The 71,366-nt window shown below is 41.8% G+C and overlaps 4 protein-coding genes across 5 annotated transcripts in view; all 4 read right to left on the bottom strand.

Annotated features, from left to right (window-relative positions):
- The window catches only part of rnf213b (ring finger protein 213b), a 59,237-nt gene extending 36,271 nt beyond the window's left edge, over positions 1-22,966 (bottom strand). The window contains exons 1-26 of the mRNA XM_066662679.1: positions 22,853-22,966; positions 20,792-21,721; positions 18,925-19,080; positions 18,087-18,256; positions 17,732-17,922; positions 17,405-17,646; positions 15,522-15,728; positions 15,018-15,231; positions 14,870-14,925; positions 14,536-14,701; positions 14,316-14,459; positions 14,121-14,219; positions 12,445-12,573; positions 12,110-12,275; positions 11,614-11,781; positions 11,235-11,384; positions 9,796-10,418; positions 9,552-9,711; positions 8,949-9,154; positions 8,252-8,395; positions 7,962-8,114; positions 5,633-7,247; positions 4,732-4,916; positions 4,495-4,650; positions 367-4,272; positions 96-232 (exon numbers count right to left, since the gene is read on the bottom strand). Coding sequence (XP_066518776.1) covers positions 96-232; positions 367-4,272; positions 4,495-4,650; positions 4,732-4,916; positions 5,633-7,247; positions 7,962-8,114; positions 8,252-8,395; positions 8,949-9,154; positions 9,552-9,711; positions 9,796-10,418; positions 11,235-11,384; positions 11,614-11,781; positions 12,110-12,275; positions 12,445-12,573; positions 14,121-14,219; positions 14,316-14,459; positions 14,536-14,701; positions 14,870-14,925; positions 15,018-15,231; positions 15,522-15,728; positions 17,405-17,646; positions 17,732-17,922; positions 18,087-18,256; positions 18,925-19,080; positions 20,792-21,558 — 10,310 coding nt within the window. The 5' untranslated portion in view covers positions 21,559-21,721; positions 22,853-22,966. The remainder of the gene's footprint in view (positions 1-95; positions 233-366; positions 4,273-4,494; positions 4,651-4,731; positions 4,917-5,632; positions 7,248-7,961; positions 8,115-8,251; positions 8,396-8,948; positions 9,155-9,551; positions 9,712-9,795; positions 10,419-11,234; positions 11,385-11,613; positions 11,782-12,109; positions 12,276-12,444; positions 12,574-14,120; positions 14,220-14,315; positions 14,460-14,535; positions 14,702-14,869; positions 14,926-15,017; positions 15,232-15,521; positions 15,729-17,404; positions 17,647-17,731; positions 17,923-18,086; positions 18,257-18,924; positions 19,081-20,791; positions 21,722-22,852) is intronic.
- A 7,867-nt stretch (positions 22,967-30,833) lies between these two features.
- nploc4 (NPL4 homolog, ubiquitin recognition factor) lies at positions 30,834-47,479 on the bottom strand. Its single transcript, XM_066666492.1, has 17 exons — positions 47,292-47,479; positions 43,995-44,075; positions 40,592-40,701; positions 40,296-40,499; positions 40,156-40,204; positions 39,903-39,997; positions 39,675-39,798; positions 36,823-37,002; positions 36,200-36,286; positions 35,946-36,017; positions 35,742-35,868; positions 35,491-35,651; positions 34,412-34,483; positions 33,485-33,577; positions 33,179-33,295; positions 32,970-33,072; positions 30,834-32,739 (listed from the first exon to the last, which is right to left on the bottom strand). Exons 1-17 carry the CDS (start codon positions 47,304-47,306, stop codon positions 32,582-32,584), a joined length of 1,848 nt encoding a protein of 615 aa, XP_066522589.1. The 5' UTR covers positions 47,307-47,479; the 3' UTR covers positions 30,834-32,581.
- Positions 47,480-51,417: 3,938 nt separating this feature from the next.
- On the bottom strand, positions 51,418-63,038 carry pde6gb (phosphodiesterase 6G, cGMP-specific, rod, gamma, paralog b). Of its 2 annotated transcripts, none has more exons than XM_066666173.1 (4): positions 62,815-63,038; positions 52,352-52,594; positions 52,093-52,133; positions 51,418-51,721 (listed from the first exon to the last, which is right to left on the bottom strand). In XM_066666173.1, exons 2-4 carry the CDS (start codon positions 52,495-52,497, stop codon positions 51,645-51,647), a joined length of 264 nt encoding a protein of 87 aa, XP_066522270.1. In that variant the 5' UTR covers positions 52,498-52,594; positions 62,815-63,038; the 3' UTR covers positions 51,418-51,644. The 2 variants fall into 2 exon arrangements, with proteins under 2 accessions (XP_066522270.1, XP_066522271.1); XM_066666174.1 differs by lacking the exon at positions 62,815-63,038 and adding an exon at positions 62,533-62,558.
- A 1,160-nt stretch (positions 63,039-64,198) lies between these two features.
- Positions 64,199-66,409, bottom strand: oxld1 (oxidoreductase-like domain containing 1). Its single transcript, XM_066666279.1, has 2 exons — positions 66,185-66,409; positions 64,199-65,241 (listed from the first exon to the last, which is right to left on the bottom strand). Exons 1-2 carry the CDS (start codon positions 66,218-66,220, stop codon positions 64,840-64,842), a joined length of 438 nt encoding a protein of 145 aa, XP_066522376.1. The 5' UTR covers positions 66,221-66,409; the 3' UTR covers positions 64,199-64,839.
- Between the last annotated feature and the right edge of the window lie 4,957 nt (positions 66,410-71,366).

Genomic DNA, 71,366 nt, shown 5'->3' with positions numbered 1-71,366 from the left:
TCACAACCATACCATAACAAGAACATGTACATTTCTAATGTTGAAAGAATAGCAGTTGTGAATATTCAAATTTGTCACTTTAATGTGTTCTGTACCGGACATTTCTGCAGAAAGAAGCTTCTGTGTCAAACTGGTGCAGAGACAGCAAAAGGATCTGTTCCATTTTCATGTCCAAAGCCTGGGCCAGACTACGAACATCTGCTTTAGTGAGCAAACTGGAGAAGGTAGTCACCTGCATGACCGGACAGAGAACATTTAAATACATCTAATAACATGACATCAAATTCCCAAATGGGAAATCAATATCAAAATCAAAAATCAAAGTACTGTAGAATTTGTACCAGTTCTTTGTGAAATATTCCTCACCTCAATTAATCTGCTCTTTTCATTCTCTTCCTTCCTCAGATGACTGCCCATAAAGTCTCTGAGAGAGTGGTGGTCTTGCTGGTGGAAATACAGCCTCTGAAGTTTGTCTGCTTCCTGATTTCCCAGCTTTGAGTACTTTAGCCTCAGCACAGAGTCTGGAGTGGCGCATTTCAACAAGAAGTACTTGGCATATTCATAGACGTCTTCCTCTTCATCCTTGCTTTCATTTGCCTCATTGTACTTTACTGTATCTGCATCAATTGGTTCTATGTCCATGTCCTCAGACTTGTTATTAGCTCCAATAACAGCTGCTTCTTTTTCATCTTCAATTGCCTCATCTGCTTGCATCATGGTAAGTCCCTCTTCATTCTTATCCTGTAGCATCACATTATCTAAATCAGACTGAACATCTATCATAGCGTTTTCCTCATCATTGTCAAGTGTAATCAGATTGGACGCAATTCCTTCTCCTTGTTCCTGATTGTCTTCCATGTCAATCTCTTTGGTCGATGTCATACTGCCTTCCTCTATGGTCATTGTGATAACCTGAGCCTTTTTCATTCTGGGAATAACATGGGCATCTCCCTCTCTCAACTGGTGATGTTTTTCGGTTCTTTCCAAGGCTTGCAGGAGGGCACTGGCACAAGCATCTTCATGAAAACCAACAAAAGCATCTGTCGGGGTGAAATCTGACTCTGAAGATGTTCCAGAATGTGAAAACTCATTCACCCAGTTTCTTAGTTTTGCCAGAACTCTGTGCTGCCATGGAGTCAAATCGGTACTCCTGTCCACTCTGTGCTTCTCCAGTCTGTTTTTCAGTGGAACCGGAAACTTGTCATAAACTTTTTCTTGGTCCTCAATTACAACCAGTCTGAAGTCTTTGTGCACTCGACACTTCACTCTGTGAGACCCCAGTCCAAGGTCAACATACCGTTGCCCACTAAAGTAAACATAGTACTGGTTCAAGGCATCATACAGACTCTCGTACAGATTGAGAAGGTTCAGAAGAATGACCGTCCGACCAGTCTCCATACATGTCTTTACTCGACTCACATTACGACAGATTTGAGCATACTCCTGGTCCTTGGGGAATCCTGAACCAAACACAATCTCAGGGCATGTGTATTTACCCTTTGAAAAAATATACCGCTGAACTATGTACAGGGCAGAATTGTTTGTAGTGAGCAGGAGAAGGTAGCGGCTCTCATTGTCTTTGTCATGGTCAAGGCTTTGTTCAATCATTTTCAAGGTGCTTATCCTGGGAATTTCATGTGGATTTAGAAAGAGGTCTTGGAAGTGTTTGAGTGGATCAAAGCTGTTTTTCTGCCCACTGAAATTCCGCAGTACAGCCTCTGCCAGGTCACTGTCATTAGGATCTTGATCTGTATTTTTCACTGTGGCAAAAATCATTTTTACCAAGCTGTAATAATCTCTGAGTCCAAAGAACTGATCACTGTCGTTTTTACAGATGCTTAAAAAGCCCTTTGCCAGCTTAGGCAGAAGATGCTTGATTTTGAGGAGAACAGGCTTTGAGGATGAACAGATGCCATTGGCTGTTTCCACTAACTCATTCTCACTCGGATCCCAACGAGATACAAAAATCCCTCTGTTCATCTTTGCTGGATCAAGAGCCCAATTTGAGATTCCAACAAAGCCTACCTTCATGTGTGGGTCTGGCTGTTCATTGTCAATGCACCCATCCTCTAAAAGTGGGTGCAAAGTTTTCAGAGGCATCTTCGGAGAATCCTCTGCTAGTCCTATCTCATCCAGAACCACTACTGATACATACTCCTCCAAGTTTTTGTCCTTTTGAAAACGAGCACAGTTTCTGAAAGTTGCGATGATCCCTTCAGGACTTGAGTGAGGACTACACTGGAAAGACACCATGTGTATCTCTTTTAGCTTCTTGAACAAGTCACAGTGAGAAGCCTGCCTTTGCATGGCATCAGCCACAACAGTCTTGGCAAGAGATTTGGAGCTTCCTGGTTTGCCTACCAGAAAGAGAGGGATCCTCAACTCAGTACAGACCACCATGAGAAAGACATTTTCTTTCAAAGCTAAGTTCTTTGCAATGGTCTCCCTCATTCGAATGTTCTCTAGGAAAAAGTCTTGGCATGAGGAAATCTCATGCTCCAGGCTGCTTCTGGAGTTCAGTGGTTCTGGAAATTGCTTGCAAATGGCAGACAGATATGCCTCTCTGCACTCAAGTGATGGATAATAGCAAACACCTAGAGCAAGTGTCAAGCATTTTAAAGTCATAAGCCCTACGTCCGTGCCCTGGCATTTTGGAAAAAGGTAGTCTCTGTGTCGGTAGAACCACACAAGCACCATCATTGACCTCTCTACATCTCTAAGACTTACAAAACTGCACTCATCTTTTCGTTGGCGCATATACATTTGAGAAACTGCCAAAATGTTTGTGATGACATTCTTGCATTCAAGGGGCAGGTGGTATTTTTCCAGTTGTTTCTGTACAATCTGTCGAATGTAGGAGAGCTCTGTCAAATTGCTCAACTGCCCAAAGTCCCATACAAGGGGTATCATGCTTGGGGGCAATGGATGAACACGGTACACAAGCTGGCGCATGGGAACTTTACCAAGTCTATCCTCTGTTTCACTAGCCTTTACTCTGTAACCCAAGCCAGCTTGCTCCAGGCGTTTGATCATTTCAGGAGTGTGTTTCCTGTAGGGATTGCAGGCTGCAATTATTTTCAGTCCAGAATTTTTCTTCAAGGGAAATCCTTGCACAGACTTATCACATAGCACCTCCTTGATGGAAAAGATGGCTTCTGTAGTGTTTGCCTCATCAAAAAACAAAATTGTGTCTAGATTGTAATACTGACGGTTCTTCTCAGCAAGCCTTTCTGCCTCTCTGACCTTCTTGTATATAGTGTCAGCAGTAGTACCTCCATGGACCTTGACCAGTTTCATGTTTTCAACATTTCTGCCTTCTCTCTGCAGGTCACAGAGGAACTTCACTAATCTGGTCTTGCCACAGCCAGTCTCTCCCATTATGATGACAGGTATCTCACACCTGAATCTCATGTGAATGGCCAGCATTTTCATGACATTGTCTGCTGTGAGCTCATATGTGGGATCTGGGTCGAATGTTTGATTTGCACCAACTACTAACGAAATCTTTTTAATTTTGAGTTTTCTGGGAAGCTCATCAAAGTCTTCAGAGAAAGAAATTCTTTGCTGCTGGAGTATATCAAACAGCTCAGCTGACATTACATTTTCCATCAAAACTGTGCCATTTTGTGGATCGATGGCATTAAGATAAGATCCCATTTGCTTTACATGAAAACCAAGGAAAGTCATGGTCAAGCGATCTGCATTAAAGAAGATATATGGATGAGACTGATTCTCCCATCGTTTCCGAATGGTTAAACTTGCTAGAAGATCAACCACAGGCTCACATTCTTGGAGAAGGGATGGGCTCTGGTCAGAAATGTCCAGGGAAGGAGATGCAAAGTCCCTTGCCATGTGTACCATGAACTTAACTATGAAAGTCTTGAAGCCAGGAAAGAAGTCAGCATCGCAAAACCCAGAATTCTCACAGTCTTTCAGCTGCAGGTTGAGAAACCAAGTAAAGTGTTTCAGTTCAGCCCATGATGGATTTTTAAGTCCACAGTTTGACAAAAGATGATGAAGACAATCAACTGGATTTCCTTCCACAGATCTAGCTTGGTATGCAAAGCGGTCCAGGTTCATGTTTCTGTTGAATCTTATTAAATACTGGTAAGGTCTCTGAATACCCTCACTCTTAAATTCCTGGATATCCATTAAGGGGTCTAAGGATGTATGCTTCTGATGGCAGCTTCTGTTTCCAAGCTCCAGCTCTTGGACTTCTTTTGGTGGTCTACAGAGAATTGTCGGCAGTAGGTGCAGGAGTCCATGATTTGACTTAAATGAGAACCAAATATTTTACTCAATATGTGAAGGTTTTTTGTAAAATTTTCATAATTAGCCACAACAAGTGTCACAATCATTTAATATTTGCTAAACCAATATCAATGACCAGATTTGACAAAACATGTTAATGCTGAGTTGAACAAACAAACTCAAAAACAAAAAGGTAAACTAAATTAATAAAAAAAAAAAATTACCACTAAAACAAAATCATACCTCTTTAAGAGTCTTACTACGATGAACAGGATCTGGAAGGAGTGTCTCAACCGCTATCAGGTGAGCTGGGTTTCTCCTCCAAAGCCTTCCTTTACTATCACTCACACATCCCAGAACCAGTAATTTAAAGAGCAACTCCTCTAAGCCACATCGAACCTGTTAAACCAACCCAAAACATATTAGCATCAAACATAAACTATAAAGAATATTAAGATTATTAGGAGAAAAAATACTTACAGCTGCAGCATCAATGTGTAAAAGAACAGCATCCTGTTCTCTCAGGTCTCTCAACTTCTCAGAAAGAGTCTGGACAACGCAATCAGTGTCAACACAAGGTTCAATCAGTCTAACTGGCAGATAACTGGCTGCTGGAAACTTAGCACTGAAGTCCTGGAACATGCGGGTGATAAAAAGTGACTTCCCTGCAAAGAGACAAGATTGATGATGCGAAAACAATCAGTAGAGCTTTCTAAAGCAGAGCTAAAGACAGTGGCCTGGAAAGTCATCTGAACATTTTAACCATTAGTAAATTTTAATTAAGTTGTTTACATAACTTCACAAAATGTTCAAGAAAAGAGTCTGAGAAAATAAACATAAAAAATGCTTCTAAAAAGTTAGCCTCCAAAAATTACACAGAGTGGTTTCTGCAGTGCTGTGCCTGGAGAAGCAATGGCAGAGGCTCCATTCTTGCTATTACAGCTTCCAAACTTGGAAAGTAATTCTTACCCTACGTTTCATAACTAATTTGGATAAAGTTGAGAAAATGTCAACTTGATTGGTTGCTTCTTACTCTGTCACTTTTTTTGCTTGCTGCTTGTTGCTGAATAGTGGCTACAAATCATGTTCTTCCACTGGAAATGACTGGACGCTTGTCACTTTGTTGCCTGCTAGTGTGAGCGTAGGATTACAATCGTGTCAGGAGGCTTGTTTTCACTGATAAAATCATGAACTCAAAGGTGTATGGATGCAAACCTACAGACGTCTCCAAATAACTGATAGTAAAACTGTTTTTGGAATGTCCTGGAATGCCTTTTGGTTTCACATTTCCAAACACAAAGATCCTGACACCTAGTAAGCATGACACAAATGTCCAAATACTTTTTAGGCCCACTGTGTATAAGAAAAATGAAATACACACCCACAGCTGGACGTTTAGAAGTGATCATCCAAGCTGACAGACCACCGGGATAGACCCGAGAGTGACTTCCCTGATAAATAGGAACAGTTAAGTGACATCGGAGGTAGTCTTTAGCTCTCTCAGCAGAAAAAAACAACCCTCCTTGCACTTTGTAGTTGCTAAAATATGATGGAATGTATCGGTCTTGGTTTACCGGACAGACCAATACAAAGCGATAATGAGATCGAGCATTCTTCTCCATCACCTCAAAATGTCCTGCTAGAGCCACACTCACATCATAGCTCAGCAAACCTGGGTTGACTAGTGTGTAGATCTTTTGATGGCCACTGGGAGCCCCTCTGCACAGGCAGCGGCGGAGGAAGATCTCTACTTCTTCTTCAGTCGTGTCTTCTATGCACATTAACACTTCATCGACTGAGGGGAATGTCTGTTCTGGGCTCTCCATATAAAAAGAAAGTGTGGTGCTTATTAGTTCTGAAGCAGGACAATAGACGAGATTAGGCTGTTCCTCTTGAAGAACAGATGGTAACTTGCGTTTGATTTGCAACTGGTTAATGTCAGAGAGATTGGAAAGGAAGTGAGCAAGAGTCTCAATGTCCGCATATTGCGTAAGGTATCTAGACATGTCCTTTCTGAAGTGGCACCACAAAGTGTCGAAATTTTCCATAGCAGTATTTTCCATTGTGCAGCTGGGGGTCTCAGAGTGAGGCTCAAGCTCAGTCAAGTCATCTTCCGATTCAGGTTCGTTACTGAAGCTTTCCAAATCTTCCTCATCAATTTTGATCAGGGTAATTTCTTCTTCTTCTTCTTCCTCATGTTCTTCTTCTTCTTCATCGTCTTCTTCCTCTTCCTGTTCTCCTTCTTCATTTTCTTCATCTTCTTCTTCTTCCTCCTGTTCTCCTTCTTCTTCATCATCTTTGTCTTCTTCTTCTTCAAAGTCAGGCTGAATCTTACTTCTTCCATAAAATTGCTGAGAAAATGACGACTCTTCACATCCACTTGGCAATTCTACTAGCAAATCCTCAATGTTAACTCTTTCTTTTTTATTATCAGTGTGAAACTGGATTAACTCATCAAAATGTCTGGTACCTCCAATATCCATAGTATGTACTAACTCAGAACTGTCGTCTGAGCCCAGTTTCACTGAAGGAGGATTGTACTGACAGTGAAGGCTAAGGTGAATGTTCTCAGTTGCCTTTGTAAAAGCATCTCTAATGTCCCTTAGGGTGCAGGAAACTTTGAGGGGGTTGAGCAGGTGCCATACTTGTTGCGGCACTTGCTTTCCTTTCACACAGATGTTGTGGATACAGTTGCAAAGGTAAACTACTTGCTCTGAGGTAAAGTGATTTAGTGCATAGAATCTAGAACGCATCTCAGTCATAAAGCTATGCCAATCTTCATGGCAGGCTTCCAAGGAGCGGCAGACCTTTTGAAGCTGCTCTGCAACATGTCCATGATACCCAACATGCTTCCCAAGCAATGGGCAATGGACATTAATGCATGGCTCTTTCTCAGGGTTGCAGTTTACAACTGCCTCAAAATCATAGAAGAATACGTTGCCAGAAGAACATGTCTGCAAGAGTATGTGTCCCATTCTTTGTACTCCCGCTAAAATCTAGAAACAAAAATCAAAATATTTCACATTAGTGCTAAAATGTCTGACATTTCCATCATGATGTGCATTCCTACCCTTATTCCATGACCAATTCTACAACCAATTCTATTTAATTTCACAGCTTTTCCAAAACAATCCTTTTAAAAGGTGACATTTTTTTTATTTTTAAATCAGTTGTTCAGTGTTTATGCACATTAAGGTGTGTCAGTGGTGCCTAGTCAGAGTTTTCTGATCTGCCTAGGTCAGAAACCATGACTTTGCTTGGCTTCTTACATGAAGGGCAAAGGACTTAGAATTGCCCCACCCCCTTGTCTGAGTCTCTCCAATCACAGCACAGTCCCAGCATTTAGGGGTGAGCACAAAGACGAGATTAAATGGAGCAAAAAAGACACAAGAAGTGCTGAGAAATATGAGCGCTAAAAACTGTAAACTAGAACAGAAAAGAAAGAGAACTGAGTGAAAACAGCAAAAAATCTGAGCTTCTGCTCCTTGCTTCTTATTGCTTTGCACTTGGGTCAGGGTGAACAGTGTCACATCATTATTTGAAGGAACAATCTCTGAAATCTGCAATTCTGAACAGGGCTTGATTTGGTGTTTGTTCCTTGTAATATTTTGAGCAAAGCAGACCACACATGTTCAGAACTGTGTTCACTCATGAAAAAGGGGTAGAATATGCACCCTTTCAGATTACATATATATATATTTTAAACTGACCTCAGTGAACTTGTTGACTTGATTCTTTCCACTGTCTGCCTTGGATGACATCAACATCAGTTTGTTTTGTAACTCCAGTAACTCGTCTAGGCCGTATGTCTTGTCCTTTTCATTGTTGGGCACTTTGACATACAAGACACTAGCCAGACATTTCTGCACATTGGAAACAAAAGAATATTCCCTCAAATATTTTCATCACACTTCACAAAGTAATAAATGAAAAAACAGCATTTCTACTGCAGCAACTCATTTTTTGAGATCCATGTCAGAGAGAGCTTTTATCCACTTACCTTTCCTGAAGAGTCTGCTGGCCATTGTACATGGTACACTCCGTGTGTATTGATAGCTGAGGCCAAAGAAAGAGAGGACTGCTCAACCGCACCATGAGTGTCCCTCACATTTTTCAGCCAGTCCAGCCAGCGAGAAGAATCTTTCTATAGACAAGAAAATAACATAATGTTGGTAGATATACCCTGCGAACTCACGTGATTTCCATGTAAGACAAACTCACTCCCAGCTCCACTCTTTTTCTTGTATTCATCTATACAGTGAGGTGGGGGTTTGGATTCATACGCATCCCAAAGCCACCTGAACTCCTCAGCTAAAACATCTGAGTTCACCTCCCCACTTCAGCCTTTACGGGCATGGCACATACTATTAAATCTAGCCTTAATATTGTGTTGAAACTTCTTCATAGCTGGACATACAGAAATGGTCCACTATTACCTGTCACCATGATTATCTAGTTATACTTTTTTGTTTGTTAATCACTAGAGAATTCACCATTTTGGAGATGAAAAAAGCTTGTTTTTATGCTTATAATATGGGGAACAAAGGGCACATGTGAGTTCTAACAATGCCCCAGTTTCTCAACATGAGTCAGTATGCTTCCCATCTAATAACACTCTCAATTAAATGTGTAGCAAAGTGTGAAATGTATCTAGATCAAGTCTAAATATTAAAATAAATAATAATTTTGATGCTTACCAATTTTTCTGTAAGTTTCTCATCTTTTTGGAGATTGTCCCAGACTTGTTGAGAACAGGCAATGAACTCTTCAAAGCCTGCCCCTTCAGGAAGGGAGTACAACAAAGGGCTGTAACCTGTGACAGAGTCACGGAAACTGGCCAGTCTGTCAATGTCAGCATCACTTTCACCAGCCAAGTTCATGAAGAACTTCAGTTCACTTAAATCTGTTAAAAATGTAAAGATTAGTTACATTAATTAATTAAAAGAGCCATCAGTCATTTTTTCCCGAGCGACTCTTCTTCATGAACCTACCATTATTCTGACAACGAGTAGCCTGGATGTACTAGATATTCTGTTTTAAATGATTGTAAATAGGGCTGTCTCCTTGAAGGGACCCAGTCTATGGAGAATAAACTCGTTCAATCAGTGCCTAAAAGGCAATTTGATTCCTGATCTCATGTGAGTTACAATTTATAGGAAAAATGCTCATTAGTTTTGGATGTAAAATTGTTACTTTAATTTAGCAAAGTCAATCTAAGTAAGATCCTGCTTCTTTATGTGGAACCAGAGATAAAATATGAGTCACTTCATTAGTGAACTAAGCTGAGCATCACAACTCACTTTCAATATAGGCCTTAACCCAGCTGACTAGTTTGTCACTGTCCAAAAACGCCTCCAGACAGGCGGTGTGCTGATGCGTGACATTCAACAGTCTTTTCTTGGCATTGATGAGGTCCGTACTCAGTGTTCCCAGAGTCCTCTGTTTGAATGAGTCTTTTCTCTGCAACATACAACAACGTTCTGGTTTAACACAGACACGTGATTACCCAAAGAGCTCAGAATCACAATTTGATACTTCTTTTACCAGCTCAGTGAGACTGTATATCTGGCTGAAGTCTCCTCGTAGGCCGAGTCGATCTCTTATCCTCAGTATTGCACTGGTGGCCTCCGCAGCTTGGTGAAGTTGTCTATATTCCTGAATCTGACCCAGTCTAAGGTCTGGCCAGTTTTTATCCAGGTCTTGATAACCCTTCAGCTTATTGGCCATAAGCTGCAACTCCTTCTTGATCTTGGTGCCATCCCCCTCATCCCCGCACCAATCCACAACCTTGTCAACTTCTTCAAAAGTAGCTAAGCCTTTTGCAATCTTAACACCTGTAAAGGAAAAGTCACTAACAGATGGTTGCCAGATTTCAGCGATGACCTCCGTCAGATTCAGTGACAGAGGGTCAGAACCAGTGTTCATGCAGGCGTATGCAGTTGCTCCATCCATCCATGAACTGAGAATAAAGTTACTCTCTTGAAATTCGTGCATTTCCCTTGCTGTGTCCAGCACTAGCTGGTCAGCGCTATAATACAGCACCTTCCCTGTGGAGACGTCTCTCAGAGCGTCCTCAGAGAAGCATGGCTGCACCGCTAGCAGCTCATTCAAGCTCAGTGGCTGAAGATCGGTCTTATGTTCTTCCTCAAGCAGTGTGATTTCAGGTACTGTGGGAACATGATTTGAACATGGGGTTTAGAGATACATCTTTGAAATAAAATGTGTAAAGGTTTTGCATGCAGGGTCTTGCTCTGAGACTTGTTTCCACTGCATGGCCCATACTCTACTCAACTCTACCGTGCTTTCTTGCTGTTCCTTTAGGCAAATTTGGTCCCTGATACCTTTTATAGTGGTTTCAAGAAATTCTAGTAGGGGGATAAAATGTCCGTGTTTAAACCTTGCAGAGTGCTTACTGGCCAAAGAGAATCATCATTCTATGCTACAAAATGCAGACATCCAGCACAAACTTGCCATCTGTAGTATCTCCAGCTACAGTAGAAATCACATTTACTTTTATCTGACTCAAAACAGCAGCTTTTAAATTTATGCTGTGGTATTTTAAAAAGGTCCAAACACTCCTTGGTTGACGAAAGAATCCAGCGAGATTTGGGTGGTGCAACAATGAACAGAACAAATCTACTGATCTTTCTGATGAAGGAACTGTGTTCAGTCCCAAATAACAACACAAAAATACATGATGAATTAACAATGCTTAACATTATTGCTGCTGTTGTCGTGGTTTCCAAAGTCCTCTGTTTGCATTTGAGACAGAGTTTTGTGATGGGGGGGGGGGCTGTGGAAGTGGAAAACGAACCAGGGACCACAGTGAAGTAGATTCAGGCAGTGTAGGTGCAGTGGAAAAGCAACATTATTTATATTGTGTGTTGTGGTTGCCCAAGCAGGGAATCAAAACCCTAATTTGACTTGTGGATGGCAGGGGTGTTACCCACTCAGCTAACCAAAACTTGCAGAGCCAGACTCACCATGGATAATCTCTGAGATTTTTCCAATCATCTTAATGAGGACATCTATATGTGTCCTTTGTTCCCTCAAGGATTGGACGTCTTTCTGTCTTCGTGCAAGAAGCCTCTCTGCATCAATGGAAATGTCATCAAGTTTGCCATGCTTTTTAACTAAAGAAGAAGGTATAAAGATGGCACATTTAGTTGTTGATTATAACAAGTGTAATGAAGTTCCAGCATTAACGTTCATCCAATTACTAGATTCAAATAAGTACAATTAGGTAATAACTATTTATTTCTATTAAAGATGCAACTGCATGTATAAACAAATGTCTAGAGATGGGTCTGTTCTCATGATACTGTTGTTATAGGAGAGACAAAAGGAGGTAGGTGCACCTACAATTGTTGAAAACCTTTTGAAAGTGGTCCCGATATTTCAGGATGGTCTGCAGGTGGCCAAGAGGAATGCTACCCTCACAAAGAAACTTGACCAGGGAACCAAAAGTACACTGACACTTCTCCATGATTTTATAGGCCTCCTCATTCAGGTTCCCCTGATTCCAGTCTCCTAAACAAGAAAAATCCACAGTGTTGTGGTTATTTAAGTTACAATTTATTATTTTTAGGACAACAGTAAATACTGATGTAACTTAGACAAAGGAATGCAAGTTCATTCCAACCACACTGTACTGAATATAGAGCAATGGTGTGGGATGGGATCATGGAAGTAAACAAATACATTTTGTGTGAAAACCGGCACAGGTATTTTTTTATTTTGTTTGTAGTTGTTTCCAAACACAGTCAATGTAAACATTTTGTACGGCACAAATATCCTAAATACATTTGAAGCAACGATTTCCATTAAGTTTAAGCTGAACTAATGAGAAGCATGGTACCCTGAGACAGGAGGATGTGGACAGCAGATTGAGAGTCCAGTAGCTGCGTCACTGCGTCTTTTTCAAATCGAGCGGCTGATTCCACTACGATGGAAGACAAAATGGATGAGGGAGGAGACTTTGGGAAGGACGGAAGTGTCTGCAGGAGGTCTCCTTCTTTCCCTGCCTAAATGTGATATATACAGTAAAGTTATTTATACAGAATGTTATAAACGATAGAAAGAATAAGGAAATGTATTTTCTCAGCAAAGACAGAAAGGGAATATCGAAAGAAAAGACACTTTTCTTGTTTGTCTATGGTACAAAAAAACACATTTAAGAAAACTGACACTGACCTGGCATATGTTTTTAACTGCAGACAGACATGCGGTTTGAAAACAAGCCTGAACTGCCCCATGGCTTTGTGCTATGGCCTTTGCTGACTTTTCTACACAGCAGATTTGTACCTTTTGCACGTTGCTCATCTTTGGAATAAAAGAGAAGAGAAAATGTCAAAATTAATTTATTATCCAGTCGTTGAGAAAGGCAAGTCAGATCTTGATGTAAAATGGTGCTTTACACATAATCCTAGTCTCATCCACAGACGCGTCTGATACTTTCAATGCACAAACCTGGCCTCACTGTCACAATGCCAGTTGCATTCTGACTGGCTTCATCCACGTATATGCACTTCCGTGTATCATTTTGTACTGGCTCTGGTATTGGTCCAACGTGAATCACCTCCTTCTACACGTCATGCCAAAATAACAGACTTGTGATTGGTCATTTTGTGTGTCAGTCAAATTACTTTTCCTACAGTAGTAGGTGTTTTTTGGCCTCATTAAGTGGTGAAAAGCACCAGACTCTCCCTAGAGACTGCACATAATCTGTTTTTTTCACACGGGTGCTGATATGAAGCAGAGGTTATATCTACAACACAAATATAGCACATTTTTTCACTAGCCACAACCACCAGTGAACAGGCTTATGTTTTCTAAGTTATTTATAATGAAGAACAGTAATGAACCTGGCAAATTTGTTCAATTAAATGTTAGGTTGTTAATCTGTGTTACGCTTTTTGCCCTGTCAAGTGTGTTCCTGTTCTGTCTGTGGCTGCCTTGTTTACTGTCATGCTTTGTTTCTCTTTCCTTTGATTTCTATTCTTGTTTTGTGCTTTGTCTTGCTCCACCCATGTGCTGTTTGTTTATGTCAACCATGTGCTTGTGACTTCTCATGTGATCTCCTGCCACACCGCCTTCTGTGTCACGTGACTCTTGTTTTCAGGTGTATCTCATTTCCGTCGAGTTCATAATCCCTGTCCTGAGTCTCGGTGTTAGTCCACCATTTACTTTCCTGTCTCTTGGTTAAGGTCTTTGTTCTGTTTTGTTTTGTTTTGTTTAGTTTAGATTTCTAGGTCTCTCTGTTTATGTTTTGTCTTTATTCTGAGTATTTGTTTATGGTCTCCTTAGTGTCTAGGTCTGTAGGCCTCTGTCTTGGTCTTCAGATTATCTTGTTTAGTCTAGGTCTTGGTCTCGTTTTTTATTCAGTTATGTGAGTTTCTTTTCTTGTCAGTCTTAGTCTTCAGGTCTGTGTCTAGTGTTTTGTTATTAATTTTCATATTCTTTTGATTTGTTTTTGTGTTTTTAGTTTATCCTTGTTTGTTCTATTGTGTTCTTTGCCATTTTAATAAAGCTTCCCTGCATTTACCTCTGTCTCCCCAGGTACTTACAGTGACAATCTGTAACAATCTCATATCTTTCTCCGAAAGACCATTTTAGGGACAACTCTTCAGCTCTCTGGTTCCTATCTCCACCACTGTGAAGGATTTTGACTCTCTAATCGTCTTTTGAAGCACGCACTTCACATCAAAACACTCTGACTGTCTTTATTTACATCTTTACAATATAGTTATGCAGACATCTTTTACAATCCTTTTACACCCAGCACAAACCAAATAACAACAGCATTGTACATGCAGAGAGGACACGAGGGTCCATATCTACCTCATATATGAATTGTTTTGTGCTGTTACCTCAGAGATCCTTTTTGCTAAGTCTGTCTCCAATCTGCTGATCCACTGGTCTGTGACGCACTGTATCGAACACCTCAGTCTGAAGAAAGCATCCCAAAGCTACACAATGAAACGGAAGGCATTGTTTGTTCATACATGGGTTCAGCTTTAAGACAACACAGTAGCAGTCATTTATAGGTCTCTTTACGGTTGTACCTCTATTTCTGTGGGGTAAGAGAACGTGGACTGGTGGACAAGAGGCCGGCTAAGCTCTCCATCCCTCCACTGACTTAGCTCTTTCTGTGAGCTCTCAAGCTGGGACAAAAGTTTCTTTTTCTCCTTACAGTTCTCCTCTTCGTTCTGAAAATGAAGAGAGATTGTAAAAACACTGTATGCCAAGGTAAATAATCAGAAATATAGCTACAAGATGTGGTACCTTTGTTAGTACTTCATACTGAATTTCAGCCAAATTCAGCATCAACTGGAAAGATTCCACCACTGCTTGGAACGTGAGGTTATTCTGATGAGCTATCCTGCAAATGCTGCGGTGGATACTTGTACAAAACTGATATAGAGTGTCCAACATCTCAGAGGCCATGATTCTGAAAATAATAGCAATACAACAATTGGCAGCTGAGCTGTTAAACTGATCTCAGCACGGACATATGGTATCTCTTAACTCCTATTATTCATTGCTCAACATTGCTCACTAGCAGCTCACTGGGAAACTAGTCCCTAAGGGGAGGGCAGAAAAGGCCATGACACTGTACCTTTCTATGTGCTGCCCAATCTGATTCAGTGCATATCTCAGGATCTCTTCAGTGATCTGTAAAATAAACAAAACATATTTGTTTGAAATAGCTTGTCTCTGGGCAAAATCCATAACTCGCATTATGAAATATGTCTTGCATCACGCACCCCAAGGATTGCCTTTGAACCATCGGTGTTTTGAAGGCATATACAGTCTTTCAACCTGTAGTTCAGACTCTGGATCACACATTCAGGCCCAATGTCTGTCAACCTGGCAAACTCAGTCATGTCCTCAAAGGCCATGATGGACAGCCAGCTGATCAAAATCAGAGGCCTCTCTTTGGCCAGTGATTTGTGGTCTTGAACCATTTGAAGCATCATCCTGGAAAGATCACAGAGTGTAACAGCTGAGTTTCATTTCAGTGAAAGCCTCAGGTAAGGTGTTTGATGTGTAGTTGAGCTTCAGGTAAAATACATTTGGTGCATTTGGAGGAAAAAATACTATGTTTGATTTGAATCAGTTATAATTAATTTATCTTTTAATAAATCCTAAAAACTGAGTTTTCTTTTCTACCAAATATCTGATGTATGGCTATTGACCAAGTAAAATGTGTTCACTTGTGGAAAAACATTTAGAATATGTCCCCTTTTAAGTATTTAATCATGACAAACCTCCTTTTATCAGGGAATCTTCTAATCTTCTCTCTGTACGGCCGATATTCCACAAAATGCAGCCCAGACCATCCCGTCTCATCCACAAACAAACCAATTCTTCCTGAGTCTGCCCCAGGTTTCCTCAGAGCGTGGAAGACAGGGACCAGCAGCACCAGTTCAGAGACCAGTTTCCGAGCACAGCAGTTCATCAGACCTAAAACAGTGCTGCAGCAAATATCAAATCAAATGATAACGATAAAATATCTATATAGTTTGACAGCACAGTGGATAACACTATGACTATACACATGGCAGATCAAAGGTTCCTACATGTACACTATGATAATGGGAGGTAGTTGGAAGAGACTATTGATGTTTCACTAGCGTAGTGTATTCCAACAAAGCCCAACATTATAAGTAAATGTAACTCTGGTATGTACCTGGTTTTATGTGAAAATGTCTATATTAATAAACGCCCAGCTCTGTAGTAAAAGAACTGAATTTAATTGATATTTAAATTAAAATATTTTATTACAGTGTAGTAGCTTACTTCAAAACCAAATTTAGATGTATTTCTAAACCACACTTCCTCAAATTGTGGGGCTCCTACCCCTGGTGCAAGCCCAGCTCCAATTTCCATACAGGAGCACTTTGTAGTTCTAAAAATTGTACACTATAGTACTTCTGCATACTTTGTTATCCCCTTTCAATTTTGCTTTTTTTAATAGTTAAGACCCATAAAGGACCACCACAGACCAGTATTATTCACAGCAGGAATACCGTGTGTAGTAACTGTACAACTAAAACGTGCTCCTATGTTATAAATGGAGTTGATTAACTGGACAATGAATGTAGATTCAAGTTAGGGGTGCTTAATAAAGTGGCAAGTGATTGCATTTAAACAACTCACAAAATTGCTTTTATATTCGTACACTGAGATTTTCTTATTTTGTAAATTTGGTTTAATTTATTAGTGTCAGGTCAGAAATGTAGTATCAGTTTAGGCTGCTGATTGGCCCCTGGATGAGGAGAGAAAGCCCCTTTGAGCAGCAGAATGTGTCCTGTTCATTTGAGCTGTAAAGAAGACAAACGCTTACTGTCATCTGCTGCTATTTATTTGATTTTGTAGCCAGTTAATACACAATAAAAGTCCTATAAAAGAACTATATATATATATATATATATATATATCTGCTGGCTCTGGGGATCAAACCAGCGACCTTCCGGTTACAAGCCCAGTTCCCTAACCACCAGGACATGGCTGCCCCAAGACGAGAATGTCCCCTTAGTCGGATTTGAACCAGTTCTCTCAATTTTTTTGAATTAACATATGCTGAGGTAGTTTGCATATTGACATATTTTCGAGAAGGGTGGGGCAAGATTAAATAAATAACTAAATAAAAATGAGCTGTGTGGGATTTGGAGGAGAAAGCTAGCAGACGTCTGCTCCAGATTCTCTGCTGTATGTTCACGTGTCCAATGACAAGTTCCCAAAAGATTTACTTCTTCATAAACACTCTATCTAACACTACTGCTGCCATCATTCAAGCGAAAGGCACAATGGTAATATACACGCTGGTGAGCCATCTGTAATGCATGGAGTTACATGGAGATTAAAATCTGTTGCTCTTGAGAGTGGCCCACTCCCAGCCTACTGTGTCACTGCTGTGCTGAGAGTAGTCCATCACTAAACAATATCTGGACAACAGTGCTCCTGTGGTCAGAAACTGAGCCCCTATAAATGGAGAGTGTCTGAACTGCTTTAACTGGACCTATGTGTAGTAACCTGTAAAGAATGTGGAGGTCATGAATGTGAATCTATCCAACCTTTGTATGAGAAGAGCACAAATGTTATCACCGTTTATCTACGGCTTTTTACGCCTGTTTGTTTTCATACTTACTTCTGTAGAGCTGGAAAAACATTCTGTTTTTCCCCTAGGTCACTGAGAGCAGGACCAGACGACACCACCTGGCAGATCTTTCCCCAGTCTTTAATCCCAAGCTCAATGCCACAAGCACAGCACACCTGGAACACCGAGAGTCCAAGAGCCGGAGAACTGACATCAACTGAGCTCCCTGAGAGACTTCCTCCTCCTTCTCCATTCAGCACCTTCACCAGTTTACTCGCTATCAGCTCCGTCACCTAAAACACAGTGCCAGGATTTCAGGTTACATCACCGTTCCTCAGTCTCTAACACAGCTGCCTCCAATAAAACCTTCTCACTGACCTTAACAACAGGAGTGTGCACATCTTTAAAGTAGGACACCCGTTCTTCAGCCGACAAAAAACTCCTCTTATAGCTGTTTAAGAGTTGTGTGAAAGTCTTAACGCTCTCCTGGTTTGATGGGTTCCACTTTTCAAACAATCTGTCTAGCAGGGAACGTGCAGAATGTGTCCAAGCCTCAGAAATGACTTTATCTGCAGACGTAATCCAGTTCAAAAACCAGTCTTTATATGATCCTGGACAACTCATGTGGGCCTCAAAAAGGTGCATTTCTAGACGTGAAATATATAAAGTGAGTAAATAATCCAGAACAATTCATAGATTACAACTTTCTGATACAAGACCCATATTTTCATACCTTTCACAGAGCGATCAAAGGGGATGCGAAGTACTCTTTCGGCAATTTCGTTTATTACGTTATTTTTCTGTTGCACTGCATACTGATAGAAAACGTCGCTGCCTCTCTGCAGATTGCATTCATCAACAGTGAGCTTTGCCTCAATCAAATAGCCCTTCTCACGCAAGCTCCTAGCATTTAAGAGAAGAAAAAAAATTAAGTCCTTAAACATCAGAGTGTGTAAACTACTAGGTGAGAATTACAGAGAAGCAGTTGTTGGCCATCTTTCACAAATCAGGCAGAAAACATATTAAAAACAACCCAATGTTAATGCTGTTTTCTGTTAGTGTCTCTGGGATTCCAGTTGTATCTTAGTTTTAAACTGGAAATGCACAACAGAAAGTTGTAAAATATATTCTATGTTTTATTTAAAGCTATTTAAAGCAGTTTTAAAGTGTCTCTTTGAGGACATACAGTTAGTACACATTTCCATTTCTAATAACTGTAACTAAAATAGATGTTACTTCCGTGTTGTGTATAAGACACGCACAAGGCCTAGAGTGACATTTGTTTATTTACAAATTCATCCTACTTTGTATAAATCAATATGTTTGGCCTGATTCCATTTTGAATGATGCTGGTGGTTATTATTATGCAGTTGTAAAGTTTACTTTGATGTGTACACCTAAAAACCAGGAGGGAAAATTATTAAAACATACATTCCTACCACTTTGTGTAAATCAATAATTAAAAGATTACAACAGCAGGTCTTTTTCCCTCTGAGACCAGACCTTACTGTTTATTTACTGAACAAATTAAATACTTTGCACAACCATTCGCTCTGAAAATATAAACTCACCTGAAATAGGTCATTTCCAGTTCAAAAGATCCTCCTTGATGACAGAGCAGAAGCTTGTCTTTATCTCTGTTAAACCTGAAACGTTTGTTCACTACTATGTAAACATGAAACGTGAAAACTGGCTGTGGAGCTGGTCCTCTCACTGGGGATGTTTTTCTGTAAAGAGTCATAAAAGTAATTATTAGGCAGACAGAAAATTAATTCCTTCATTGTCTGTAACTCTTATCCAGTCCAGGGTCGTGGTGAGTCCGGAGCCTACCCGGAATCACTGGTCTCAAGACAGGAACACACCTTGTAGGGGGAGCCAGTCCTTCACAGGGCAACACACATTCACTCACACACTCACACCTAAGGACACTTTTGAGTCGCCAATCTGCCTACCAACGTGTGTTTATGGACTGTGGGAGGAAACCGGAGCACCCAGAGGAAACCCACGCAGACACAGGGAGAACACACCACACCCCTCACAGACAGTCACCCAGAGGAAACCCACGCAGACACAGGGAGAACACACCACACTCCTCACAGACAGTCACCCGGAGGAAACCCACGCAGACACAGGGAGAACACACCACACTCCTCACAGACAGTCACCCGGAGGAAACCCACGCAGACACAGGGAGAACACACCACACTCCTCACAGACAGTCACCCGGAGGATACCCACGCAGACACAGGGAGAACACACCACACTCCTCACAGACAGTCACCCGGAGGAAACCCACGCAGACACAGAGAGAACACACCACACTCCTCACAGACAGTCACCCGGAGGAAACCCACGCAGACACAGGGAGAACACACCACACTCCTCACAGACAGTCACCCGGAGGAAACCCACACAGACACAGGGAGAACACACCACACTCCTCACAGACAGTCACCCGGAGGATACCCACGCAGACACAGGGAGAACACACCACACTCCTCACAGACAGTCACCCGGAGGAAACCCACGCAGACACAGAGAGAACACACCACACTCCTCACAGACAGTCACCCGGAGGAAACCCACGCAGACACAGGGAGAACACACCACACTCCTCACAGTCACCCGGAACAGGACTTGAACCCAGAACCTCCAGGTCCCTGGAGCTGTGTGACAGTGACAACTACCTGCTGCACCACCGTGCCACACATCAGAACCCTGTTTGCTCTGCAGAATTGTAGGGCATTTGTGATGTGCTAAGCTGTAGATGTTCTTTTGTTCATGTCATATCCTTTACCGAGTGACTGACTAATGAACTTTGTTGAAACATCCATGCCCAAGACTGGTTCTTGCCACAAAATTTCAGAGACGAGAGGTAATCTAATGGTAAGCAGATGAGGATTTATTTTAATGAACATTCACATACTCTCTTGAAAAGGACACACTGAGTCTCTAATAAACAAGTTACTTGACTGCTAATGGTGCCCCCTTCTGGTGAATCTTCAGTCTGTTAAATGTTGGTGGTGAGTGAATGGTGCCAGTTTCTTTGAGCAATGACATAAAGGAGCTTTCATTGGTTCCCCAAGAAACACTGGGTTAAACTGTTACTGTAGGATCTTATAAAGGTTTAAATATCAGTTGAAAGGGTCTTCTCAAGATCTCCAAATTCTGAGGTTCTTTTAAAAGTTTAACCCTTTCATGCATGACTTTTACTGCGCAAGATATTTCTGCATTGTGCCTGTTGTTTAGGAATACAGTTTTCTAAAGAGCCATACACTGAATAGACCTTCTGTAGTATGTTTAAAGAAATCGTGTATAATGATCATAAACAACTTAATGTTTCACCCAAAAGACAAATATCCAACACAAAAACATCTGAGGAACCTTTATTTTTTAAAAGTATACATAGCAGATAGAGGACATTTAAATGTGACCAACCTCTGATCTCCTCTGTCCTGGGGTTTGGCCTCATGTCTCACTGCTGTCTGATTGCTTTGTTCCTTCGAGTCTTTGTTGTGGTCAGTGGTGGACGCTGCTGCTGCTGCAGCATATGACTGTGGTCCTGCACCTGCTGATTTGGGATCAGAGGAATTCTGTGGTCCTTCCCCTGATTGTGCGTTCTTCTCGTTTTTATCTCTCCTGTCTTTCTCTTCCTTTTCGGAATTGCGCTGTGGTGGGTTTGTCCCTGAGACTGCACTCTCTCCTGTCTTCTCATCAGGAGATCCCAACTCTGTCAAGGAACCTTCAGTACCTTTTTCTTCATTCTTCTCCTTTTCTGCATTCCTTCTGTCTGCCGTTTGCTCCCATTCCATAGCGTCCCCTACTGGCAGCACTGGCTGCTGTGTTGATTCTGTTTGTGTTTCACGACTAATTGTCTGGACAACCGCAGTTTGGGTCCATATGCTCTTGACCTTCTGTCTGTCTGTTTGTGTTTGGGCCTCCGCCTTCCCCGTCCCCGTCCCGTCTGCTGGTGTGTTGGAGCCCTGGGTCGACTCCTGGTGTTCGGTCTGGTCCTTTGTTCCGTTGGACGTTTCTCCATGCTCTTGTGTCTGGGTTTGGTTTGGGTTTGAGGTTGAGGGCCTGACACCAGTCTCTGGTGTTTTCTTTTTCCTCTTCTTCCACCCACTTTCCTTGGGGTTGTTATTGTTCCCTGATATTTTGTCACCTCCTCTCTTTCTCTCCTTGTTTTGCTTTTTCCTCGTCATTTTCTCTGCATCAAGTTCTTTCAAAGTTTCGTGGTGAGAACACAGTGAAACTTAACGTTATTGATGATAGAAAGGGATTCAATGGAAATGTAAACTGAAAAAAAAAGTTTCAGTGCAGCGGCATCATGTGAAGAATCCAGGTTTGTTCAGAGGAACTTCATGGCTGTGAAGATAAAGCAAACATAAGAAAAAGTCAAAAGTCAGCAACAACAACAACGACAACGACAATAGCATTTTTCTATGTTCAGTATCAGTCATACAAAAAAATACTCTACAGATAAAATGTCACAAAATTCAGTAAATAAAAATGAATGTAAACGGAAACAAATGTTGAGCTTCCACATTTCTGGAAAAGAAAGATAATAAAATGTATATAAATGTTAAACAGACAATTATTGTAGATATAATTATTTTTATTTTATTTATTAATATTAATTTTTAATCACACACACACTTATCTCCACAGATTCACAGACGTCGTGATTGCTCCCGAGAGATAAATTTCAGGTTTCGTTTTCTCATGAAGTTGTGACGACAGTGCTGCACGTCTCCAAGGTTTAACTGAGTCGATTCTTTGAATTCATGAGCTCTAGTTCATTATATCCAAAGACTGTGTGAAAGAATATTCCTTAATTTGACCAGATACAGAGAAACATGGAGAGAGTCATGATTTAACAGTGTGTATAGAAAACAGGGATTATGATAATGATAATGCGCTGGCACACCGGGACTGAGTCGACTCCAAGCGTTTCGACTCTCAGATTCAATTGCCAAGAATCTACTCCGATTCCCATGCGCTTTGGCATCGAAGAGTCGGCTCCTATTCGAAGTGTCGATTCCTCTTCACTAGGTTAGTGTATTTATCCACATCGTGAAATTCAAAGCACAGACTTGAAGAGTATTTAAAAAATAATCAAGGCTTAAAAGCTTCGTATTCTGATTCCACATTAAATATTTGCAGCACTTACCTACACTGAGTGTGAACGAGGATGTGTAAATATCTTGTATATTTTGTGCCATAGTTTTTTTTTTTTTATTCTCAAAACAAAATGCAATAACGTTTCTGAAATAACACAATTACACAATGGAGCCCGAGTGTCTAAGTCACGGTGTGTTGAGGTGTTTGTGAATAATGGGCTTTAGCGTCCTGTTCTAATTCTGCATTCCACCTTAAACGCACAGTTTAAATGAACTACTTAAGGTGGAACGGAAAATTCGAACCTGAATCTGGTGAAACAAGCCAAATCCATCTTAATACAGTAAGTAATCAAATATATATAAGCGCGTAGCCTACCTTTTACGTGGAACCTGGCCGTCGTTAAAGCTGCTAAGGACCAGAGAGAGCGAGAGAGAGATGTGCACTGATCTGCTCTAAACTTTCACTCCTCGCTTTCAGTTTCGTTTCAGCAGCTGATACTGAGAGAGTTTGGAAACTCAGCGTTCAGTGAGATCTGTCTAAAGCTGGGCTCTTTCCTGGACATGGACTAAGGCTAGTCTTGGACCTAAGTGCTTGTAAACCCTGCACTAATAAACCTCTCTCAGTTGAGGTGAACAGGCATCTGTGTTGAAGGTGATTTTGGAAGCAGGAACATGGGTGAGGATTAGGGTCTGAGCGTCTTTATCACCCTCCTAACTCAGCTATTGCTAAGGTTTTGCTCAGAGAATCTCCTGTGGGGTGTTCCCTGCATGCAGTGATTAGTACCTACCAAACAGGAATCTCTCTCAGCTCATTGGACAGGCTTGGTTTTGGATTTTTCTGGATAAACTTCCATAGTTCCCATTGTAGCACACATTCCTGAAAAAAAGTTACTTCTGGCTCTGACAGACAGGTGTCTGAGTGCGCAGTACATCACACTATGCAGTGTAGCTGCAGACTGGTCTGAATGCCCATGCTAACCCCTGTTCCATGGCACAAATGCCCATCAACAACACTGAGCCTCAGAACTGACCCATGGAGCTATAGGAGAAAGTGAAATAGCAGGCGGAGGCAGTGTTCTGTTTATAAACCTTAGGTCTTTTCATTCATGTGATTGTTACTTTGACACATACCAAAGCCCTTTTCCAAATAAACAATACAGAATACCTACTAAGGGCGGCACGGTGGAGCAGCAGGTAGTTGTCGCAGTCACACAGCTCCAGGGACCTGGAGGTTGTGGGCTCGAGTCCCGCTCCGGGTGACTGTCTGTGAGGAGTGTGGCGTGTTCTCTCTGTGTCTGCGTGGGTTTCCTCCGGGTGACTGTCTGTGAGGAGTGTGGCGTGTTCTCTCTGTGTCTGCGTGGGTTTCCTCCGGGTGACTGTCTGTGAGGAGTGTGGCGTGTTCTCTCTGTGTCTGCGTGGGTTTCCTCCGGGTAACTGTCTGTGAGGAGTGTGGTTTGTTCTCCCTGTGTCTGCGTGGGTTTCCTCCGGGTGACTGTCTGTGAGGAGAGTGGTGTGTTCTCTCTGTGTCTGCGTGGGTTTCCTCCGGGTGACTGTCTGTGAGGAGTGTGGCGTGTTCTCTCTGTGTCTGCGTGGGTTTCCTCCGGGTGACTGTCTGTGAGGAGTGTGGTTTGTTCTCCCTGTGTCTGCGTGGGTTTCCTCCGGGTGACTGTCTGTGAGGAGTGTGGCGTGTTCTCTCTGTGTCTGCGTGGGTTTCCTCCGGGTGACTGTCTGTGAGGAGTGTGGCGTGTTCTCTCTGTGTCTGCGTGGGTTTCCTCCGGGTGACTGTCTGTGAGGAGTGTGGTGTGTTCTCCCTGTGTCTGCGTTGGTTTCCTTCGTGTGCTCCGGTTTCCTCCCACGCTCAAAAAGCCGTATCATTACGACCACCACTTTGTTTCTACACTCACCATCCATTCTCTCAGCTCCGCTGACCACACAGGAGCACTTTGTATTTCATGTTTTTCAAACCCACAACCCAAATAATACCATCTAGCAAATCAAACAGTCAGCAGACGTTTCTATAACTCACCTTCAAAATGTAGCAGACACATTTATTAAAGCATCCCTTGTAAATATGGAAAAACAAAGCTATGTACAGTATAAATACAAATAAACTAATAAAAAATGAATGATGATTTCATGTGTGTGAATGTGTTAACAATGTCTAACACTCCCCTGTACACTCTCAGAAAAAAAGGCACTGTAGAGATACATTATTGGTCCCTAAAGGTACCACAGTGTTTAAATGTCCAGCTGTGTTCCCTGAAGGTACATTATATTCTCTTCTCTAGAAGGAGAGGGGAATATTTGTAAGTATTCATTATAGAGATGTGTTAAATAATAATAATAAAAAAACATAATAAAAGTCCTGGAGATGAAATGGAGCGTTTGAAATCAGTCAACACAGTTTTAAAATCTACAGTTATAATAGAATAAGGTACAATAATGTTCCCTAATTAAAAGTACAAGAGACAGCAAAAGGTGCCACCACAGTGACAAATGTTCTGTGTCTCTGTATATGTTTCAGAATATATATATAGTGGACACAGGCATTCACTGCTCATACTCCATTTGTATGATCTATGATCTCCACAGAAAAGTATATAAGGAAAAGGCATGCAGCAGCAACAGGGGGCAGTGTAGCAGTGGAACAGCGTTCTATGGGATGATGATGGAGCAATAGTTTTGGGGGTGGGTGGGAGTGGTGTTAGAGATCCAGAACTAATCATCCACCATCAGATTTGGATCAGAATACCACTGGATTTTCTGAGAAATGTCTCAGGGTCCAGCCTGACGCTTCCTGAGAAGAAGCTGTTACTGCAGCACAGGGAGGACCAGGATTACCTTACAGTATTCACTGACAATGACACACACACACACACACACACACACACACACACACACACACACACACACACACACACACACACACACACACACACACACACACACACACACACACACACACACACACACACACACACACACACGAAACTAATCCCCAGTTCTCCTACAGAATCATCCTCTACACAGGTGTCTTCTCTGGTTTCTTGACTTTTCTCAGCACCACTCTGTTTCTGCGTCTTGGTGTAGTCTCAGGACCTCTCTCCTCTGGAGCAGGGCGAGAGTCTCTGTGGGTCGAGGGGCTTCTTCCTGCTTGAATATCATCCACAAATGACTCCACCGAGCCAAACTTAGAGCTGAGGTCAACCAGACGTGCCTTCAGAGAATTAAATTCCTTATACAGATCACTGAGGGCTTCAGACAGGGGCTCAATCCTAAAGGAATACAGCAAGCAGAACTGATAAGTTAAACTTCAGATGAATAAAACTGACTTTAATAACGTCCATATAAATACAGTGCTCTGGAGCAGCTGCACGAGACTTAGATCACCATGCCCCACGACAAGGAACGTCTACTTGGGTTTAAAGACCTCTGATGTTCTTGTGAATGAATGCAATCAACTTCTCACAGCTATGTCCTAACATCTAGTGTCAACCCTTTACACAACATTTTACTATAAGTTACTGCATGATTTACGTCCCCATTAATAAGACTTTGTAATTTGGAGAATTCGGTCCCCACAAAGTGATAAATGACTATGTATCTGTACCACAAACACAGAGAGAGAGAGAGAGAGAGAGAGAGAGAGAGAGAGAAAGAGAGAGAGAGAAAGAGAGAGCGAGGGAGAGAAAGAAGAGAGAGAGAGAAAAAGAGAGCAAGAGAGCGAGAGAGCGAGAGAGAAAGAGAGAAAGAGGACTGACCTCCCGTACTCCGGCAGCACAGAGCTGTGGTCATTGAGGAGCAGGTCTTTCACCTGAGTGATGATGGCATATTTCCAGTTGTCCAGCACTAAGGTGAGGTTAGCACACCCTCTGCTGTTCACTTTCTCAGCTGCAACACGCAAAACAATTTGATTTTCCTTTAAAGGAGCAATCAGTCACTTAATTACCAAAATGTAGCAAATTATTTTAATTCAAGTGATATATATATATATATATATTTTTTTTGTACCATACTATGAAACTGACAGGAGATGCAGAGTCATATCACTAAAGTTTCTAAATAAACATTCAACAGACTGGGTCCCACACAAGGTTGCAGGCATGTTTAGTTTTAGTTTTCACATACAATCTCTAATCCATCTAAACTACTAGGTGTCAGTTTCAAAATGTGAAGAAGCATCATTAGAAAATAAGACCGACCACTGATCACTAAATCATACATCCCTCATTGTCCCAGGTTTACCCTCAGCTCTGTAATCCCACTCAGCATTCTGCCTTCTGCTTTTCTGTGCCACTCCCAAAGAGAAAATAACCAGCAACGACAGAAGAATCTGCATTTTCTGGACACACAAACAAACAAAAAAGATTTTAAAAAAGTAAGTTCTGAAGCTAATATACAAATATAAAATTACAACATAAACACAAAGCTGCTCCACCCCTCCCTTCTTCCTTTTGGAGCAATGTCTGACTGAATCTTTATGTGAGGAATTGAGTAACAAGGCAGTTCCATGAGGTTTTTCATGTCTAAAAAACACAGCTCACTAGTGGCCTTGTGTAAATCTGTGTGTAGAGGAGTCCCGGTGCGCGCACTTTCATGCTGCGGAGAGTGAGGTAAATTAGAGCAGAATCAGAGCAGGTGCCCCCTGTGTGCTCTAGCGCTGTGTAAACTATACACTAGTCCATTTGTTGTGTTGGAAGCACTCTGTCTGTTTCAGAGTGAGGACGAGAGCTTGTTTGTGGGAAATGATAAACACAGTCGCTTTGTTCATTATATTCCTCTTCAGAAGTTCTGTTTTAAAGAATGAGGGTTTCAGATTCCAACAAAAATAATCTAAGCATGTCCAGATTTGCCAACTGTGGTGATTACACATTAAACACTCAACATCAGCCACACATCACACTGTTAACACGAGAAAGAAGACAAAATGGAGGCCAGTCAGGACCCTGAGGAAAGCGGTTCCAGATGTTAATCATGAACCAGTTGATAAAAGGTGTACCAGGTCATTACTTGTGGTACATAGTGTAAAACTCCAGGCCTAATTTACTATAAAACACTCAGCGGTTCAACAGATTTGAAATTGAGTTCTGATTTATTTAGTGTGAGTTTTACACAAGTTCCTTATATTTATAAAATATTTCCAATTATAGTTAGAACTAACTATAATTCAGTAATTTCAGGTTTAGTTAAAATCTCAGAACTATCAAAAACTATCATTATTCAAAATCTTGAACTTTAAGTTTAGTGGGTAAAAGTAATAATAATAATAAAAAACTACATTCTTCTGTATAGTACCCACTACTTCTGGGAGACTTTTATTTTAAAATAATTATTTAAAAGTTCATCAAGTTAGAGTGACTAGACGTCCTCTTTTACCCGGACATGTCCGCCATTTTAAACTTAAAAAAATGTCCGGGCGGAATTTCACAAACGTCCGGCATTTTGTTTTTCTAGAGCTTACATAGAACTTCGAGAAGTTTCGTCCACAAACTTGTCCCGCCCTCCCCTACTCCGATTGGTTCGTTTGAGTAAGAAGGGGGTGTGGTGAAGTAGCCTAAAATCTTCTGATTGGACGGTCTGACTGTAGAGCTACCGTTATTGGTCGATAACCTTCTCTGTAAATATTTAATTGGTCAGTCTGCACGGCAGCAGTTCTTGTTTACCTCAGGCAAAGCTCATGTACCTACACTCATCTCGAGCAGCTGTGCCGAAACGGAAATGTAAGTTCTCGGATGAATTTAAAAAGAAATTTCCATGTTTTGTGTAGCAAATAAAGGTGTAAAGGACCTAAAAGCACACATAGGTTCAGCTAAACATACAACGGGAGTGAATGCCCCCCCAAGCCTCATACACCTTATAACTCTCAATAAAATGCCAAAAGTTATTAGCAGGTTAGTTCTTACCTGAGATGGTGTTGCTAAAGAAGTCTTTAAAATCCTAGCTCATGTCGTGCTGACTGCAGGGAAAGGTTCCCCTGACTTTTATATCAGTCTGTCAAACTCCTCCCACCCTGTAGTTACTCCTGGGGAGAGGAGTGGAGAGCTACAGATTGTTCCTTTACCTGCTGATGATGAAGGCCATGTTTTTACAGTCATTTGCACAAGTTTGGACACACTGGATCAGATGACATGCTTTGCTTATTTGGAAAACAAGTACACACTTTCCAAAGGGAACTTAAAAGTGCACATTTTAGTGTACATTTAATGTATATTTGCTGAATTAAACAAAGTAATAAAATGGGGAAAATGTGGACTTTGCCAAAATGACACCCACAATTTTAAGGGATGTCTATAAAAAGCGCTATGTGTATGATGCACTTATCCAATGCTACAGTACGTTTTATCAGTAGATGATGGAGGGCAGGTGTGGAGAAATCACAGGGGTTAATAGCAGGGTCTGCTGCACACACCTTCATTCCACAACCCCCATGAGGAACCAGGAGGGAGAAACCAGCATAAGCCTCCATTAAAGCAGCTGTAAAGGCCAACAGAGGCATGTTCTACAAATTAAAGATGTGGATCACAAATATATTGTTCTTTATGTGATGCCTTTGTTCCAACATCAAAACCACAGGAGTCACTGCTGGGGAAAACCTTTCTGTAAGTAAACCTACTCTAAACGGCACCAAAATACATCAAAAGAAAGGTTACAGACAGGATTTTGTCAGTGTTCAGGCTGAATGTGTTTGATGTTGACCGTTCACCTCCACTCCAGCATTCCTGGACATCATCTGTAACACATCTGGGGTCCTTGGGAACGGTAGGGGCCCAGGTCTGGGTTCAAAACTCCACTCCAGTTCTGACACTCCACAAGATAATTCATGGACAGGTTTTATGGCTAAAGGTTTATAGGCAGATCTTACAGTTAGTAACTTCAGACACATTAAGGTGCACTCATTGCGGCTGATAGTTTCATCTCCAGAGAAAAGCATGAAAAGAAATGGGACCCCCTGGAGCAGCTGAAAGAGCCTAAGGGCATCATACTCAGTGCCAAGCCACAGCATCCACCCGCTGTTCACCCCGACCCCGAGCGCACAGCAGTGAGGAGCGAGGAGCAGAAGCTCTGGTTTTTAGCCGTTTTCACTCTGTTCTCTTTCTTCTCCGTTTTTACTCAGTGCTCTTATTGCTCTGCACTCGTGTGTTTTGCTGCATTTAACCTCATCTTTGCGCTCTCACATAAACGTGGGTCCAGCGCTGTGATTTGACAGACTCAGCCAACCACACTGCACTAATCTCCTCACCTTGTGACGCAGCTGAGACTCGCCACGTCTAGAGTACCCCTCGCAATGACACCTCCCACTTCAGAGAATATTTCATTTTTCAAAGTTTAACCAGAGGTAGTGATAGGTGAAGCTGGGTTCATTTGGAAGATATACTTGAAGGTGTAACCAATGTGTAGAGACCCAGTCATTTTCACTATCGTTGCCATTTTTCTCTTTTTTTTGCAATTTTTAAAGGAAAACAATAGAGAAGTTTTAATTTTGAACAGTGATGGTGTCATCAGCATCAAGCTAGAGTCCCTATCAGTGGCTCTCACCAAGGCTGTAAGAAACCTAGGTGTCATGGTTGATGACCAGCTGACCTTCGCAGATCACGTTACCGCTGTAGCTCCATCGTGCCGCTTCTCCCTATTCAACATAAGGAAGATTAGGCCGTACCTAACTCAACATACAACACAGCTCCTTGTTCAGGCGTTAGTAATCTCCCGTCTAGACTATTGCAACGCCCTCCTGACAGGTCTTCCGGCCTGTGCTGTGAGACCGCTACAGATGATCCAGAATGCTGCAGCACGCCTGGTTTTCAACCAGCCTAAAAGAGCACATGTCACGCCCCTATTAGTTGAGCTGCGATGGCTACCCTTAGCTGCTCGCATCAAATTTAAATCACTAATGATGGCCTTCAGAGTATTCACTGGTTCTGCTCCCATCTTCCTCAATAGACTCTTAAAACCATACGTTAGCGCCCGCCCTCTCCGTTCCTCAAAGGAGCGCCAACTAACACGACCAACCCCCCGTACAGGTCAGTCGAGGCTATTCTCATCTCTGGTACCACGCTGGTGGAACGAGCTTCCAAGCTCCATCAGAGCAACAGAAACCCTCTCCGCATTCAAGAAATCATTGAAAACCCAGCTCTTCCGAGAGTATCTCTTGCACTGAAAGTCTTTCTTTAATGCACTTATTACTTCCTGTGGCATATTGCACTCAATGTAAGGTACTTTGTATAAATCGTGCTGTAGTTTGAATGTTAGATCCTCTTTTGTAAGTCGCTTTGGATAAAAACGTCTGCCAAATGCATAAATGTAAATGGTGTGCTTTTATATAAAGAACGAGAGAAACACTACATTCAAATGAACAGACTTTTATTGTTGAACTGTTATTTCTGCAATTCATTCTCCAGATCTGGCCTACAGTGTACAGCCATTGGCCTCTTTCAGACCTCAATGTAAAGGGCTGGGGTAGGTTTCAGCTGGGAGAAAGACAGCAGGTAGGAGCTGAACTGGATTTAGAGGGGAAAAAAAATATATTTGGAATCCACCCTGAACACTATGTAGAGCACACTGTTAAATTATAAATACCAAAACAAGACTCCCTCAAACTAACATTCGTTTAACTGCAAAAACAAGGTCAAAACTGGAGAGAGTCGAGGTGCCGAGAGCATGATGAGTCAGTGTTAAACAGCAGTTCATTAAAATGGCTGGAAAAACAAGGTCAGATAACGGAGGCTGCCATGTGTCACTGTACATGCTCATGTTTGAAGTCAGCTTTAAAAAAAATGTTATATCTGGACCTTGTCACTAGAGCTGGGGTTCTTTTTACCCATGGGTCCGCTTTATTGCCTGCACATGTCTCAAAACACAGCCTGGCTGCTCAAGTCACAGTCCACAAGCATGTTATTAGCATCAGCGTGACTAATTAGCCTGCGTTAGGTGTAGATTGTAAACGTACTTCATTCCAGAACCTCACTCCAGAGCTGGATGTTTCTACAGTTCATTTCAGTTGCTGGAAGCTAACAAACCTGACTTTGTCTCAAATTAAATTGTGAAATGCCCCCAAAAATAAAAAGCGATTGATATTCAACTCGACCCTATTTCTTCCTTCTCTCATCCAGGTGAGGGCCAGATGATTTTTTTTTTTTTGCAAGCATCCTCCACATTTCCAACCTTTTGGTCTGGGGCCAAGAAAGGAGGGGGACATCAACTGAAGTGGAGAAAGTACCACAGAGTAAAACGCTCAAGAGCTACACTTCCTGTGTTCTTTAGGTGACATAAAAAACACCCTTCGAAGAAGCACACACTCCAAAAAATAAAAGATACAAGGTTTAGAAAAGTGTTTAGTTGATTTATGGCAGATTTAAAAAGCTCCAGCTGAATTCCAGCACTGAACCATATGATGACATCAGTCAAAAACACCCCACAACCACCACAGTCCTGAACGTTAGTCACGAAAAAGAATTGTTTGAGGGAAAAGAGCCTGTGTGCAATTTTTAAAGGGAGTCTGGTTTAAAGCTCCTCTGAGGAAACCAGCAAACAAAGGTGAACTGAACGGGCCAGTGTCCTGCAGGTCCAATTAACCATGTGAAGATCCACCTAGTGCTTATTTAGCTTTTTTTTTCTGAAAACAGGATTGTATTAAACTCTATTAATATACATATAACTATGGTCAAAAGAAAAAGCCTCACTGAAATTAAATAACAGTATCAATCCTCATCTGCATATTATTTACACAAAACGTTTCCAGGCTTCGAGAACTGAGGGAGCAGAAGACCGCTTCCAAAAACATATTCGGCAAGTTTCATCAAAGTCCGGGAAGCAACGTTGCCACCAGGTCAATTTGGACCACGGAGAGAGAGGGAGGAGCCTTGGCCAAGTGCTTTGCCTAAAAATAAACCAAAATAAATCAGTCCCAGCAAGCCGTGCTACTGCAGAGAAGCTACGGGAGAACACTGGCCACCACTGGCATTCGCACAGCACCCCAGCGAGGGAGTGAGCAGAGTGTGGAATGGGAGCGGAGCGAGCGCGTGAGGGGGTGGGGCTTTGGGGTACACACCCGCTCCTGCTGCTGTCTCCCGGCGCAGTGGTGTGGTTGCAGCGTGATTTGCGGCACTTTTTAACTGCGGGGCAGGCTGCACATCTCGCAGTGCTCCGTTCCCGGTTGGTTCATAAAGGTGCAGTGAAGGCAGGACCACATGGCAGAGGAAGATGCTGGGATGGACGGGCCACCCATGGCGTAATCCAGAGAGCCCGTCTGCTGCCCTCCCACTGTGCCTAAGAGAGGAAGAACACACTGACATCAGTTTACACACTTCGATATCAAGCCTAGAATTATTTATTCCACATTCTTTCAGACAGTTTATGGAAAAAAAATTAATAAATGAAGTTGTGCATGGCTTCCTTTATATTTTAAAGAAACAACAATGAAACCCTTATTGGAGAATAGACTTAAAACATGGGCTTTAAAAGCTCCCTCCGTTAACTGTTAAAATAGTCCCACTCACTACAGAGTTGCTCGATGGTGGCCCACTGCTCAGACTTTTTCCAGGTCTGTGCCAGCTCCTCATTCGAGGTCTTCACAGCATCCAGCAAGAGCCCAATACTGTCCTGTGATCAAGAAAGCACACGCTCATTTCAGTGGTCAGTATCTTTCAGAAGTGGTCCCATACTCCAATTTTACACGCAAGGTTAAGGTAAGGCTTTCAAAACTCACTCGCAAAGGCATGACCTCATTGGTGACGAGAAAGATGAGCAAATGGAAGTCAGAGACAATGTCCAAGAAGGATGCAGAGGAGCACTGAGAGAGATATGTAGCCAGACTGTGGAAGTCCTGAGCAAAACATAGGATTAAGTAACATTTAGAAAAGAGAAAAACATTTTGCATGAGCATAGAGATCTGATTTTGTTCGTATGTTATATCTTATATACGGCAAACGTGAAATCATAAACGCAGCTGTGGAAAGACGTAACTGCAAAAACACGTCACTGTTTTGTTACTGTGTTAAAGATGAGTCTCTACCTGTGTCTCCCCCAGTGCATCTCTGTTCTCAATGGGGAAGCGGAACGTGGAAGAGAAGGTGAAAACCGGATCCTTAGGGAAGGTGGTGGTAATCTATTTAAATAAATAAATAAATAAGTAAAAATTAATTTCAAAAAGTAGGTGCAGGAGATTGGGAGAGTTTTTCTTTATGTGCACTATCATTTAATTTAACTAACACTCGCTACATACATTTACTGCAGCGATAAAAACAGCAATACGACAATATTTAAGTGAACTGAATGCTCCCTGGGACACCTAGTTGATTCATTCATAAGTCAGTGTTTCACTGCTAAAAATTACAGTTCCATTTTCCCTACTTTAGAAATGGATGCATTAAAACAAATCTATAGGAATTTAAGGTTCTGGGACTATGACTTGACAAACTTCACTTGGTTTTATCTCTCACACACACACACACACTCTCACACAAACACACGCACATTCACACACACACACTCGCACTCTCACACACACACTCGCACTCTCACACACACACTCGCACTCTCACACACACACTCGCACTCTCACACACACACTCGCACACGATGTAGGAATAACATTTCGATCCTGAAGTCTAGCTAGCAGCATCCTTTTTGAACTGAAATATGTAAATAACTAATTACATATCGGTCAGGGTTTTTCTGGTTACATTCGTTATCACAATTCTGTTTTGGAGTAAGTTCTCTCTTGGATAAGAGACCCCACTAAAGTAACATCTCTGCTTAAACTCAAGTTTTCTTTATTATTTCTCCATTTCTCTATGTACTTTAATTACACACCCAAATGACAGGCCAGTGTCTCATTATAAAAATAAAGCTAGAGTACAACGTCATCTCTGCACTGAAAAAGACTCTAGAAACAGCAAGAGGTTTCAAACCCTGTGGCAGGTTTAGGTCCGTTACTTACATCGATGATTAAATACTCCACAGGTAGAGGCCGGGCTAAGTATGTGATATCATTGCCAAATTTGTCTTTATCCTGTAGGTAAAGAGAGAGAATAGGGGAATGACAGAGAATGAGGAAAAAAAAGAAAACAGAAGTAGAAATAATAAGTCAAAAGCATTATAGAAAACAAGAGATGAAAAAGGTTTAATGTCTCAGAACAAAAGGCTAAAAACCTAGACATATCATACACAGCATCTCCATGCAGCCGGCTTTGGGACAGCCTCGTTCTAATGGTTAGAGACCGGGCTTGGTACCAGAAGGTTGCCGGTTCGGTTGCCCTTGGTTACCCTAGAGCAAGTCCCTCACAGACACACTCCCCACACTCCCTGGGCACCGGGGATGGCTTCCCGCCACTCTGGGTGTGTATTCACAGCCCCTAGTGCACTACTGTGTGTGTGTGTGTGTGTGTGTTCACTGCCACAGATGGGTTAAATGCGAAAGACACATTTCATTGTATGTTGTACAATGACAAATAACTGTGCTCTCACTGAGGTTCATTCAAAGACCAAGGGCTCTCTTCAAAACACTTTTAGCATGGTACACACATCCAGCCTGTTACAGGATACATTTATTATTGTCATCCAATCATAACTGACTACAGAGCAACAACTCTTTGCAGGACTGTGGAACCCTCTGTAGATGGAGCACCATCAACACGTGCCAAACTCCAGAGAAAAATTAAGCTTCTTGTTAAGGACCATGACACACAACTTATTAAAAACAGGACACTGGGTGTGTGTAGCATCACATGCAGATGTACCTAGAGAACAGAGTCGGTGCACGTGTTGGGTGAGGGTCATGTGGAGAAGATAAAGAGTGGCCTGATAAAACACATGTATAGACGCCAGTGTAAAGTGTCTGCGTCACTAAAATATAGATCTAATTAATAATATGGTGTGGTTAAGAGCTCCCCAAGTTATTTTGAAGACAATAGTTTACATTTGCTAGATTATATATGTATCCTTTTGTTAGATTAGAAACCTATGGTACTACAACGCACAGGGTCAGTCATTTGCAAAGGTCTATATATGTATTTGTACCTTATAGAAGACATCAGGGACGTACTGCTCACTGCTGGACTCTTTAGCGTAGCCAAGTTCAGGAGCATCTCTGCAGGGCAGCAAGCACTCATCCCTCACAAGAGCCATGCACTGATTAGACACCTGATAGCCCTCAAAATGCACCTGGTTATCTGGACCACCTGCAAACACACACACAAACACACACAGCTCAGACGGCTAATAAAACGCCCCGTAACAGAAAGTATTTACAGAGTTGAGAAACAGCTCACCTGTTGCTACTACAGTGACAAATTTTGATCCAAAATGTCCTTCAGGAGAGAGCCGGCAAGAGTTGGCTTGCTGGTTCTGGAAATGTCCGGCCGTGATACACTCCTCAGCACTCAGGAAGTGCGTGTCCTGTACAGCGTACACAAAAAGAACTTACAAACTCATTTACCTTACGAATCTTGCCATAAACATGCAGCCCACCTTACCTTGTTCCTAGTGTAACGCACTGTGCCTATTCTGGTGTCTTCTGACATCAAATCTGTGAAGATCCACCCAACCTTAAAATAAAACAGACAACGCGTGCAATTATTCTTTTATCATAAATCAAATAAACAACCGTGTCACCAAAGCAAACCAGTAAGCTTTCTTGAGGCAGAAATTCCAGTGTGTGTTGCTAGAATACATTCAAATTGGAGGGAGGGGGAGGGAGAGACAGAAAGTGAGATGTGGATTGAGTTACCTTACGAAGGCCCAGTTTAGCAGCAATTTCCTCCACGGCTGCAGCTCTTGGATCCTCTATCAGCTCCAGACTGCTCTGAGTGGCAATCTAAAACCAAAGAAAGAGGAGCCATTACTTGGAACTCACATGAAATGAAGAAATGAAAAGGACAAAGCGCCATGACCTAGCGTACTTTTCATTCTTCTCTTATAAGCAAAGACGGCAGATGAATCTGAAAAATGTTTTCTCAGTGAGAGAAGCCAGCTTTCAGTGGGCTAACCTCGAACCCAGAAACTGAGAGTTTCTATTCTATTTTATACCTCTGAAAGCAGCTACACATCCTGATATGCATTCCCCTGCTACTGTTGCGTTTACAGTTACAAAAATGTAAAAATTAATAACAGGTATCAGCTTCCAGTTCTCACACTACAATCCTTCAACTAGTTTCTCCAAGGCTTTGACAGCACTCTCTGAATGAACTTTTATTCTGCCCTCTTTTGAATCCAGCTGAACACTGATTGGTCAAATCATACCCCACTTCAACAGCATGTTTGTCACATTAGGAACTAAAGGATATAGGATCTTAATGTCAGGCTAGAAATGACCATTTATCCATCCCCAAAATCCATCACTGGGGGCCTTACCTGTGGTGGTTCATAGATAGCGGCCACCTCAGCTCGGATTCCCAGAGGGATGTCCTTGTGCTCCGTGTACCGGCCGTAAAGATAGCCCATCCGCTGGTTTCCCGTCTTCCTCCAGAAGTCTAAGAAACGGTCCGCAATAGTGTGGTTCTCAAACATGATGTTGTCCACATGTCTGTATTTCTGTAATAAAAATACCCCTTTAATCACAAAATATTACAACACTCCACTACAACTTCACTACAATTCCAACTACACCCGTAAAACTCTCTCATGCCAACAACAACAGGACAGTTTACAAGGGTTCTTAATAAAAAAATATGAATCGACTCCAAAGACAATTATTATTTTTAACTCATTGAAAACCATGGGGGCGGCACGGTGGCGCAGCAGGTGGTGTCGCAGTAACACAGCTCCAGGGGCCTAGAGGTTGTCCCGCTCTGGGTGACTGTCTGTGAGGAGTGTGGTGTGTTCTCTCTGTGTCTGCGTGGGTTTCCTCCGGGTGACTGTCTGTGAGGAGTATGTGGTGTGTTCTCTCTGTGTCTGCGTGGGTTTCCTCCGGGTAACTGTCTGTGAGGAGTGTGGTGTGTTCTCCCTGTCAATCAATCAAATTTTATTTATATAGCGCTTTTCACAACAAAAAGTCGTCACAAAGCAGCTTTACAGAGATCCGGGTCCAAGCCTCCTATGAGCAAGCAGTGGCAAGGAAAAACTCCCTCAGCACACGAGGAAGAAACCTTGGAAGGAACCAAGACTCATACGGGGAACCCATCCTCCTCGGGTCGACACCGGAGACACAACAGAGAACAGAAGTAAAAGTGAAATGACCGATGAAGGGGTTATAGTAATATAAATGTAGTATATTAGTGATGATGGAGAAGCAGAAATGAAAATGGTGAGGATGATGATATTAGTGATGTATGAGTCTGATGAAGGAGGAGGTGATCAGGGATTCAGTGTGAGTTAAAATTAGGTGCAGAGTTAATCTGAAATAAAACAGCATGGCCAAGCATGATAGTGTAGATGAGACAAGGACAGGATCTTGTACAGGACACACAGGGGCTGGATCAGGGCAACACCTGGAGAGCAGCAGGACATCTCAAAGCATGAGAGAGAGACAGGAGAAAGAAAGCCAGACAAAGGGAACAAATAAAAACACAGAGGTTAGTAGGGTCATGGTAAAGAACGGGGAAATTTGTCCTGCGAAAAAAGCTTCCACTGGTCAGGCAAGAGAACCCAGCGACAGACAGCGTGTTGGCGGTTACTACACAGCTAACTAAGAATGATGTAGCTATGGTGATATGACAGGGTTAACACAGAACAGTGATAATATGAAAACCAGCCCGAACACCAATATAGAAGGAGTAACCTGAAGGTGAGTGATTAACCAAAAGCTTGTTTAAAAAGGTAGGTTTTTAATCTAGATTTAAAGATTGAGAGTGTGTCTGAGCCCCGAACAGTAACCGGAAGGCTATTCCAGAGTTGAGGAGCTTTGTGAGAAAAGGCTCTTCCTCCTGCTGTGTTTTTCTTAATGCGAGGAACAAAGAGTAGATGGGCATCCTGTGAACGAAGTGTACGTGACGGGCGATAAGGTATGAGAAGTTCAGTAAGATACTGCGGGCCTAAACCATTTAGAGATTTATAAGCTAAGAGGAGTATTTTATAGTCAATGCGAAATTTTACAGGTAGCCAGTGTAGGGACGAGAGAACTGGGGTGATGTGTTCGAATTTTCTAGCTCTAGTGAGCACCCTGGCTGCTGCATTTTGAACTAACTGAAGCTTGTGTAACGCTTTGCACGAGCTCCCTGCCAGGAGCGCATTGCAGTAGTCTAGACGTGAAGTTATAAAAGCATGCACTAGTTTCTCTGCATCTTTTAATGATAAAATATGCCGAATTTTGGCAATATTGCGTAGGTGGAAGAAGGCGGTTTTGACTGTATTGGATATGTGGGTATCAAATGTGAGAGTCGAATCAAAGGCTACCCCTAAGTTTTTAATGATGGCATTGTGTTTTACTGTTGAATTATCAATAGCAGCATTTCTGAGTGAATGTATCTGAGTATCTGTACCTAGTAACAAGACCTCAGTTTTATCAGAATTTAACATGAGAAAGTTTTGCATCATCCAGTCTTTAATTTCAGTTAGACATTCTGTTATTTTACGTAGACAAGCAACATCATTGGGTTTGGCTGATATATACAGTTGTGTGTCATCAGCATAACAGTGGAATTGAATCCCATGCTTACGGATTAGTCGACCCAGTGGCAGCATGTAGAGTGTGAACAATACAGGGCCGAGCACTGATCCTTGTGGAACACCATATTTAACTAAAGTATGATTAGAGGATTTATTATTCAGATAAACAAATTGGTAACGATCGGATAAATAAGATCTGAACCAAGAGAGGGCAGATCCTTTTATTCCTACCAGATTTTCCAGCCTATCAAGAAGCATCACATGATCTATGGTATCCCTGTGTCTGCGTGGGTTTCCTCCGGGTGACTGTCTGTGAGGAGTGTGCTGTATTCTCTCTGTGTCTGTGTTGATTTCCTCCGGGTGACTGTGTCTGTGGTGTGTTCACACGTTGGTAGGTGGATTGGACACTCAAAAGTGTCCGTAGGTGTGAGTGAATGTGTGTGTCTCTGTGTTGCCCTGTGAAGGACTGGCTCCCCCTTCAGGGTGTATTCCCGCCTTGCGCCCAATGATTCCAGGTAGGCTCTGGACCCACCGCGACCCTGAACTGGATAAGGGTTACAGATAATGAATGAATGAATGAATGAAAAAAAGAGAGCCTTGAGGGTTGCAGAAGCCCTGTCTGCTGCAGTCAGGACACCATTTAGGAATCTAAAGCACACCTGTCTGTTCAAAGTGATGGCACTGGGTTGACATTTAGTGCAGATTCCTTCTGGCCAAGGCAGATGCCCCTCACAACCAGATTTGATTTTACAGCTGATGTTCTCCAATGCCACAAACTTTCCCCTGAGGAAGAGAATGAGGAGAAGAATAAAAACTTTATTTTTTTTCCACAGATCCTGAATTACTGACTTATTTTCTCAAAAAGAAAAAAGACTCCACAAACTCACTTGTCTGCTCCTCCTGTCAGTTTGCGGATGTAGGCATGGAACGACATGTGCTTGACAGGTGGATCCAGATGATTCAGGTAGTCTTCATCAAAAGGCTGTTGAAGGACAAAGAAAAAAAAATTAACATATAAAGATATCTTGAGTACACACAGAGTCACACACTGTTTGACAGATTCAGGCCAGAAAGAATTTTCACATTCAGCTAAAACACAACAACCCCAACACCTGAATAAGAAACACTTCCTATTCTTACCTCTAAAGGCACACAGTGTACACATTTCCCCATGGGACCATGGCGGCATCTAAAACACAAGTGCAAAACTTTAATTATGGGCAACCCATCTAAGCTTAAAATGTAAGTGTAAACCAGGTTGTGAAGACAGAAAGACTCACAGCTGCGGGTCTCGGTTTCTGTAAATCTTGCCTTCTTGCTTGGACAGATATTGATCAATCTCATCCTCTTTAATTTGTGGAGTTGACTGTGAACGTGACAGGGAGGACGAGGATGAGGAAGAGGAAGACGTGTGGGGTTGTGTATCCATGGTCTCACTTGAAGGACCAGCAGAAGATGGGAAAAGAAACAGCATGTCTCCATGCCTAGAGGGAGAGGAGAGAGAGAGAACGTCTTTTACATTTATTCAAACTCAGATTCTTATATATAAATAAAGAAAAATTACACACAAACTCACTTGATTTTCAGAAGACTCAGAGTCTTGTTTTGAGAGAGTATCTCCCCAGTCTTGTTGCGATTCAGGTAAACTGAAAATCCATTCGAGTTAAAACCAAACTCTTTGGCGACCTAGAAAGATAAAGGGGGGGGGGGGGGGGGGTAGAGACAGAGAAGACAGAAGAATGAAAATATTTTCTCCTTTTTGGTTTCAGTTTCAAAGAGAACATTCCAGTGCTACACATGAAATACAAAGACACAAGAACTACCAACAAAACAGACATGTCACCTCTGAGACGTTTAACCGACTCGTCAAGGTGCTCAAACTCCAACTGTTTTTGTGCCACTTAGAACAAAGATACACATTTGTGCCAGTCGTCAAACTGTATATTAATGTGAGAGAGAGAGAGACAAGAGGAAAAAAGGTAAAAAGGAACAGGAAGAGGGTGTAAACGAAGAGTATGAAGAGTTGCAGTAAACTTTCAGTGCTGAGACACAATCCCTATACACATCCCACCAAAATAAAGTATTCTATACTCAAACACAAAACTATAGCTATTACAAAACATTCATTCATTATCTGTAACCCTTATCCAGTTCAGGGTCGCGGTGGGTCCAGAGCCTACCTGGAATCATTGGGCACAAGGCGGGAACACACCCTGGAGGGGGCGCCAGTCCTTCACAGGGCAACACAGACACACACACACACTTTCACTCACACACTCACACCTATGGACACTTTTTGAGTCGCCAATCCACCTACCAACGTGTGTTTTTGGACTGTGGGAGGAAACCGGAGCACCCGGAGGAAACCCACGCAGACACAGGGAGAACACACCACACTCCTCACAGACAGTCACCCGGAGGAAACCCACGCAGACACAGGGAGAACACACCACACTCCTCACAGACAGTCACCCAGAGCCATTTTATATCACACAGGTAGTCAATTCTGCTTGGTATATACTGAATTAATTACTCCAGACTGGTTTAATATAATCATTTTCTCTCTTGCCTGTGGGCTCAAATTGCCTTAAAATCTACAGACTATAGAGCCAACCTACACAGATCCAGACCAACTGCAAATTAGGACCAAAACCAGTGTGCTTTATTACCAGTGTTTACTGAAATCTTGGCTCTCTACACACCATGAGAGAAACTGGAGCATTTAACAAGACACTGGATTAAAGATAATGTAAATGGTAGTGATGGACATTAACAAACATGGCCTGAAAGGCTGGTACAGAAGTTAGCGGTAAGTGGAGATGTGCTGCCAGGACACATTTAGCCATGGCTGATTTCATTAGCAATGCTTTTAGCCCTCAGCCATCACTGGAACTGCCTATTTAAACCTCACTGAACATCATGCCATGCACTGTGGCTTTATTTCCAACATTACTATAAAGAGAGAGAGTTTGAGAACAAAATTTTGAGGTGAATGAGAATATGTATTTGTGGCAGTGTTTTTAACACACACACACACCACACACACACACTCACACACACCACACACACCAACACCACACACACACACCACACACACCCACACCCCTTGCTGACAGTTCAGTGCTGCCAAACGTGTCACTCACTCCGTCTTGACCTCTACTGGAAAAATCAGCTTGAAATTAACTGTAACAAGAGCTCTTCATTGATCTGCAGCTTCTCACTCACTCCAGAGCAAGTCATGAATAATTAACGGAGCACTGCGCCAATTTCGAGCTGATAGCTTCCCAAGATGCTTCTTTCCACACCATATTTTATAAAACAATTTAAAATGCACTGAATCAGTATAAAGAATGAGTTCTGAAAAACATTTTAATAACGAAGGAATATTCAGTGTGCTGCTTTATTTTTATGATTACACACTTGTCGCTGTCTCTCAGCTGCTGTTGTGTGTGCTATGAATGTAGTGAGAGCATTTTCTTCATCTGCAGAGCTCTTCCAGAATGTGCTCAGTGGGTGCCTTACATCCAAAATTGTGAGTGTTTCACAATTCACTGAAATAAAAGCCTATGTAATCTTCACAGAAGGTTTTTGGCTGTGAATGTTTTATCGTTATCCATGGGAACATTAGAGAAGCTGGATGGCCACCACACCTCATCCCAAATGTGTTGGATGGAGCACCATTACTTCAGAGAACCATATTCAGGTGCTCCATAACCCAGAGGGCAAGGGCTTTACCCCCACTCGCCGGCACTGGAGGTACGACAGTGTAAATGAATGGTCAATGGTTTTTATAAAGACACTGCAAATGAAAGAACAGCAATTTAATTGAAGCCTACGTTAGCAAAGAAACGACCTTACGTTTTAAGGTAATCTAGTAAACACTGGAACTGTGAACTACCTGTACTTCACAAACCAGCTAAGAACCAAGAACTAACCGGTCATCTCCCAGTTTTAAAAATCTATTACTCTGCAGACATAATAATGATTACAAAATTCATAACTAAGCTTTCCCCTAATCTTTCCTCCCTGCTTGTTTTTCAAAATGTAAACAACGCTACATACATTACAAACAAATGTAAACATTTCAGCTGCACAACTGGACTGGTTCAGCCCAACTCAGCTAAGAGAGTGGTGCATGGCTGTGGATTGTGGTGCTTGTCTCCATTTTCAGCTGAGCCTCATTAATAAATCAGTGGTCAGTGTGACCGGGGCACTCCGCAGCTTCTAACACTACAGTAGTACCGGACACCTTACACAGCAGGGCCCTTCCCAGCGGTCTTAAAAACGTCAGCACCTTTGTTCGGACACAAATCAAAACATACGCCTCACCACTGCAGTTTAATTAGAATCCACCACATGGCGCCTAGTCTCCTTAACTCTGATGTACTCTGCTGTTTTGGGCTTTTTAAGTCCCTGTTCTCTCATGGTTCCAAACGAGCAGAGTAAGGACTACACCGTGATGTGTAAACCTTGCAGAGCGCTGAACGTCCAGAAAGAGGTGTCACTTTACGTCACACAAAGCAGACGTTCAGCAGAAATTCACTATTTGTAAATTCCCCAAGCTACAGCAGAGATCACTATTGTTTTTGTCCGACAAACAACAGCAGCGTAAAATAACTCTGTGGTAAAGAGGTTCAAAATATGCTCCTTGGGTCACTGGCTGATGAAAGGTTCCAGCAAGAGCTGGATGATGTAAGGAATGGGGGAGGAGGAGAGGAAAAATAAATAAATACTGATCTGAGGCACGGAGCTGTGTTCAGTCAAACAACAACAAAAACAACAACACCACACGAACGCTATTGTATTTTGGGGAGCACTTGTAGTGGACAACCAGCTACTTACTGGGCCCCAAAAAAGAGGGGCAGGGAACAAGAAACAAAGGAGTGGAGTTGGTTCCGAGGTAAAACATGTCTGTACTGTATCGCCACTGACCCTAAATGAGCCTGGATCTGACGTACACACGTGTATTTTAACCTTACCTTCTTCAGAAAAGCTGCTGCAGTCTCGCGTTTTGTCGAGGTGATTTTCTTCATCCCCTCCGGGGACTGGACACGAATGATCTACAAAAACAATACAATCAGGTTACAGTGTCAGGCAGCACACTTTTTCTAAGGCTTTTATTAAGAGAACGATCTCTCAGCAACTGCATTTCACAGAACGTAGATCAAAATTACTGTGCAAAAAAGAAAGACGAAGAATTCTCAGTTCAATTGTAATCACACTTTCCAGACTCTCTGATAATACCCTGCGACGTGCTGATTCACTTTCACCTTGATAATCCTGCCCAAATTACTTCAACCATCAGCACGTTAATGTGTGATAATCTACATTTCACTAAAAGCAAATATGCTCTTCACTTGGTAATTTAAGGGTTCCATATCACAGAAAAATACATTACCAACTTTATAAAATAAAGGCGCTTAGTTTAAGTAAATGCTAGGTTCAAATTATACCACTACATTCCCTATACAAAACTACACTATAAAAACAGCCAATTCTGAAATAATAATTTTACAACATTCACAAAAACTAGCGCACACATTTACACTCGGTTAATCACTAACTTTTTCACCCCTGTCGTTCATGCTGAAGTTTTAGAGTGTTTCGTCCTTTTGACTTATATATTGTTTAAAGGCTAAGCAGCAGCTCTATGAAAGTGTCAAACAAATAAATACAGTGGAATTTGAGTTCCTAACTTGTGTTTATTGATAGAAAACATGTTATTTCTTACTAATTGAAGGAATAAGGTTTAAAAGACCGTTGGTCTTTGTGTACATGGAGGTAAACAGGGTAAGGACACTCACTTCGCCTGTTTTAGTTGGTGTTAGTTAACGTTAGCTTGACTCGCTAAACTCGGTGGCTCAGATTATACTCGGCTACGTAGCTGCATTACGGAGGTTTATAGTGTCGGATGAATTCGAGTTCGACTTCGATCACATTTACAAGAATAACGGTACCTCTACATTTGAGTTTAGCTTATTGCTAGGCTATTGTCATGAATAATGTTGGTTATTTAGCTAGATACTGTCATAACAGTCAGTCATAACGGTGTTTTACCGCGCCGTTGTTCGGCTGTTTTCCACCAGTGACGTCGCGGTCGCGTTCGAGAATTTCCGTAACGAGCTCGGGTTTTTCCGTCAATTTAATAAAATTGTTAGTTTTAAAGCAAATTAAGCTGCTATTTTCATTTTAATTCATACTTATATCTGTCAGTAACTAAAATAATGTCAAATATTCATGGAGGACCATTAAGTGGTGCTTACCCAGTAAACAAGGAGCGTCCCTGGACGTTCAACATAGGTCTAAAAGTAGTCTGTCCGTCAAGGACATATTTTAAACGTCAATGGACGTCCAAAATCCATCTTAATCAGTTAGTTAAGTGGTGACCAATCTATAACGTCTGTGGACGTCCAAAATGCGTTTTATACAATAATTTATTTTGGAACCAATTAATAACGTCAATGGACGTCCAAAATACGTCTAATAGTCGTCTTTTCAATGTCTGTGTTTGGACGTCTTTTCAACTTTAATTTTCAACCTTAAGAGAACATTGATTAGACGGCAGTCATTACGTTATTTCAACGTTGAATCAACGGCTATATGTTTACTGGGTAGCCTTTAAAAGGAACAGTAACAAACAAAGTCTTTTTTTTAATAAGGAAATAGCAAGACTTGATTAAACAAATGATAAAAAAAAAACAACGTGCAGCATCCTCTTGGTCAATGTGACACCATCCAATCTGCACCAGTAGACTTTGTTTCTCTGCAGACTTTGTTAGCCACCATTATCCTGTTCTGGAATGCTCAGGACCCCAACAGAAACACCACAGAGCAGGAATGATTTGGGAGGTGGATCATTCTCAGTGCTGCAGTGACACTGATGGAACAAGTAGATCAGACACAGCAGTGCTGCTGAAGGTTTAATCACCGTGCCCAATACTGTCGACTCTATTAGACACTCCTATGTCTCTGGTCCACTTTGTCTCATCTGTTGCTTCAATGTTTTGGCCATCGTCTAGTCTTCAGGTGAAACAGGGCACTCCTAACTTATAGTTTTGGTTGGACTATTCTCAGTCAAGCAGTGACACAGAGGAGTTTAAAAACTTCAGCAACAATGCGATATCTGATGAACTCCTGCCAGCAAAACACACACTAACACCACCGCCACCACACTGGTGTTACTGCAGCGCTAGGAATGATGCACCAGTAAAATAATACCTGCTCTGTGGGGTTTCAGAACATTAAAGAACAGGGGGAAAGAGGGCTAATAAAATATGTGGCGCAGCAAAACGTGAATTATCATCTGTAACTGTACAACTACAAAGTGCTCCTGTTTGGTCAGCGGAGCTGATGAAATGGACACAGAAACAAGGAGGTCAAGATCATGTTATCGTCCAGCAGTATGACATTATACCAGGCATTTTTTTTCCCTACAGAGCCTTGTTGGTGACAGCCCTACAATATTTAAATTAAAGTGAGGGAACAACTTACTAAACTGTGGGAATGAGATATTTATTTCTGACGCCTTATGAAGTAGTTTCCATGATTTATATTTATAATGATATATGATATTTATATTTTTTTATTATAAAACCTTGTCACCAGCAGGGCTCTGAATATTTTGCTAAAAGCTAGTGCTAAATCTAATAGATTCTCGTAGACTTTAACCAACAACTGTAAGACAATGTTCGATATTTGACAGCAGTATTCAGTTAACATTTACATTTAGTTTAAACAGCTTGTAAGCCAATTTTTAAGGGGAATGTGCTCGAGACTATTATGCTATTACATCTTACTGTACATCTAAACAATAAAATGCAGTTTCTTTGCTTTACGGGCAGTTTCTCTTTGTCATACGGAAATTTCCACACAGTCTACGCCAGACACAGTGACTCAGGAAACCGCCTTTACGTTATATTTTGACTTTTTGAGTAACATTACGTTGGTTTGTTTTTAGGTTGAAAATGCTTTTTATTAAAAACTCTCCATGTCCTATTTTTTTCAGGCCGTAAGTAGTTAGCCTGTTAGCTTCGAGCTAACGATTCTGCTGCCTCATCACTCAATGAAGCTGAAGTTCTTCTTGGAACTTTCCGTTCCACCTTAAACCGCGTAGCACTTTCACTCCAGCCTCAGCGCACCCGAATGTAACTGCGACCACTTTTAAGGTGGAACGGAAAATTCGAAACATAAGCTAGGCGAGCAAGGCTAAAACTCCAAATCATTATCACTCTGTGTGAACAGAAGAGGAGGAAAACTGCACATAGACCATTACTCACGATGTTTTCTGCCATATTTATCGGGTCTGTTGTCCCCGATTCCTGACGCCGGCCGCAGAACTTTCGGAGAGACGCTTCAGCGCTTAACGATCACAGCACCACAAACCCAACGGACTCCATAACTCTCAGTACAGCGCTCTGGCAGCGGTCGCGTCCCAATCCGCGCACCTACCTCCAAGCGAGTGTGCAGAGCTGAGGCCTGGGGCTTGCGTTCCAATATACGCAACATCAGGACATACCAAATTATATATGTCAGTATGTCAGAACATATACAAATACTTACATATTAGCGAATACATTTAAGTCCCCTTCCAGCCATTGATAAAACCCATTAAACTCAAAAAATCCTGCATGAATGAGGATGCAGTCCTTCATATTGAAAATCGCACCCTGTAAATTGATAGGATTGCTGGGTCTGTGACATCAGAATCCCTGGCTGTCTGAGTCTGTGTTTTTGAGTGTCTTTGAATCCTGCGGTTTCAAAGCAGAAAAATGATCAGCCCATGACACTGATTACTTCATATATCTTCTAGCATATTAACATCATCGCACACACACACACACACACAGTTAAACACTTGATTTTCATTAGAGGGAGTCTTTAAGACTTAATCTGGGAAAAAAGTAGGCATCAACACTTAGTTTTAATGTAAATCCATTTAAGATGAGGATCATTTAATTTAACGTCTCACCACAAGGCAACACTGTGTCTGCGCTCCAGTGCAAATGGATAATGTGGCCATCTGACCGTCACAGTGACTGTACTGTATTATTTTCAGCCCAAACTCTGCTCCATTTACATTGATTACCTGTCACTCAAGCATCACAAATCTGCCCTGATGTTTCTGTCTAGGATGAAGTCCATATATTAAGTGTCAAATGATCAATCATTAAATTGTATATTTCCAAATTGACTGTTTATGAATAAAAAGGGGGCGGCACGGTGGTGCAGCAGGTAGGTGACACAGCTCCAGGGACCTGGAGGTTGTTGGTTCGAGTCCCGCTCCGGGTGACTGTCTGTGAGGAGTTTTCCCTGTGTCTGCGTGGGTTTCCTCCCACAGTCCAAAAACACACGTTGGTAGGTGGATTGGTGACTCAAATGTGCCCGTAGGTGTGAATGTGTGAGTGTGTGTGTTGCTCTGTGAAGGACTGGCGCCCCCTCCAGGGTGTATTCCGCCTTCCGCCTTGCGCCTACCTGTATTCCAGGTAGGCTCTGGACACACCGCGACCCTGAATTGGATAAGGGTTACAGATAATGGATGGATGGGTGGATGAATAAAAAGGACTGATACATGCTTCATTTTTACGCGTCAGGTCCAGTTTTGGTGTAGGGTTTATGTGGTTTCCTGACCTTGCCTCCAACCCCTTGAAAATGAAGTCTCTTTTGAGAAATACCATCTGTTCTGATTGGCTGTTCTGTGTTGTGTCACTAAATGTTGTGATTTAAGAAACAAAAACAAGAACACTAACAATATTAGTTAAACAACCCATAACACAAAATGAGTGTGGCGTGTGTGTGTGTGTGTGTGTGTGTGAGAGAGAGAGAGAGAGAGAGAGAGAGAGAGAGAGAGATACATTCATACACTAGCTAGGCGTCCTCGTTAGGGCAGTAGTGCGAATAATATTACAACCCTGAACGTGTGTGTGTATGTAACGATACGGGCTCTGAATCGTTTTCAAAATAAAAGTCTGAAAGTGACGTACTTAGTGTAATTCGACAGACATTAATAAAGCAATTGATTGCTGATTTGACCAGTGAGATCGTTTCAGTAGCTTCTATTTTTTTTTTATTTTATTATTATTATTTTTTAGCTTTCTACCTGTTTCAGAATTAATATATTTCAGCATCAAAATACTTTATACAAAATACATTATACTCTTCATGATTTATTTATTTAGGTTTTTCAAATATCTCAAAAATCGTGTACAGACCCATACAATTCTATTTATAAATAAACATAATAATTTGTAGGAAACAGCACTTTATAAAGCAATTGAGTCTAGAAATTATTTTGTTTGGTCGGTTGTTGGCAGGGATCCCATCCACCATGTTCCATAAAGCAGGATTTGAGTTAGCCTAAGAGATTTCAGGATTGTCCAATAGGAATGTCCCTCATCTCTTTCCCTATTGGAAATATCTGATTTCATGCTTCTCGGGCTAAATTGAGAAATCTTGCTTTTTGGAACACCTCAGCTTTCATCCAATCCCACCATATTACAATTTTGAGAAGATGAAGGTCGACACAGGCTTATTTTCATATGTGTGAAGCACTAACAGTTCTCTAGCTGAGCGCTACACAAGGACACTGGAACTAGTTTGGAGGAGAGCGCTAACTTTTTATGGTGCATTGTGGAGTTGTTTTGAATACACTGAAAATATTCCACCTACAAAAGGGTTAACCCCAAAATTGTGCACTATGTAGTGAATAGGACAGGCACAGTTTCTGGCACAGCATTAGACTCTTGAAATGAACACCCAGTTTTATTCTTTTTACATTTTTTTCAGACTTTATTTTGATCTCATCCTGTAGAGAAGAAACACCTTTATTTCTTATTTCAAAACTGATTACAGACAAACACAGTGTCAATTTGATAAAATTTTTTAAAAGAAACCTGGCCTTTTACCACATTCTGCCCAACTCTGGGTGTTAAATACAGCAAGAACTCCAAAGAGCTTTTACATGAAACAGAGTAAGTGGTCTCAGGAGGAAACAGGGAGAAAGTTGACTTCAAAATATAAATTGCATGTGCAAACATGCCGTGTTCACTAACTGCAAACAGCACTGTGGGTTTGAGCAGAGGCCTAGCAAAGTGTAGCTAGCAGTGGCTAATATCCGGACAGGAGCATTCAGAATATGACACAAATGACCAAAGATGCCATTTGCAAAAGTCCAACAGGAGATGAGAAGAGGGAAAGAAATGTTAATGCAACAAACATACACAGTGTTATGAACACAAACACGGCACAGCACCAGAATACAATGCATGAAGTAAAGGAGGAAATATAGAGCTAAAAATTTGATCTATGGATAACTTGCAAAATAGTTACGATAGATTACAATTAAATGTAAAAATAAAACATGCAAAGATAATTAATAATAATTAAATACAATTACAATTAGGCTAGAAAGAGCATAGGAAAGATAACAGTAAAAATCTAGATGGACACAATAAGAACGTTTGATGATGAGGATAAAAGACAATAAAGACCTATCTGTACCAAAACAAACAAGCAGTTAAATGAGACACAAGACAAGACAGTCTAGCGCTGTTTCTGTTTACACACACCCTCGCTAAACAGCGTGGAATAACACAGTATGACTGTATCTTCGGCCGTATCTCACTTTTATACCTATCTTTTTAATATGTCCTTGAAAATGTAGCCCACACTCTCTCTGTGGCTGTGTTTTCAGAACGGGCAGCAAGAATGCAAGAGCAGCTGAGAAAGTGACAGAGGAAAAAGTTTCTGAGAAGCCTTTACTTTACAAAAAGACAGTACTTGAATCCCTGAGTGTATCACTACCAAGTTTAGACATAGTAGCAGTAGTAGAAGAAAACAGAAAGAAGCCATATGTTAATTACCTGATCACTAGGATGGATATCTTTATTATTATTAATATTATATGTTTTTGTTGTTGTTGTTGAGAGTTGGGGGCTGATTGGAAATTAACTTGTCAGATTTTATCGGTCAGCAGGCATCCCACCTCTACAGGACTATGATCTTTTCTGATTAAAGACTCGGCACGAGTGGAGAACCCTCCGAGGTGAAGGTGGAGGGAGCCGAGGCACGTGAAACGAGAAGCCGAGCATTTCACGGGCGTGTCACTTGTACTCACACTGAGGCTGTCTTGCTTGCGTATGTTTCAAGTTCTGTTTCAAGAGAAAATGGGAGAAGAGAAGAGATGTGAAGAGAAGAAAAAAGAAGAGAAGTGAAGAGAAGAGAAGAGAAGAGAACAGAAGAGAAGAGAAAAGAACAGAAGAGAAGAGAAGAGAAGAGAACAGAAGAGGAAAAGTCGAGACTCTTTTGGTGATAATTCTAGCAAAGACGGAGCACGATCTGTCCAAGACAGCGAGTCAAACACAGAGCTGTCTTTGGGCCTACAGTAGTAGCAGAAAGTGTGTGTACTTTGGCTGCAGGGATGAAAGAAAGAAAGAAAGAAACCAGAGGGGCAGACAGACAGATGGGATTTTTTTTAAAGAGTATTTTTCTTTGTGTTTTCCATTTTTGTAAAAGTTGCTGTCGTGTGATAAGGTGTAGGTATAAGTGGTCCCACTGGAGCCCATGGCAAGGGTGGAGGCAGTTGGTTCGGAGAGGGTCTGGACAGTACACAGGAAGATGGGAAGATGGAGGGCTCAGATGATGCCGTACTGAGCCAGCTCGTGCAGCTCCAAATGGTTGAAGGCCTCCCAGGGGCAGATGACTGTGATGTCTGCAGAGAAAGGGAACACAAGGGTGAATTCACTTAACACCGATCCAACTGTGGCATAACCACATACGGGCAGTGTTGGTTTAGACTAAACAATACAGTATGTGCACCCTCAGCTGGAAAATCTTTTCTTTCTAACCTAGCCTCATGCTGGTGCTGTAAGCAGCTTGGAAAAGGACCTGCACTCGAGACGGTTTAATCTCACTGATACCGTTTATGACGAGTCAGGGCCAATGCAAAGAGCTCGTCTGGTATAAACTTTAATACGTGCACAAGGGCAGCTAAGAATAAACCGTGCATGACGTTGACTAAGATGATACTAAACCACACGTGAGAAGGTGATGAAGGAAGAAAAATGAGAACATCACACTCACCAGTGCCTAAACCTTCCATTCCAGGAATATCATCTCCAAAGCTGTCGGAGCAAGCGGAAGAACAGATCAGGATTAGATTATGAATTAATGACAACCTCAGGCATCTCTACAGTGTTGCTTCTGCAGTCGATCCCAGTCATTATTAATGAGACAAGATATACACAGCAGAAAAATGATTATTGAATTCAGCCTCTGACTTCAGTCTCTTTTGAAAACAAACTAATACATGCTAATTTCCTTCATGAGCCATCACACTCACCCCTGTACACCTTTCTTTGGCGGCTTGCTCTTGAACTGCCGAGTCTGCCTCTGTTTGAACTTGGGTGGGCCTTTGCGTGGTGTGGCTGGACCCCCAGTCACTCGAGTGGCTGATTTGACCTCTGGTTTGGGGGCCTCGAGATTCATAGCTGGTGGTTAGTGTTGGGAATGTGTGTTCTGTGTCGTTTCTAGTGTTTTTGTGGGTTCAACTCCACTGTGTATTGACTCTTTCTGTTGTAGATACCTGGGAATTGCAGGGTACAGAGAGAGACAGAGAGAGAGAACATAGAGTTTGTGGCCTGCCAGGAAGACACAACAGAAACACACACACACACAAGATACAAGCCTGTCTCACTGTTAAAACCAAACTTCAAGTCTCTGTGTCGGTTTCTTTCATTTCAAGTATTTTGGGCTATATATATATATATATATATATATATATTCTCGTGGCCTGTAAGTATTCTCTGTCCTCTCCTTTCTCCCCATCACCTCAGAGCAATGGGCCTTTACCCATAATCCTCTTAGTAATGAGCCACACTCGGATCTCTAGCCGAGCTGCAATGGAGCTGCCTGGCCGCAGTGGACTGAAGAGGACTGTGATCGCGGGGAGGAGCTCGGCAAAGGAGCTGCCAGGGGTGACCCAATTTAAATAATCCAGGGATCAAGTTAATAAGTGCACCTGTACCGCAGCACTAGCAATTGGCACCAGGGTTAATCTCATTAATGAAAGGACAACAGCGAACCTGCTGAGCTCACAGAAATAATCTGAGCCAAAAAAATGTCCTTTGGAAATCTCCTTCAATGACAAACAGTCAGACCCAGCGTGGTATGGCTCCCTGAGCGATGGGGTGGCCTACAATAACATTAATATGAGCCTATTCACAGCAGTGGGCATTTTCACATAGCAATCCACCTATAAACATTTACTTTTAGACTGTGGAAGGAAACCGGAGCACACTAGGAAACCAATGCGACACAGTGAGAACACAGACAGTGACCCAGGGTGGGGACTGAACCGTGGATTCTGGGCTTTTGTATCAGCTACAGTACCTTTCCATTTCCCAATGTCCTACAGTTCCATCCACCATTCCATATCCCACAGTCCTAGAGTTCCATCCACCATTCCATATCCCACTGTCCTACAGTTCCATCCACCATTCCATATCCCACAGTCCTACAGTTCCATCCACCATTCCATATCCCACTGTCCTACAGTTCCATCCACCATTCCATATCCCACAGTCCTACAGTTCCATCCACCATTCCATATCCCACTGTCCTACAGTTCCATCCACCATTCCATATCCCACAGTCCTACAGTTCCATATCCCACTGTCCTACAGTTCCATCCACCATTCCATATCCCACAGTCCTACAGTTCCATCCACCATTCCATATCCCACTGTCCTACAGTTCTATCCACCATTCCATATCCCACTGTCCTACAGTTCTATCCACCATTCCATATCCCACAGTCCTACAGTTCCATCCACCATTCCATATCCCACTGTCCTACAGTTCTGTCCACCATTCCATATCCCACAGTACTACAGTTCCATCCACCATTCCATATCCCACAGTCCTACAGTTCCATCCACCATTCCATATCCCATTGTCTTACAGTTCTATCCACCATTCCATATCCCACAGTCCTACAGTTCCATCCACCATTCCATATCCCACTGTCTTACAGTTCTATCCACCATTCCATATCCCACTGTCTTACAGTTCTATCCACCATTCCATATCCCACAGTCCTACAGTTCCATCCACCATTCCATATCCTGCTGTCTTACAGTTCCATCCACCATTCCACATACCCACTATTCAATATTCCACATTTCTGCACTTTCCTCCACAATTCCATATTTTGTAGTTCTACTGTTCTCCATGTTTCACAGTTCTATCCACCATTCTATATTCCATAGTTCTCCAGTTCTACCCATGATTCCAAATTTCATATTGCTACAGTTCTACCTCTGTTTACTCCACAGTTCTACCCACCATCCCATATTCCATAATTCCACAGTTCTCCCATTCTACCATTCCATAATCCATAATTGCATAGTTCTAAAGTTCTAACCACCATTCCATATCCATTCTTCTCCAGTACTATCCACCAGTCTGTATTACACAGTTCCTCAGTTTTTCCCACAAGTCCAAATTCCATTGTTCTACAGTTACTCACCATTCCACATTTCTGTGTTCTAGAATTGTAATTAAAATTCTAAATTAAGTTCCAGAGTTCTACTCTCTGTTTCATAACCCATGGTGACTTAGAGTTATGCCAATCATGTCCACGTTTCCTCTACATAAAAGCCCACAATGCACTGCAAATACTAGACGATGTACACTGAGTGCAGTTGGTAAATTACTGTATTTATTTATATATTAATGACACACTCTGCTGCACTTTGATAAAGTTGTGTTCAATGTACAGCCTGAAATACATATTTTTCAGGGTACAAACAATTAAATATTACTCTGAAAGGTTTCAGCAGTGGTCTTAAGGTTGTGAAAGGTATGGTATAAAAACATATAGATGTGTTGAACTATAATACAATTATGTTCTAAATGCCATAGATCTGTACTTATTCCGCATGCACTGGAGCTGTAGAGTACTCACCGCAGCAGCTGGTTGTGCGCTGGTGGCTTTGCACGGCTGTTTCTGCCCGTCTCCCTGTTCCGAACTTTTCTGGTGGTGAAGGAGTGGGTGTCTACGCTGGGCTTTCTCTGAGAGAGGAGATGGGCTGATGGGGCATTTATATACTCTCACCCCTCTGCGGATTAAGAGAGGGACGCCTACCACCACTGATCCTGTGTCAGTAAACTGGAGGACTCGGTGTGTGTTTGTGTGTGTACATGTTTTGGGAATATGGATTTTATATTTGCTGACACAGCAGGTTTTTTTTAGCGTGGACTCGCTTTAACCATTTTACCTTCTCAAACTTTAATACCTAAAATACAAGGCTCATAAACGTGTACATTTTGGTTGTTAGAGACACATGCATGGTACATAGGTATAACATTTATAAGCACCTTTGATTTTCATATAAAAATGTGTGTGTTTTATTATGGGCTACTGTTTAAATAATATGTAATGGCTTGTAAAAGCCTAGTTAAAGGAGCCCTATGAAAACACAGGTCTCACAATGACATAAGTGTTAAGATCTTTTTAAGGTAAGATAACAACAAGATGATAACGCTTATTACAGTTTAATACAAAGCCCTGCTCTTTAAAACAGATGTGTGTCCGTGTGTATGTCTCTGAATGCCTCTTAGACTACAAACTACACAAAAAATGAAGGTTTGCTCACGTAGATATTACACATCTTCCACCAGTAAAAGAAATGTGAAATATATCCACCATCAAAAGACATGCAAAAATATCTCATAGTATCTTATAGTAACCAGACGTCTGAAGTTTTAATGCCACTAAAGCTTTACTTTTTGGAGTGTGTTTTGTTATCAGTGGATCATTATGAAGTGACGAGATCAAAGACATAAGGCTGTTATTAATGTAACACATTTCTAGAACAGTTCTGCTTGAGATTAGACTGGTGTTGTTACGATAAGCCATTTAAAGGATACTTGATATGAGAAATTTCCAGACACACAAACATAAACACACACTGGCTTATGCCCCCCACAGATCAGGAAGCTTCCAGTTCGTGTTCATAGTTCTGCAGCTTCCTTTGGCTTGTTACGCAACCCCCATCTGTTGAGATGTACATCCCAGGTCCCTGAACAGAGTCCGATCCCGGCAGCAGTAATCCAACATATGGATTACTACAAAGTGTGTGGACACCCGCTCATCCCACATTCCTTTGGAAACGAAGGGTATCGGCATGGCATTTCTCTACTGTTTTACAGCTCTGATCTTCTGAAAAGTTTACACTAGAAAATTGTTGTGAGAGATTGATGGCATTCAATCAGAACATTAGTAAGATCAGGTGGCGATGATTGATTATTAGTTCTGGATCATAAACTCCAGCTCATCTCAAATGTATTGGATGTAGCTCCACCTTCACAGTTCCACTGCGGTGCTTTATACCCCTGGGCTGGCTTTATTCTCCTCTGGCCCACGCTTGGTCTATTTCATTTCATACTCTTCTATGAACATTACACAACCTGAGTGTTCAATTAAACAACTGTGTCCCAAATGTGTAGACCTACAAGTAGCTAATTTCGCTAACAATAATAATTCATAGCTATGAAGACTGTGGACACACAGAGTACTGTGCAAACGTTTTAGGCCCCAGAGATTAGGAGATTTAAAAAGCTATTTATCTGAGCAGTAAGTGTTTATTTGCTAAAAAGCAAACAAACAAACAAATAACACCCAACATTAGAATAAACCCAAATAACATTATAACTTTTTTCATGCGATCAAGAAGAATCTGAAAAATACATCCATTCATTGTCTGTAACCCTTATCCAGTTCAGGGTCGCAGTGGGTCCAGAGCCTACCTGGAATCATTGGGCGCAAGGCGGGAATACACCCTGGAGGGGGCGCCAGTCCTTCACTGGGCAACACACACACATTCACTCATACACACACACCTATGGACACTTTTGAGTCGCCAATCCACCTACCAACGTGTGTTTTTGGACTGTGGGAGGAAACCGGAGCGCCCGGAGGAAACCCACGCAGACACAGGGAGAACACACCACACTCCTCACAGACAGTCACCCGGAGGAAACCCACACAGACACAGGGAGAACACACCACACTCCTCACAGACAGTCACCCGGAGGAAACCCACGCAGACACAGGGAGAACACACCACACTCCTCACAGACAGTCACCCGGAGGAAACCCACGCAGACACAGAGAGAACACACCACACTCCTCACAGACAGTCACTCTGAGGAAACCCACGCAGACACAGGGAGAACACACCACACTCCTCACAGACAGTCACCCGGAGGAAACCCACACAGACACAGGGAGAACACACCACACTCCTCACAGACAGTCACTCTGAGGAAACCCACGCAGACACAGGGAGAACACACCACACTCCTCACAGACAGTCACCCGGAGGAAACCCACGCAGACACAGAGAGAACACACCACACTCCTCACAGACAGTCACTCTGAGGAAACCCACGCAGACACAGGGAGAACACACCACACTCCTCACAGACAGTCACCCGGAGGAAACCCACACAGACACAGGGAGAACACACCACACTCCTCACAGACAGTCACCCGGAGGAAACCCACGCAGACACAGAGAGAACACACCACACTCCTCACAGACAGTCACCCGGAGCAGGAATCGAACCCACAACCTCCAGGTCTCTTGAGCTGTGTCACTGCGACACCTACCTGCTGCACCACCGTGTCGCCCCTGAACAAAACATTGTTCTTCAAACTCACTCACACCTACTACTTTATAGGGGATAAAATTATATTTCATATTTGCTTTATGTTATTATTTTTTGTGTTTCCTGTGATTATATATAACTTTATACAAGCACCACGCTCACTGTGAAGGCATTCGTTTAAATGTATATCACTATCTTAGGTGCTTAAGAGTTCTGCACAGTGCTGTAGGTGTGTTTGTTTGTGTACGTCCATCTGCAAACACGTGTGAACCAAATCTAACGGCTCCTTCTGTTCCAGACCAAGACGAGGACTCTGGATTAAAGGAGCCATCTTTAATTAGTTGATTAAATGGACAAGCTTTTAAGGATTATTTTGTTTCATTAAGTTATTGGACCATCTATAACCCCGAAGGACAGTTCAGTACAGAAGTGTTCAGATTCACGTGGGACACACTGTCTCCTTGTGGATAAAATAATAATAATCTCTCGATGTTTGTGGAGAGAGTAAAGTGCATAAATGACATTCTCTGACGACACACACTGCATTCAACTTTCATTCCCAGTATTTCAGGGTGGAAAGTGATGCGGCATAGAAACACAGCTCTAATTTTCCAGTGGTGAGTCCATATTCACTGGGTGCAAGGCAGGAACACACTCACACAGACATTTACACACTCACCCATTCACTCACACCTGTGGACAGATTCACACATTCACCATTCACACACTCACCTGTGGACAGATTCACACACTCACACCTGTGGACAGTTTCAAATGCTCACCCAGTCATTCATGCACACACACACACCTGTGGACCCATTCACCCATTCACTCACACCTGTGGACAGTTTCACACACTCACCATTCACACACTCAGACCTGTGGACAGTTTCAAATGCTCACCCAGTCATTCACGCACACACACACACAAACCTGTGGACCCATTCACCCATTCACTCACACCTGTGGACAATTTCAAACACTCACCCAGTCATTCATTCACACACACACACACACACACACACACACACACACCTGTGGACCCATTCACTCACACCTGTGGACAATTTCAAACACTCATCCAGTCACTCACACACACACCCATTCACTCACACCTGTGGACAGTTTCACACACTCACCATTCACACACTCACACCTGTGGACAGTTTCAAATGCTCACCCAGTCATTCCCGCTCACACACACACACACATGTGGACCCATTCACCCATACCTGTGGACAATTTCAAACTCTCACCCAGTCATTCACACACACACCCATTCACTCACACCTGTGGACAATTTCAAACACTCACCCAGTCATTCACACACACACACACACACCTGTGGACCCATTCACCCATACCTGTGAACAATTTCAAACTCTCACCCAGTCATTCACACACACACCCATTCACTCACACCTGTGGACAATTTCAAACACTCACCCAGTCATTCACACACACACACCTGTGGACCCATTCACCCATACCTGTGAACAATTTCAAACACTCACCCAGTCACTCACACACACACCCATTCACTCACACCTGTGGACAGTTTCACACACTCACCATTCACACACTCACACCTGTGGACAGTTTCAAATGCTCACCCAGTCATTCCCGCACACACACACACGCACCTGTGGACCCATTCACCCATTCACTCACACCTGTGGACAATTTCAAACACTCACCCAGTCATTCACACACACACACACACACTCACACCTGTGGACAATTTCAAACACTCACCCAGTCATTCACACACACACACACACACACGCACACACCTGTGGACCCATTCACCCATACCTGTGGACAATTTCAAACACTCACCCAGTCACTCACACACACACCCATTCACTCACACCTGTGGACAGTTTCACACACTCACCATTCACACACTCACACCTGTGGACAGTTTCAAATGCTCACCCAGTCATTCCCGCACACACACACACACACCTGTGGACCCATTCACCCATACCTGTGGACAATTTCAAACTCTCACCCAGTCATTCACACACACACACCCATTCACTCACACCTGTAAACAATTTCAAACTCTCACCCAGTCATTCACACACACACCCATTCACTCACACCTGTGGACAATTTCAAACACTCACCCAGTCATTCACACACACACACACACACACCTGTGGACCCATTCACCCATACCTGTGAACAATTTCAAACACTCACCCAGTCACTCACACACACACCCATTCACTCACACCTGTGGACAGTTTCAAATGCTCACCCAGTCATTCCCGCACACACACACACGCACCTGTGGACCCATTCACCCATTCACTCACACCTGTGGACAATTTCAAACACTCACCCAGTCATTCACACACACACACACACACTCACACCTGTGGACAATTTCAAACACTCACCCAGTCATTCACACACACCTTTGAATTTCTGACCTTTTGGTGGTGCTAGTTTTCTTCAGTGCACCAAAGTCTTTGAGTGTTTTGTAAACAATAAGTACAGCAAAGATAAATTTTATTATGTCTTCTTTTCTTTAAAATATAGTGAGAGCACAGCCCAACTAGTGCATTTAAATCAGCCTCCATTGCAACAGAGCTCACAGAGCTTAAGTGTTCCACTGTAACCTACATCCATGAGTCTACTGAGTCTCAGACTGTCTTCATTGGTCATGGAGCTCATTTGTAATCCCTGCACACCTCTGTATCTGGGCTCTGCTTTCTGTCTGTGACCAGACTGAGCCTCGAACATCCAGACCTCAGCCTGCTGACTCACGGCACAGGGATCAGCATCGCTGTCGTCAAGGAAACCACATAAGTCACAAACTGCCATGTCAACAAACGTTATCGTTGCCAGGCAACTGAACACTTTTGCTGTGAGAGAAGACAAATGACTCCCCTGTCTTTTGTATCAGTGCATTAGTAAATAGCAGGTGTATGAAAAATAGGGGGTTATTCACAGCTAGGTGTCATTACAGTAAACATTATGCATTAAAGATCACAGTTTCCCAAGGGGAAGTAAGTACAAACACACACATACGGCATATATTACAGCAGCATGGTTCCTTTAGTAAACGAGAGGAGCTAAAATAGTTCAGATGCATTGAAAACCTTTAGTGCATTATGAAATGTAAGATACTGTAACGAAGGCCCTAATTGTTGAGCAGTTGAAATCATATAAGACAAAGAAAGGGAAACTTATTTCACTCTCTAAATAAACAATAAAAAACGTGTTCTCCTCAGTTACCACAAATGTACAGCTTTTTAAAAGAAACGTGATGCAATACAATGGTGAAGACACCGAATCCCAAAATATTTGTAACATGCAGCTGGCATCAAACTAATAATGTGTACAAATTTAATTAAATAAATAAATAACATGTGAAATGTTGTCTTTGTATTATTTTCTTTTTTTAATTATATGTTTTAACATTTAATTAACAATTTAACAATGATTTAACAATAATCATTACATTGTTTTCATTTACAATATTCATTTATTCATTATCTGTAACCCTTTATTCAGTTCAGGGTCGCGGTGGGTCCAGAGCCTACCTGGAATCATTGGGCGCAAGGCGGGAACACACCCTGGAGGGGGCGCCAGTCCTTCACAGGGCAACACTCACCCATTCACACACACACTTACTCCTACGGACCCTTTTGAGTCGCCAATCCACCTACCAACGTGTGTTTTTGGACTGTGGGAAGAAACCGGAGCACCCGGAGGAAACCCACGCGGACACAGAGAGAACACACCACACTCCTCACAGACAGTCACCCGGAGGAAACCCACGCAGACACAGGGAGAACACACCACACTCCTCACAGACAGTCACCCGGAGGAAACCCACGCGGACACAGAGAGAACACACCACACTCCTCACAGACAGTCACCTGGAGGAAACCCACGCAGACACAGGGAGAACACACCACACTCCTCACAGACAGTCACCCGGAGGAAACCCATGCAGACACAGGGAGAACACACCACACTCCTCACAGACAGTCACCCGGAGGAAACCCACACAGACACAGGGAGAACACACCACACTCCTCACAGACAGTCACCCGGAGGAAACCCACGCAGACACAGAGTCCCTGGACAGGTGGTCCCTGGAGCTGTGTGGCTGCGACACCTACCTGCTGCATCACTGTGCCATCATTCATTTACAATATGCACTAGTTTATTATATTTTTAGACAAATCCAGTAAAAAGCCTGGAGTCAAGGCAGTGTGTATGGGACTGATGTAACTGCAGAGTATTATTGTACAATTCTGTCCCCTACAGATAATAACGAGGTCCCTTTTAGGGGATCGTCCCAGTGACAGTAAAATAAGAACACAGAGGTAATCGATGATTTCACTGCACAACACACAAAGAAACAGGGTGTAAACACAACTGAAAACAGGTACCACATCTCCCCAGCTGAAAATACATGAGTCTGGATGTGCACCATGAAGATTAAGAGCTCACGAGGGATGACAGGCTGTTGACTAAAGTCTCTGGAGTGTTCTGGAGAGATTACAAGGGGCTATACAGTGTTCAGAAAGCTGGAGAAGCAACATCAGGATCTTGCACTTAGGCATTAAAGTGATATATGCATTTAAAGCAACACTAGGTAGTATTTGAACTTAAACTTATGTTCAACTGAGCTGTATAAAGGGAGAACAGAGCCTCTGTCTTTGCTACTCCAGGCTCAGCACCTCAGAAACTGCAGTATGTAACTTCTGGAGGAGGCTAGGAAACCACCTCCCCCACACCACTTGATTTCAGCACAGTGCTGTAAAAGTGAATTACACTCTGTAACTGTAGAGGGAGCCTAGGAGCAAAAACACTAAATCTTACCTAGTGTTGCTCTAAAACTGAACAGCATCAATTCTCCAGAGGCACAGCTTCAGCTAGAAACTGGTCACCCGTCCCAACCTAATGTGAGAACATTAATGTAAATGTTTTTAAAAGGCTTAGAAGGAACTTGCATGATTAAGTTAAGTCATTTAGTTAAAGCTGTAAATGTAATGCACAGAGACATCTTGGCAGGACATGACATGACAAAATATTTAAAAAGTTTGGATGCTGTCCCCCTAGTTCACCTTGTATTAAAGTATGTTAGCGGACACCTACACGAACCTCTGCATATTACACACACACGAGGTCAGGAGGTTAGGGAGGTGGTCTTGTAACTGGAAGGTTGCAGGTTCAATCCAGAGCCGGCAGGTCATGATGGAAGTGACGTTAAGCAAGGCACGTAACCCCTAACTGCTCGGGCGCCGTGGCTAGGCCTGGCCACCGCTCGGGGAATGTGTGCTCACTGCCCCCTAGTGTTAGTGTTAAGTGTTTTAACATTTAGGAAGCATTTTATGGCCGCTATATCACAGATATTGAGGGAAAATCTTGGATAACCGTGAAAGATGAATACCCAAAATATTTCATTGTTGTTTACATGTATTAGACTAGGGCTGTAGGTGACAAAATATATCATTTACAAGTATTTCTTACGTACAGTACATGTGTTGTTCACGTTCACATCTGAGTGAAATTTACTGACGCTAAATCACAGCTTAGGAATGACTCTATTAAAGAAACTGGTAGGATATCACATGTAGTTCCAGCTGAAAAACATTATAGAATGACTTTAATGCAAAGGGTGTGTTGGTAACAGCACAGGAAGGGGTTTAAAAGTCGAAATACTCGTTAAATACATTAAAATATCTTTCCTCTACTTCCTCTAAATTTGTTTTTCGCGGGTGGTCTTGGAACGCATCCCCCGCGAAAAAAGAGGGATCACTGTATTATGCTTTAATTTCTAATAGCTTAAAAGTCTTATTTAACTTCTAATATATTTATACATTTTGTTCGATATTCAATCATGTCTGATTACTTTTTTTGTTTATTCAAGTGCACCTTATCACTAGGGTGAACAGACGTCCTATTTTACCCGGGCATGTCCTCTTTTTTAGACTTAAAAAAATGTCCGGGCGGAATTTCACAAACGTCCGGCATTTTGTTTTTCTAGAGCTTACAGAGAGCTTCGAGAGGTTTCGTTCACAAACTAGTCCCGCCCTCCCCTACTCCGATTGGTTCGCTTGAGTGAGAAGGGGGCGTGGTAAAGTAGCCTAAAATCTTCTGATTGGACGGTCTGACTGTAGAGCTACCGTTATTGGTCGATAACCTTCTCTGTAAACATTTAATTGGTCAATCTGCACATCAGTAGTCCTTGTTTACCTCAGGCAAAGCTCATGTACTCACCCTCATCTCGAGCAGCTATGCCGAAACGTAAATGTAAGTTCTCGGATGAATTAAAAAAGAAATTCCCATGTTTTCCCATGTGTCGCAAATAAAGGTGTAAAAGACGTAAAAGCACACATAGGTTCAGCTAAGAATACAACGGCAGCGAGGGGCGTGGCCTCACCCCCGAACACTGGGTCTATCGCTATTTGTGATGAAACCATTCTTTCTCAACTCCTCAAATCAACCACAGCTCGGGTAGAGGACACAGGTCAGACGACTCCCTCTACTGAAAGAAAATGGCATCACACTTTAATTCCTTTTCACTCATACCATAATAATCCACATCAAATTACAAAGTTATAATAAATAAATACATACTTTAACTGATATTAAAAATTGTGCGTTTTTATCATCAGTGCAAAAAGCGTGAAACTGTTTAATTCAAAAAATATTTTGAAGTATTCTTAAGATTGAAAATACTTGTGCGTTCACTTGTGTCCCTCACAGCCTACACCATGCAGTAAACAGAGGTTTATTACCAGGGGTGTGGACTGACTGCTGTTTGAGGTCCACCCACTTGCCCGAGACACTCAAAATATAATCATTCTTCACACAAATATGAACAACTGCTTTCTAACTCTTTTCTGGAGAGAAGCATGGTTGGATTAATACTGAAAAGGTAATCCAGTCTCCTAGATGTAATTATAAGCTCACCAACCACACAGGCTCAACAAAACCCTGAGTAAAGCATGTCTCCCATCACCATCTGTGGCTCTACATGGGCAAGGGCTGTCACAAATGTACACATGGAGTGCAGTGGAGTGATTTAGGATTTTACCAACAAAAATCCAAGTGCTTTGACTTAAAAAATTCAAGATACCACCAGCAAGACCGGTCCAATATGTGTGTAAATACTACATCAGATCAAGGCCTCTTGAGTAGCCTGATCTCCATTTTAAGGTATGTCTTTAGGTTCTCATCCAGAACGTTTTCCTCTATGGCAGCCAGGGCTTTTTCTCCTCCGTCACTGTAATATTTCAGTAGCTCTTCAGCGTACTCAATCCACACACAGTTATGGCAGCCGCTCATACAGCAGCACGCAGGAGCAGGTGGAGGACCTGAGCGCACAGGTTCTGAGGCATACTCTTCGATGTCTGAGGGTTTTCCTGAGGGTGAGGTCTCTGAGGCTGTTGATGTGGAAGAAGATGGAGGAGCAGGAGGGTCCAACCTTGTGCCCTGGAGCTGGTGAGAAGCACAGTGTAGAAGGCTGTTTGCGGAGATCGTGGTACCGACGAGGGTCTTCTTTCTTATGGAGGTCCGGCACAGCTGTGGGGAAACATGAAGTGGGCATATTGAATTCATTTTTGACAAAGCATAGTAAGCCAGTAAACAAGGAACGTCCCTGGACGTTCAAAATAGGTCTAAAAGTAGTCTGTCCGTTAAGGACATATTTTAAACGTCAATGGACGTCCAAAATCCGTCTTAATAACTTAGTTATCAAGTGGTGACCAATCGATAACGTCAGTGGACGTCCAAAATACGTCTAATAGTCGTCTTTTCAATGTCTGTGTTTGGACGTCTTTTCAACTTTTATTTTCAACCCTAAGAGAACGTTGATTAGACGGCAGTCATTACGTTATTTCAACGTTGAATCAACGGCTAAATGTTTACTGGGAATATATTCCAAACATTTGTTTCTTCAAAAACAATTTTTTTTTGTGTTAAACACATATACAGACTGGTTCCAGTGAAAACCAAGCATTAAAGACACAGATTCTGACAGCCAGGATTTTATAAGTCACACAACTACAGAAAAATATATATATATTGGAAATATTGTAAATGGATTTTTAATGACCAGAAATTAGTTTCCAGGGGTTTAATTGATAGCAGGATGGGAATATACCTTAAATAATATATACTACAAATAATACTGTACCTAAAACAATAATAAAGTAATAATACAAATAATTAAATATGCAATCCCAGCAAACACACAACGTTGTCTACTTTCTTTCAACGTTGCTACAACGTTGTCAAAAGGTGGAACTGATTACGTTGTCTGAATAACGTTGTCACAAGGTTATTATTAATATACTGTGCGCCTCTAAAATCCATTATTATTCATCAATCAATCCGTTCATCAGACTAATTACAGCCCTGATAAAATGGCCGAATGAATATCCCCACTAAGTGAGTGTATTAAATTAATTTAACACAAAATTATAATATCATCACAGACCCGTGTTTGTTTTGGAAGAACACCTACCCCCTGTAAACAAGCCGAGACATTCTTCAGAGACATCCCGAGACCACCGAGAGCTGAGCTGAGCCTCTCAAAACACACTCAGTTTTTTTTAATTATTTTTAATAGTTCACGTATTTAATAAATGCAGTATTTTATCTTTAATAATCACCCCAACATTTTAATTATAACCTTGTGAATCCACACTGACTCGCACAGGACGCGTCCATTTCCAAAACATATGTGACGTCAGCTTTGATTCAATTTCCCACACTGAATCGGTTCATTTTGTCCGTTGATGAATCAAAAGGATGTAGAAAAATATTACATAAAAGTCCCCCTCCTGTCATCGGTTAAACCCTTAAAAGTCATTTTCTGTTCAATGCACACACTCCTCGGTGTAACTGCTACACCATTTAATATAGAACATAACATTCTAAAAACAGACTTCAACACAATTGTTTTATTTTTATTTATTCTTATTGATTGAAATAATATATTTATCAGTGGTAATATTCATGGTGCTTGTTTCAGTTGATTTATATTTCAGTGTTTTGCAAATAAGCATCACTCTCAGTGTACTAACTGTTGCAGTAAAGACTAATTGGCCAGTTGACTGAGTGAATGACGAGTGACAGTAGATTTTGAGACCAAATATTTTACATAGATGTAGAAAAATTCCACCCAATTAATTAATTCAAAAACTCACTTCAGTTTATTAAAGCCCCACCTGCACATTGACGGGATTGGTTCCTTAGGTTTGTGACATATTAAACCCAAATTGTTAAATTGTTTTTGAGACTGTTTTTTCTAGCGATCCTGTTTCGAACCAGGAATATTTAAATATGGCTTATTAATCTGACTGCTTATTTTGATCATGATACATTTTCTAGCATATAAACAACACCACAAGGACACGCTAATTGATTTCCACCAGGCGTATTTTAAAAATGGGAATACAATATTATCATTGTAAGTCAAAAAGGCTCAGCAGCGGTTGTACTTCCTGAGGAGGCTGAGAAAATTTGGGATGTCACCCAGAATCCTCAGAAACCTTTATAGCTGTGTCATCGAGAGCCTCCTGTGGTACGACAGCACGACTGTGATGGACCAAAAACGCTTGCAGAGAGTGATGACGACTGCTGAGAAGATCACCAGGACTCCACTACCCTCTCTGCAAAGCATCTACCACCAGAGAGTCTGCAGGAGAGCTGCCTCCATCCTTAAAAGACCTATGTATATATTTCAGTGAACTGTGCACTTTATTAGTTATCTAGTTATTCGTTGTATTTTCTCTTCCATTTGGCATTCTTGGTGAGGAGCAAAGAAAGAATTTTATTGAACACTGAACCTGTTCCTTACTGTGACAATGACAATAAACTCTCTTTGAATCTTTGAATCTTTGAAAATTATTTTGGTTAAATATCTCATCCACCTAGTGCCATTTTAATCATTTTAGACACAATTCACAGATCACAGGTTTGTCACAAATGACTAAGCCTGGGTTTGAGTAACTACTAACATGCTTCAATGCCAAAGTTTTACACTAGAGGTCTGTATTGACAAGAGCTAATCCTCCACCAGTCAAACCCACATTCAGAGAAGGGCAGTTAAAAAGAACGACTTACGCACCTAAGCTCTAGGGCACTCTTTGAAGAGCACATATTTTTAAAGATTTTTTAAAAAACAAGTGACTATCAGCACATGTCAGCTCATCTCCCTTCAGGATTAATAAGTTGATATCTTTAATGTAAGCAACATTCCAACTGCTGTCCTTTCAAATATACTGTAAACTATTTTTACCGAAACTAAACATGCTAAAGACAATATCTGAATCATAAAATTATTTATTATTTCTCTAATTATCCAAGCTGTACTTCTAATTGATGAATGTGTGAAAGGTCACAGGGTTGTTGTATAATGGCCTTCATGGAGCAATTGTGCAATCATTAGCTTAGCCTTCATGGAGAAAATCAGTGTTCCTTTGTAAACTGTGTAAAATTTGATGTGTGAGTTTAAAAACTGTTGAGTAAAAATTATGTTTGTGATGTCACACAATTAAACATATACATGTATTTAGTCGGAAAAAACAATAAAGGTGGTTTGAATAGGCAATGCATTTTAAATACATGGCAACCAATCGAAACAGAGCTGAATAAATTTAAAAGACACAATAACCAAATCAATCTGCACAGATTTAAATTGTATATAAACATATCTAGAATAGGCTTTTAACCATTAAGAGATTAAACAGTTTTTTTTAAATGTCAGCATTTTTTTAGAGGTTGTTACCATGCATTCACTGTTGTTTCTGTAAACACACAGTCACTTGACAGCGTGAGTGTTTACATGTGACCCAGCAGGTTTTCTGAAAGTGCCCCAGTGACAAAGACTTTAAGCACACTTCATAAAGTCACTTACTGAACACAATATATGTTTATTATTAGTTTTAGACAGAACTAAAAACATGATCAGCTTTTGAACAGAATTAGCCTGAATGTACACTAAGCACTTAACTAGAAGAAATGTAAAGAACACTAGAAAACTAAGAAACTGTAAAGTCTGAAGAACCTGATAAAGATAGTATTTTAGCAGTGGTATCAGCACAAGTCCTGGAAAGGGGTGGGACTGAGTGACTGTTGTTGAGGTTCACCTCCTTGGCTGCAGATCGTTGTCTGATTAATTCATTAGTCCACAGGGTTCAGGATGTGCAACCTCTAGTGGCTAGGAAGGTGAACTGCAATAACAGACAGGCATTTAGAGCAAGGGAATTGATTATTACACCTTAAAAAGTCTAAAGTCTAAAACATCCAGTATGGTGAGACCTTTAATGTTAAGTTGCAACGTTTGAAGGCCTTTGTACACTTCTTACAGGTAACGTATAATTAATATGTCTTTGATACTGGCAGGATTTCTGCCTTTTTTCAATCTGTTACACTTTCCTGGATTACATAATGTTCTTCAAAAGTAGGCAAGTGTTACTTATTGAGAAATTTAAATCTTAACTGGTGTTTGCACTAAAAAGAAAGGCTCCATTATACTCTTTAATAGCTACGTAACCGCTCTGAAGTGGCCGGGCTTTGTTAGGGTTTGGATGGCATGGGTTTTTTGGTTATCCACTCTGTTAACCCCTCAGTGAAGCGTGACAGTGTGTGTGTGTGTGTGTGATTGTGCGAGTGGCATTGTTACTCCCACATGTCTGCAGAAACACAGCCATAGAAACAACACAGCCCCTCAGAGACCTATAGACTGCACCATGTCAGCTCCTCGTGCTGAATCCTGTAATTTGTGATCGTCCCTTGAGCCGAGCAGCGGAGCCATAGAGTTAGACGGCTAATTATGTAGTGACACGTTAGTACCCGCATCTCATTTGTCCTACGACATCACCCTGGACAAAGAATGAAACTCTCTCTTTGGCTCTACAGTTATTAAGGGATTAGAGTTTGACCAAAACTAGACTGTTTGGTCTTTGACTGTAACTGATTAATCAAGGGATATCAGGTGTCTGAAGTGTTCTTCTTTTGTTTTGCACTGGAGCTACAAGGACAATGTAGCTAAAGAACATCACGTGTCCGAAATTATAATAGACAGCCCTTAAAATAAATAATCCAACACCTAACCTTGTTAACATTCTCATGGCTGAATGCTATCACATCCTCCCAGCAATGTTCCTGCATTTACAGTGAAGCCTCCCCAGAAGAGTCGAAGTCCTTACTGCAGCAAAATAGAACTAAATCTCTTGAATGTCCTTTATTTTAAAAGAAATGTGGATGAACAAGGGTCCACAAACATTTATATTTAGAGGAGGTGTAGGATGCTGTACAAATGTTTTAGGGACCGGAGAAAAGGACATTTAAAAAGCTGATTATCTGAGAATGAAGAGTTAATATTAGAGTTAATATAATCAATTATTAACTAACATTAGAGTAAAAACTAAATAGTAAATAGTGATGTTCTGTGTGTGAATGTGTTGGTTTTACTTTTTCCAAATCTCTCTTTATGTCAGTCCAGTATTATTTGAGGTTACAATCCAAAACCTAGTTTAATGGTTAATAAATATTCATTGTTTAAATCGTGTTCTGTTAATTTAACGGATCCATACAATTAAGGAGAACATGAAGAAACAAACCTATTTTACTGTAATTATGTGTTGCATTTATTGTAATTATATATAATTTTAAACAAGCATCACATTATTGAGTAGATATATAATTTTAAATAATAATAATAATAATTCATTCATTCATTCATTATCTGTAACCCTTATCCAGTTCAGGGTCGCGGTGGGTCCAGAGCCTACCTGGAATCATTGGGCGCAAGGCGGGAGTTTTTTTTTTTTTTGAGTCACCAATCCACCAACCAACGTGTGTTTTTGGACTGGGGGAGGAAACAAGAGCACCCGGAGGAAACCCACGCAGACACAGGGAAAACACACCACACTCCTCACAGACAGTCACCCGGAGGAAACCCACGCAGATACAGAGAGAACACACCACACTCCTCACAGACAGTCACCCGGAGGAAACCCACGCAGACACAGGGAGAACACACCACACTCCTCACAGACAGTCACCCGGAGGAAACCCACGCAGACACAGGGAGAACACACCACACTCCTCACAGACAGTCACCCGGAGGAAACCCACGCAGACACAGGGAGAACACACCACACTCCTCACAGACAGTCACCCGGAGGAAACCCACGCAGACACAGGGAGAACACACCACACTCCTCACAGACAGTCACCCGGAGGAAACCCACGCAGACACAGGGAGAACACACCACACTCCTCACAGACAGTCACCCGGAGGAAACCCACGCAGACACAGGGAGAACACACCACACTCCTCACAGACAGTCTCCCGGGGGAAACCCATGCATTGAAAGTTAAGAAGGTTTTTTTCTTCTCCTGTAAGGTTACTTTTTTGGCGGATACATGTTTTTAATTGGCCAGCGATGATATGTTTGATATGATGAACATGTGCTTCCCTTAATTCCTAATATACACAGAATGACCAATTTATACGTGACAAAATATTGTTCTGTGTGTGTGTGTGTGTGTGTGTGTGTGTGTGTGTGTGTATATAGAGAGAAAGAGCAAGAGAAAGAGAGAGATTCTACTGATATAGATTTGACTGCATCTCAGATAGAACATTAGACATTGCTTAAGCTCAGTCTTCTAAAGGATTTTGCCTTTAGAAGTGT

This window comes from Hoplias malabaricus, chromosome 3 (assembly GCF_029633855.1).
Source record: "Hoplias malabaricus isolate fHopMal1 chromosome 3, fHopMal1.hap1, whole genome shotgun sequence".
Lineage (NCBI taxonomy): Eukaryota > Metazoa > Chordata > Actinopteri > Characiformes > Erythrinidae > Hoplias > Hoplias malabaricus.
Note: the sequence above shows the minus strand (reverse complement) of the source record. Positions and strands in the feature narration are given on the sequence as shown.

What these genes read in the sequence shown, in the direction of transcription:
- nploc4 (XM_066666492.1), bottom strand. An exon ending in CAGCAGCTTTTCTGAAGAAG is followed by an intron (nt 40,702 to 43,994) that starts GTAAGGTTAAAA and finishes TTATCTTTCTAG; the next exon opens with GTCGCCAAAGAGTTTGGTTT. An exon ending in CACCATCGAGCAACTCTGTA is followed by an intron (nt 32,740 to 32,969) that starts GTGAGTGGGACT and finishes TTCCTCTCTTAG; the next exon opens with GCACAGTGGGAGGGCAGCAG.
- oxld1 (XM_066666279.1), bottom strand. Translation starts at nt 66,220, where the DNA reads ATGTCTCTGAAGAATGTCTCGGCTTGTTTACAGGGG. An exon ending in TCTCGGCTTGTTTACAGGGG is followed by an intron (nt 65,242 to 66,184) that starts GTAGGTGTTCTT and finishes GTTTCCCCACAG; the next exon opens with CTGTGCCGGACCTCCATAAG.
- pde6gb (XM_066666173.1), bottom strand. Translation starts at nt 52,497, where the DNA reads ATGAATCTCGAGGCCCCCAAACCAGAGGTCAAATCAGCCACTCGAGTG. An exon ending in CCAAAGAAAGGTGTACAGGG is followed by an intron (nt 52,134 to 52,351) that starts GTGAGTGTGATG and finishes TTGCTCCGACAG; the next exon opens with CTTTGGAGATGATATTCCTG. An exon ending in AATGGAAGGTTTAGGCACTG is followed by an intron (nt 51,722 to 52,092) that starts GTGAGTGTGATG and finishes CTTTCTCTGCAG; the next exon opens with ACATCACAGTCATCTGCCCC.